Source organism: Leucoraja erinacea, chromosome 33 (genome assembly GCF_028641065.1).
Source record: "Leucoraja erinacea ecotype New England chromosome 33, Leri_hhj_1, whole genome shotgun sequence".
NCBI lineage: Eukaryota > Metazoa > Chordata > Chondrichthyes > Rajiformes > Rajidae > Leucoraja > Leucoraja erinaceus.
The window spans coordinates 5,890,201-5,962,289 of record NC_073409.1 but is presented as its reverse complement, the minus strand read 5'-3'; the positions used below and the strand labels follow the sequence as shown (position 1 = coordinate 5,962,289).

The 72,089-nt window shown below is 43.4% G+C and overlaps 1 protein-coding gene across 3 annotated transcripts; it reads left to right on the top strand.

Moving 5' to 3' along the window:
* The first annotated feature begins 35,062 nt into the window (after positions 1-35,062).
* On the top strand, positions 35,063-64,178 carry mapk6 (mitogen-activated protein kinase 6). Of its 3 annotated transcripts, none has more exons than XM_055661103.1 (6): positions 35,063-35,238; positions 45,816-47,034; positions 58,386-58,530; positions 58,851-59,015; positions 59,727-59,928; positions 61,698-64,178. In XM_055661103.1, the coding sequence occupies exons 2-6, from the start codon at positions 46,480-46,482 to the stop codon at positions 62,818-62,820; spliced, it is 2,190 nt and encodes a 729-aa protein (XP_055517078.1). In that variant the 5' UTR covers positions 35,063-35,238; positions 45,816-46,479; the 3' UTR covers positions 62,821-64,178. The 3 variants fall into 3 exon arrangements, with proteins under 3 accessions (XP_055517078.1, XP_055517077.1, XP_055517079.1); XM_055661102.1 differs by lacking the exon at positions 35,063-35,238 and adding an exon at positions 40,555-40,702; XM_055661104.1 differs by lacking the exons at positions 35,063-35,238; positions 58,851-59,015; positions 59,727-59,928; positions 61,698-64,178 and adding an exon at positions 40,555-40,702 and having other exon boundaries at positions 58,386-58,535.
* The last annotated feature ends 7,911 nt before the right edge of the window (positions 64,179-72,089 follow it).

Genomic DNA, 72,089 nt, shown 5'->3' with positions numbered 1-72,089 from the left:
CCAGAAATGTAACGCTTCTAACTCTCTCCACCGCTGACCCAGCAGTGAAATCAACAAAAAGTCTACAGGCAAAATGTGCAGGAAGGAACTCCAGATGCTGGCTTACACCAAAGATAGACACAAAATGCTGGAGTAACTCAGCGGGTCAGGCAGCATCTGTGAAGAAGGGTCTCGGCCCGAAACATCACCTGTTACTTCTCTCCGGAGTTGCTGCCTGTCCCGCTGAGTTACTCCAGCATTTTGTGTCAAGCATCTACAGGCAGTTCAGTACAATTAACATACAGAGTAGAAATACCAGTTTCACAGGCTTAAAAGCACAAGCACTATCTCAGCATTAAAGCGGAGCCCAGAAAGGGTTTTCAGAACGGTCCCAGGGAATGGCAATAATTTCGCAAGTCCAGCCTGAACCATCCACCTTCATCCCGAAAAGAATGATGTGGCTTGATGAGAAATTTTTAATGCAAAACACTAATCCAAATTACAGGGTGTAAATTGACAACACTTGGTCAAAATGAGTCGGGGGTGGGACAGGGTGTGTCACGCCAAGCATTTATTGTGTAGCAATGGGGGTCAATTTACATAGAGAGCAGAGTGTATTTCAGTAGTGGCAGAGACAGGATCTATGATTCAAACTACAAGTTCACGCAATGGAAACAAGTTCATTTCTTCAGAAAGGTTCAGCTCTCCCAAATATATTTTAATAGTTGTAGCTCCTGGTTCCAGAGCCTTGCCGTATTATCCGTTTTGCCGAACCAACAGAGGTTACGGCCTCGGAGGGTCAAGATACCGGCCGGCAAATTGGGCCTCGGAAGTCGGCTCTGGGAATTGATCTGCCTGTTCCCTCTCTCTCCATCCCTCCCCCACCCAAGTCGCACCAGCATCTCGTTTTCACCCAACAAACAGCTGACAATGGCCTGTTTTCTTTACCATCGTTACTTTTTTTGCATATCTTTCGTTCATTGTTTTTTTAATCTCTCTACATCAGTGTCTATATCTCTCGTTTCCCTTAACCCTAACCAGTCTGAAGAAGGGTCTTGTACCAAAGATAGACACAAAATGTTGGAGTAACTCAGCCGGACAGACAGCATCTTTGAAGAAGGGTCTCGGCCCAAACCGTCACCCATTCCTTCTCTCCAGAGATGATGCCTCTGGCACCGAGTTATTCCAGCATTTTGTGTCTATCTTCAGTTCACGAGCCAGTGCACTCTGCTGCGACTGATCACAATTATCTGGTTTGAGAGGAAACTCCCACCGAAGATCTACTTACAATTGGGTATGACCTGTTTGCGTGCCATCAAAGTGAACAAATAAAGGTGTCCAATTTTGCATTTATAAAATAATTTGCATGTTAATCAAATGAAGGAAGAAATACATTACTTCTATATAACACTAGACTAAGTCGGACCCGTTGGGTCCCAGTCACATGTCGCCTGGTCCCCCAACGCAACCCATTCCACAACGCAATATTCCACCACTCACCCGTTCCCCCAACGCAATATTCCACAACCCACCCATAGCCCCTATGCACAGGCGCGGCTCATTTCCCCTCATCCCCAAGCACTCCCTCCCCCTCCTCTTCATTGGTGGGAGGGGGGGTGGGGGGTGGGAGTGGGGGTGTGGTGGGGGGGGAGGAGGGGTGTGGAGTGGGAGGGGGGGTGTGTGCGGGAAGGGGGGTGTGTGTGGGGGGGGGGGTGTGTGTGGTGGAGGTGTGTGGGAGGGGGGAGTGTGTGCGGGTGGGGGGTTGTGTGGAGGGGGGGTGTGTGCGGGTGGGGGGGGGTGGGGTGGGGGGGTGTGGTGGGCGGGTGTACCGAGGTACAGTGTAAAGCTTTTGTTGCGTGCTATCCAGTCAGCAGGAAGACAATACATGATTACATTTGAGCCATTTACAGTGTATAGATACATGATAAGGGAATAACGTTTAGTGCAAGGTAAAGCCGCAAAGTCCGATCATGGATAGTCCGAGGGTCACCAATGAGGTAGATAGTAGTTCAGCATTGCTCTCCGGTTGTGGTAGGTTGATGTCCCTGAACCTGGAGGTGTGCATTTTCACACTTCCATCCAAGAACCATTGAACCATTGAACCTTGCCCTTAAACTGTTCTTAGTACAACTTGGAATGCACTAAGGATCTCCGAAGCTTGAAAGCTGAAGAATTAAATCAAGGTGTTATATCACAGTGGTGCTGCTGGCAGAGCCTCACAGCCCCAGAAACCTGGGTTCAATCCTGTCCTTGGATGCTGTCTGTGTGGAGTTAGCATGTTCTCCCTGTGAGCGCGTGGGTTTACTCCGGGTGCTCCTGATTCCACCCACGTCACGAAGACGTGCGGGTTTGTGGGTCATTAGCCCTCTGTAGATTGCCCTTGGATGGATGAGAAAGTGAGATAACTCAGAACTAGTGCCTATGGGTGATCGATGACCAGTGGGTCGAAGGGCCTGCTTTCATGCTGTATCTTTCAATCAATTCAGTTCAGTACACTGTGGCAACAAGATGGTTACATCGCTAACTTTTTACCTAGCACCTCTACAGGAACAAGTTGTGCTTTAGTATGCAAACCACTAAGCCATCTCCTGCTCTCGCTGACTGTCTGTCTCAGCTTGCTTTTATAATGAATACTTTTATTCTGAAGGCTTCGTTCTGCTTCATCAGCATTTAAATGAAGATCAACGGCTCCAATTCTCAACTTTGAAGCTGCTCTACAATTAAATCTTCAGCCAAATAGTTTAATTCAATGCTTTACTGTTTAGCAAAAAAATGTGACACAGCTAACTGTTCAAGAAGGAACTGCAGATGCTGGAAAATCGAAGGTACACAAAAATGCTGGAGAAACTCAGCGGGTGCAGCAGCATCTATGGAGCGAAGGACGTTTCGGGCCAAAACCCTTCTTCAGACTGTCTGATATTCTCATTTAATACAATTGAAGTGAAAATTCTAACACACAGGGAACTACAGATGCTGGAATCTTGAGCAAAACACAAAGCGTTGGAGGAACACAGTGGCTCAGGCAGCATCTGTGAAGGGAATGGACAGACGACCTTTCAGGTCGGGACCCTTCTTCAGACATGATTCATAAGCTAAGGATGAGGGTGGGAGATTGCAACCTTCACGAGGTCTGCCCTGTTTCGACGAATGCAATCAACCCGGCGTGCACAATCAAATAAGTTCTTTTTTCTATTCTTTTTTTTTTTAATTTTTATTTATTAGAAGTAGTGTACATTACAGTGATATAAGCCAAAAATAACATAATACATTTCCTGTACCACTTCATATTTTAAACTTTAAAAAGAAGAAAAGTAAAGAGAGATAGATAGGATAGTACGTGCGTGATAGAGTGATCAAGAGAGACCCTTAGAAACGTTAAACTCGAAAAAGAATTAAGAAAAAAGCCAAAGAAAAAGAAAGAGAGAAAAAGAGAACAGAAGATATAAAAAAGTAAAACAAGATAAAAGGGATATACTTACTTCGTATCTTTACTCACCACTCAATCAAATAAGTTCAAATAGAACAAGTTGTCCTACAACTTTAGGCTGGGCACGCCAAATGCAAGAAGAAGAAGCTAAGGATGTAGTGCCGATCTCCCAACCCACCTCATGGTGGCCCTTGCACTGTTTTATCTGCACTTTCTCCGTGGCTACAGCACTGTATTCTGCACTCTGTTTATTTTTCCCTTTGCACTACCTGTTGTACTTGTGCACGGATTAATTGTAGTTTGGAGTGCAGAGATGGTTCACCAGACTGATTCCTGGGATGTCAGGACTGTCTTATGAAGAAAGACTGGATAGACTTGGTTTATACTCTCTAGAATTTAGAAGATTGAGAGGGGATCTTATAGAAACTTACAAAATTCTTAAGGGGTTGGACAGGCTAGATGCAGGAAGATTGTTCCCGATGTTAGGGAAGTCCAGGACAAGGGGTCACAGCTTAAGGATAAAGGGGAAATCCTTTAAAACCGAGATGAGAAGAACTTTTTTCACACAGAGAGTGGTGAATCTCTGGAACTCTCTGCCACAGAGGGTAGTTGAGGCCAGTTCATTGGCTATATTTAAGAGGGAGTTAGATGTGGCCCTTGTGGCTAAGGGGATCAGGGGGTATGGAGAGAAGGCAGGTACGGGATACTGAGTTGGATGATCAGCCATGATCATATTGAATGGCGGTGCAGGCTCGAAGGGCCGAATGGCCTACTCCTGCACCTAATTTCTATGTTTCTATGTTTCTATGTACAGTATAATCTGACTGGATAGCAGGCAATCCAGCGTTTTTCACTGCGACTCGGTACACATGACAATAATAAACCAATACTTCCCTGCGATCATTAGTAGCAAGTTTAACCATCATCCCAGTAGTTCCTGCACCCACAGTGGCACAGCTGGCAGAGCTAGTGCCAGGGACCCAGGATCTGTGTGGAGTTTGCACGATCACCACGTGGTTTTCTTCAGGGTGCTCCTGTTTCCTCCCACATCCCAAAGATATGTGGGCTTGTGTAGTTTAGTTTGGAGATACATCATGGAAACAGGCCCTTCGGCCCACTGATCCACGCCGACCATCGATCACCCGTTCACACTTGTTCTATGTTATCCCACTTTCTCATCCACTCCCTGCACATTCGGGGCGATTTACAGAGAGCCAATTAACTTACATAGCCACGAATCTTTGGGATGTGGTAGGCAACTAGAAAACCCACGCGGTCACAGGGAGAACGTGCAAACTCCACACGGGCAGCACCCGAGGTCAGGATCGAACTCGGGTCACTGGCGCTGTGAGGCAGGAGCTATGCCGCCCACTCAGGTTGGTTGTTGGTTTATTGGCCTCTGTAAATTGCCCCTAGTGTGTAGGGAGTGGATGGGAAAGTGGGATCACATAGTACTAGTATGAATGGGTGATCGATGTTCCGTCTGGGCTCGATGGGCCGAAGGGCCTATTTCCATGTTGTATTTCTAAACTAAACCAGTCAGGTAAATGAATGTTATAAAGATGAAGCACTGATACAGGTGACTCACCACTCGCTACAGTTTGCCAACCAAGAAATGACTCACTTCTGCCGACTTTTTTTTGTTAGTCAGCCCATCCTCTTTCTCTACCAAATAAAGACACAAAAAGCTGGAGTAACTCAGCGGATCAGACAGCATTGCTGGAGAAAAAGAATAGGTGACGTTCTCCAGAGATGCTGCCTGACCTGCTGAGTTACTCCAGTATTTTGTGTCTATCTTCGCTTTAACCCAGCATCTATAGTTCCTTCCGACACACTCTTTCTCGGCCAGCCTGCTACCTCCTGCATGTGAGGCTTTTATTTCCTCAATAACCTTTGCTGTGGTTCTTCATCAAGTACCTGTTGTAAATCTGGTTCTAGTAACACACGCCACTGGTTCTGTGTTATCCACAATACATGCTACTTTAAAGAACTCTAAGGTGGAGGTGGAGGAGAGTGAAGTTGTCGGTCAGTGGCTGTGAACGGGCCACAGACTCACCTCCCGTGATTGCGGGAAGTGCTCGTCAGTTCCGTGATTGGCTCGGGAAGCGCGGCACGGCACGGCAGCGGAGGGGCGGCTGCGGGAGGCGATGGACGGTGCGTGGTGGTAGTGGTGGTGGTTGCGGGCGAGCGATCGGATCGAGCGCAGCCCGCGGCAGCTGTGTGGAGCGGCGGTGGATGGCACCGACAGCATCACACTGGGCCAGACTCACCGCTCATTCACCGATCTAGTGCTGCCACAACACCAGGTGCATATCTCCTTAGGCCAAGATGTCTGTGTGGAGTTTGCACGTTCCCCCAATCACCATGTGAGTTTCCACTGGGTGCTCCAGTTTCTTCCCACATCCCAAAGGTTTGTTGGTTATAGCCTTCGTACGTTGCCCCTAGTGTGTAGGGAGTGGATGTGAAAGTGGGATCACATAGTACCAGGTGTGAACGGGTAATCGATGGCATATCTCATTGGATATCTCCTTGGGGCAAGATCGGACCTTTCAGAGACTTGGAAGTTGCCTAATGGGCCTGGAACATGGCGTCTCTCTGCACGCTGTTCCAGAAGAGGATCTATTGAACTCACGTAAAATATAATTTCACCAGATAACATGCAGAACAAACTCTTTACTCTCTCTTTGTGCAGGTGACAAATAATAAACTGACTAGTCTAAACAAAACTGCAATAAATTGGCCTCACTGGGATTTTCTCATGCAATGAATAATACATTCATTTGGATGCAAATTTACATATTTTTATCTTACTTCACTTCAATAACTATCACTTTATTGCCCCCCTGGACTTTAGATCTTGTACTACATCGTTAAATTCATATAAACTCTCGTGTCTGCAGTAAAATGCAAACACAAGCAGAAAGCGGCCAGTAAAATGGTAAAAGTTTCAATGTCACTATTTGACTTGGGGTTTCGATTATGCATGAAACAAGAGAACAAAATAAAGGAAGTGAATGAATACATGGGTGCTTGCATTGCACATTAAAAATCATTTAAATTGTTTTTCAGAATAATTTAATACTGTCGTTCATTCTCCTATAGCCCGATCATTGATCTAATTATCACCAGATGTGATGGACAGAGTTTAGATTAGTTTAGAGATACAGTGCGGAAACAGGCCCTTCGGCTTCGGCCCACCAGCAATCCCCGTATACTAACACTATCCTACACACACTATGGACAATTCATTATTTTACCAAGCCAATTAACCTACAACCGTACGTCTTTGGAAGCTAGAGACAACCTACGCAGGTCAGGAGGAGAACGTACTAACTCCGTATAGACGGCACCCGTGGTCAGGATCGAACCCGGGTATCTGGTGCCGTGAGGCAGCAGCTCTAGTCAAGTCAAGTCAAGTTTATTTGTCACATACACATACGAGATGTGCAGTGAAATGAAAGTGGCAATGCTCGCGGACTTTTGTGCAAAAGACAAACAACAAAACAACCAAACAAATTATAAACACAATCATAACACACATATTCTTTTACATAATAAATAATAGAAGGAAAAAAACGTTCTGTATAGTTAGTCCCTGGTGAGATGGGCGTTTACAGTCCGAATTGCCTCTGGGAAGAAACTCCTTCTCAACCTCTCCGTTCTCACTGCATGGCAACGGAGGCGTTTGCCTGACCGTAGCGGCTGGAACAGTCCGTGGCAGGGGTGGAAGAGGTCTCTCATGATTTTGTTTGCTCTGGAGTTGCACCTCCTGTTGTATAGTTCCTGCAGTGGGGTGAGTGAAGTTCCCATAGTGCGTTCGGCCGAACGCACTACTCTCTGCAGAGCCTTCTTGTCCTTGGCAGAGCAATTCCCAAACCAGATGGTAATGTTCCCGGACAAGATGCTTTCTACCGCCGCTGCGTAGAAGCACTGGAGGATCCTCGGAGACACTCTGAATTTCCTCAATTGCCTGAGATCAGGCCCACCTACTGCTGCATCACTGTGCTGCCCTCTGTACTGGGCGAGTGACCTCTGTACTGTCTCTATCTCCATCACAGAGGGGGTCCCTCATGAAACATCGTCTGTCCATTCCCTCCACAGATGCTGCCTGACCAATTGATCAGCAAACTTTGTGTTTAGCTGAGTGACCCCTGTACTGCCACTTGAATAACTGGCAAAAGAAAGCCTTTCACTGTATCACGGAGGCACGGCTACATTGGAAATCCTGCTCGACTTAGACAACACACAGCACATAAATGAAATGCAGGTATAAATTATAGAGTAATGACCTCCTCGTGTGATAAACTGGGACACATGACATTGAAGATGAGGAGTGATCTTACCTGCACGTTGTCCTGGCAACATGTACATGACCTTGCAGAGACCTCTGGTCTCTTACTGACTGACCTGGGTCCGAACGCAAGCTGAGGAAGGGGCCATGACCAACTCTCTTTGTTTGGAGGTCAACATGGATGCCTGCAGGTTCTAGCCAACAGAGGCTCTCAGACAAATGTTGATAGCAGGTGAGTGGATCTTTATAGCTTGGGACAGTCTTGGCCAAGAATTGGGAGTTTGGCCACCCACTGAATCACATTATTTTTTTCTGCTCATATTTCTGGAGTTAATATGAACTTGGAAACTGCTGACTCAGAAGCAAGTCACAGCTCATATTTTATAATCGGCCAGAGCTCTTGGAAATGCACTCATGTGTTTCCATTTGAAAGGAAGAATGAACTAACACATTCGTTCCCAAGTCAGGTCAAGAGGTCTACTGCAAAACACAGCGCTGGAGAAACTCAGCCGGTCAGGCAGCATCTGGGGAGGCTCTAATTTGTTCTGAACCCTTTCATCCCTCCCCGCTGATTCTCCGTCTGAAGAAGGGTCTCGACCCGAAACGTCACCTATTTCTTTTCCCTATAGATGCTGCCTGACCCGCTGAATTACTCCAGCATTCTGTGACTATCTGGCGAGGGTATTGATAGATGACATTTCGGGTTGGAACAGAAGAAGCGCCAATCAGTCCGAAGAAGGGCCTCCAACCCAAATTGCCATCTATCCATTCTCTCCACAAATGCTGCCTGAGCTGCTGAGTTACTCCAGAACTTTGTGTTTTGTTCAAGATTCCAGCACCTGCAATTTCTTATGCCTCCAGGGAGTGCACTGGTTAGCTCTAAATGCACAATACTCAAGTACATGTACAAATAATAAACAAATAATTCACAGAAAATCAGATTATATATTTCAAATGAAAATTCATACAGAGCATGTCAAACAGTGATATGCTTGCCCATTGATTCCAAGTGGTTACATCCAAACGATAAATTGCAACATGTATAATTCATGGCTCCCATTTACTTTATCCTATTAGGAGGGAAAGGAATGGTGGAAGATAGCTTTGCAAATCTGTGGTGGTGATGTATTGTGTAAATAAAAGATGACGTTCTTGAAAATGACCTATTTACCAGTAATTGCTCTGACTTTGCGAGAAGCCTTGTCATCTCAGCACCACGACTGTACAGAGTGACATCGCCAGAGATGTGCTGTATTTTTTCATCTTAGCTAATACCTCTGCCGCAGAGACACAAGGAGCTGCAGATGCTGCTCTACGAAAAAAAGACACAATGTGCTGGAGTAACCAGTCAGGATATGGACTACCCCCCGGCTGAAAAAGTTGCCCTTCGAATCTTTCAGTCAGGATAAATGTATAAGACTATTTATTGAGCAGCATATTCAGGAGATGAGAGACTCACTGGTATATAGAACATAGAACAGTACAGCACAGGAACAGGCTTTTTGGCCCACAATGTCTGTGCCATACTTGATCCCAAGACAAGCTAATCTCCTCTGCCAACACGTGTTCTAAAACCCCTGTCCCACGGTACGAGTTCATTCCAAGACCTCTCCCGAGTTTGCCCTGATTCAAACTCGGAGATTTACGGTAATGGCCACTCGTCAGTACTCGGGGCTCTCGTGGACATTTCTCGACGTTGAAAAATCTTCACGAGTCTTCCCGTGCTTACCTGCCGTTAGCGAGTCTTCCCGAGTACGCTACGAGCCGCTAAGAGACGTCCCCAAGCTCCGACGTACCCGCTACGTTCATTCTCCGTGCTTACCACGAGTTTGATTTTTTTTTAAACTTGGGAGAGCTCTTGGAATGAACTCGTACTGTGGGACAGGGCTATAGGAGAGTCAAGTCAAGAGTGTTTTATTGTCATATGTCCCGAAACAGAACAATGATTTGTTTACTTGCAGCAGCATAATACTGTATATATGTAAACATAGTACTCTGTAAACACTATAATAATCTCCATTCATTCCTTATCACTCCATTGCTTCCTGCATATCTATGTGCCTATCTCAAAAGCTCCTCTAATGTATGTATCTGCCTCCATCACCACCCTGGCAGCAGGATTCAGGCATCCACCATTCTCTGTCCCCACACATCTCCTTTAAACTTTGCCCCTCTCATCTTAAAATGATACCTCTGCTCTGACATTTCCATCCTGGGAGAACGGTTCTGACTGTCTGCGACTATCTATATTCACACCAGGTCTCCCCTCAACCCCACACACGCCAGCAAAAAATAGGGTGAGACCTGGAGCTCAGTTTCTCTTTCCACTGATACTGCCTGACGTGCTGAGGGAATACAGGGTTTTACATTTTTATGTTAGACTTGTCACTTTTAGGTTTTTTTTAAGTCTTAGTTTTCTCGATACAGCAGAGATACAGAACCTGTGGCCCACCGAGTCGACACCGACCAGCTCACACTAGTTCAATGTTATCTCACTCTTTGCATCCACTCCCTGCACACCAGGGACAATTTACTCAGACCAATTAATCGACAAACCGTGCGTCTTTGGGATGTGGGAGGAAACGGAGCACCCGGAGGAAATGCACTGGGAGAAGGAGCAAACAACACAGAGACAGCACCCGAGGTCAGGATCGAACCCAGATCTCTGATGCCGTGAGGCAGTAGCTCTGCCTGCTGCGCCACTGTGTTGCCCAAAGCATCTGCAGTTTTTGAAAAGGTTAACTTATGTGCCCTTTTGACAATGCATTTTGCTTTCTTAGAAACACTTGTATTGTGACTGCACTGGTCTTCAAGCATGCCGTTAAACGCATGGGCTTAAATGTGGCATTGTGTCCAGTTTGAGCATGTTGGAGAACTAGGGAGAACTAGGCCTGGCAAAAGCCACAGGTGAGAACAGCACCTGGGCACAAAGGGACATTATCATCTGGAACTGCACAAGGCTTCCTGTCCACTCAGTACTCTGGGACGTTTTGTCCTGTACTGTTAAAATGCTGTTCCATATGCCTTGGATTGTAAACTCGTTTCTGTGCAGTGACTGTGCAGGGATATTTTGACTCAGTGTGGCTGTGTCCGTTCCACAGACCTCTCAAATGCAACATAAGAATGTAAAAAAACAAAGGGGCAGTAATCACTACACAAGCCTTGAGCTTATCCCACAGTTCATAAGATCAAATTTGGAACGAGGGAGTTATGGAGTCATAGAGCTGTGCAGCAACAAAACAGGCCCGCCTACCCACCACAGCGACAGGGTCAGGAGAATGGGGTTAGGGGGAGAGATAGATCAGGAGTAGACTTGATGGGCCGAATGGTCTCATTCTGCTCCTATAACATATGAACTTGTCCATGCTGGCCAAGTTAATATATTCGACTTGTCCCATTTGCCTGCATTTGACACATCTCCCTCAGAACCCTTCCTATTTATATAGCAGACTTTTTTTTTTCTTGGAGTGTAGGAGGCTGAGGGGCGACCTGACTGAGGTTTACGAGATCATGAAGGGGCAAGGTGGGCCATAGGGCCTGTTTCCGTCTCCTTTCATTCTATGACTCCATGACCAAGTGACCAATGATCATGGAAATTTCAATGGACATCATTGAAATTTGCTGGAGTAGACTCGACGGGCCGAATGGCCTAATTCTACACCTGTACCTTGTGAACTTGTGAATAAGTGTCTCTGGTAACTGAAACATTTAATTGAATAAGATTATGGTTGCTGGATATATGAAATAAGAACAAACATGGTAAACAATATGTACAGCAGATCATGCAGCCTATTGATTGAATAAGATGCCCAATGTTCTGTATTGGATCCTCATGCAGACCAGTGCTTTCATTGTGACACTGGTACAGCATTGGTACGGCATATCAGAATCTCTAAAAAGTTAAAAGGTAGATTTTCTATTTTGATTTGATGCTTTTCAGTTATTCGTTTATTAATTTCAAAGTTGATTCATCACAAAACCAAGACGGAAAAGAGGGGGTACATGGTGCAGGAAAGAACTATGGGTGCTAGTTTACACTGAAGATAGACACAAAACGCTGGAGTAACTCAGCAGGACAAGCAGCATCTCTGCAGAGAAGAGATTTCTTCAGACTTTGAATAGAAAAAAATTGATGGAGAAAAAAATGTTGATAAAGCCAGCTTAATTTGATTGATTTATATGTGCCATTTAGTCTACAAAATGAATGACTGGTCCAGATCATCACAATAAGCCTGATTCCATTTTCAACGCCTTTCTGATGATATTCTGTGTGTCAGCCTGAAGTGGAATATTGAAAGGTAGTCAAGCTGCTAACAGTTAAATACCAAAGCAGATCGAAAACTAATCATGGCTAATTTCAATTTGATCTGAAATCTGATATTTCTTTGGACAGGAGGAAAATATAATTGTATCATATTCCAGGGAATGTATTTCCCAGGAGACAGGCATAAACACCCTCTCACCTATGTTAGAATCTAATTCTAATCTATTAAACCATGGGGTGAGGAGCTCTTGGAGGAAACCCTGCAAAGCCACATGAACTCTGGACGACTGTGCCACAAGGGTTTCATATTGCACTCACACAGAGACATGTAGAGGAGTGAGCTATTTTGATCTGCTTTAAACTACTTAATCACTATGTTGTGAGCTGGCTACTTTAGTAACCTAACAACAGCCTGGATCTGTTGAACTTTTTACCTTTGCAATTAAATTAAGTTTGAAGATGGTGGAAGCTAATCGTTATTTGTGTTGCAAATGGAGAGATCGAGATCTCAAGTTTGAATCATAAATGGTTTTGTTTAGTTCAAAGATACAGGCCCTTCGGCCCACCTAGTCCGCTCCGCTCCAGCAATTCCCACATACCAACACTACACTACACACACCAGGGACAATTTTACATTTATATATTAGTGCCAAACCTACAAAGCTGTAGGTCTTTGGAGCGTGGGAGGAAACCGAAGATCTTGGAGGAAACCCACACAGCCTGAAGATAAATTTTAAAAGTCAAATTGCAAAGGTTCACATTTAGGAAATTCATTATCCACTCTCCGAGAGAATTCTCGACATTCAGGTTCTGAACCAGTTGGAGAAGAGGTCGGTAGACCTCAGTTGTGATGTTCATCCCACAAACCAGGATGTAGTCCCAAGTTTCCATCCGACCTCATTGCAGACTCTGGACTGCCACGCAGTAACACGGTATTCTGCACTCTGGTATTTGTCTCTTTACATTACCCGTTGTACTTGTGTAAGATTTGATTGTACTTGTGTAAGGTGTGATTTGATTTGACTGGATAGCATACAAACAAAAGCTTTTCACTGTACAGGTGACAAAAGTGTCAAAGACGGCACAGTGGCACAGCGGTAGAGTTGCCGCCTTACAGTGCTTTCAGTGCCAGAGACCCAGGTTCAATCCTGACTACGGGTGCTTGTCTGTACAGAGTTTGCCCATTCTCCCCGTGACCGCGTGGGCTTTCTCCGAGATCTTCGGTTTCCTCAGACATTCCAAAGACGCTTTCTATAAATGTAAAGGTTTGTAGTGTTAGTGTGCGGGGATCGCTGGTCGGTGTAGATTGGGTGGGCCGAAGGGCCTGTTTCCGCGCTGTATCTCTAAACTAACCTAGGCTAAAAATAATAAACCAACATGAAAACCCAACTAATTTCTCCCATCTTTCTCTTAAAACAGCATGCTTTTTTTAGAAAGCAAAGGAATAATTATAAATTTGAGAAAGCTTTCAAGAAAGTCACAAGCTTGTTTGCCTGTGGGCCCCATAGCAGGAGCGTTCGTGTGGCGGGGCTGGAAACTGGAAGTATCCCGAGCTAATTCTGCTACCACCATCGTCTATTGTAACAAGTGATGGCTCCCGCTGATTGTCGCCGGAAGCTTGCGTCCTTTTCAGGATGGACGATGACAGCGAGGTCAACATTTGTAGTAAGATGGACACGAAAGAGGAAGAAGTTTGCCTGTGCATTTGGAATATTTAATGCCAGGAGTAAACTCATCATATATTCGGACATTCCGGACATTCCTTACTCTCCTGTGATGATCCCATGGCTGTGTACTTTGGCATTGCACCTCCCAGCTCTCCTACCTCCATTGGACTTATAGAACACAGAGCAGGACAGCACAGAAACAGACTCTTTGATGCCTGTGCCGAACATGATGCCAAGGTAAACTCTTCATTATGTGACCATGCTCCATATCCCTCCATTCCCTGCAACTCCATGTGCGTATCCAGCAGCCTCTAAAATGCCACGATCGTATCTGCCTCCACCTTCCTGGGCACCCACAATTTTCAGCGCAAAATAAAACTTGCCCCGTACATCTCATCTTAATGCTATGCTCGCTGGTATATTTTAGTTTTCAGTTTCGTTCAGAGAGACAGTGTGGAAACTGGGTTTTTTGCCCACCGAGTCCATGCCAACCAGCCATCACCCACACACTGGTTCTATCCTACACACTGGGGGCAATTTGGAATGTGGACGGAAAGGAGAGCACCCAGAGAAAACCCACGCGGTCACAGGGAGAACGTATAAACTCTGTACAGACAGCACCCGTCGTCAGGATGGATCCCGGCTCTCTGGCGCTTGAGAAGCAGAAACTCTACCGCTGCGACACTGTCCTGCTTGGCAAATAGTCTTTGAAATTTCCATTCTGGAAGAAAGGTCCTGACTGTCTATCTTATCTATGTCTCTCCTGGGGAGTTTCAGGGAGACACCAACCGCTGGAGTAACTCAGCGGGACAGGCAGCATCTCTGGAGCCAAGGAATGGGGGACGTTTTGGGTCGAGACTCTTCTTTCAGGGAGAATCGGCCTTTCCTGTGCAGTGAGATATTTAGGCTGTGGTTCGGGGTGGGTGTGTTAGCTGGGGAGGGGCAAGTGTGGCTTGTGTGGAACAAGCTCCCAGCACCAACAGGTTTATCCAGCCAGCCATTTCCATACACTCATAACATATGACGGACTTTCCCCTGCAACCACTTAGCACAAAAGCCTTGAGGTGCATCAACATCCATAACATCACGCGATTCACTTCAATCCGTGATGACAACATTTCGAGGACTTCAACCACATCAGTCAAAACGTCAGCCCTGACTATTTTTAGTACAAATAACAGACATTTGAATATAATTGATTTGAGTTCCTGTTGCAGTATTTAGCATTCAAATAAGGGCCACAATCAAGACAGATGTTTTAAAGAGGAGATCCTGAACTGAAAGTGTCTGTAATTAAAGGATTTATTTCCTTTCACCTTACAAGGCAACTTTCAGCTCAGCTCAACATTGCTCTTCCTGGATGTTCCTCTTCAATATCACATCATTGGGCGGCATGCTGGCGGTATTGCTGCCCTACACCGAGCCCCCCCTAGATCTTGAGGCCCTAAGCTTAAGCTTGTGAAGCTTGTACGTAAATCTGGCCCTGCTTACAGCACCAGAGACCTGGGTTCGATCCTGACTACGGGTGCTGACTGTACGGAGTTTGTACGTTCTTCCCGTGACTTGCGTGGCTTTTCCCCGGGTGCTGCTGTTTCCGCCCACACTCCAGAAATGGACAGGATTGAAGGTTAATTGGCTTAGATGAAATTGTAAAAAAATTGCCCTTAGTGTGTGCAGGATAGTGTTAGTGTGTGGGGATCACTGATCGGTGCCGTCTCGTTGCACGCATGCACACGCACACGCACAGACACACGCTCACACACGCACACACAGACATAGTTGACTGATCACCCATAAGAGAGTTGAGTTTCCAACCATGAGTCAGCAGCATGCCTGGTCTTGGCTCAGATTACAGGCAAGACCTCAGTGGTTTATAAAGGGAACAGATCACCAGTCCTGTTATAGTTGTCCATCCTGTTATAGTTCTCCCATTTATAGCCGTCCCTCAGGCAGTAGCCAGGGTGAGGAGTGACCTGCAAGGTTGGCCATTCCAGCCCCACACATCAAGGGAAGTCCATAAAACCATGGGTTTTACACTGACATGTAGGAAACATTAGTGTTTAAGAGGGAACTGCAGATGCTGGAGAATCGAAGGTTACACAGAAAAGCTGGAGAAACTCAGCGGGTGCAGCAGCATCTATGGAGCGAAGGAAATAGGCAACGTTTCGGGCCGAAACCCTTCTTCAGACGGGAACATTAGGTTTGGGTTTATTAGTGTCATGTGAATCAAGGTACAGTGAAGGCTTTGATTTGCACACTTTCTAATCAAATCAGATAATACTACACATAAATACAATCGTCAAACTCACATACAATAGAGCAGAGGGAAAGATACAGATTGCAGAATATAGTTCTCAGCATCGTTCCAGAGACAAAGTTCAATATCCACATTGGGGTAAGGGTGGGTTGGACAGTGTGTGTAGGAAGGAACTGCAGATGCTGGTTTAAACCAAAGATAGACACAAAAAGCTGGAGTAACTCAGTGGGACTGGCAGCATCGCTGGAGAGAAGGAATGGGTGACGTTTCGGGTCGAGACCCTTTCTCAGACTAGTCTAGAGATACAGTATGGAAGCAGGCCCTTCGGCCCACCATGCCAGCCTTGGATCCCCCGGTCATGGAAAGACTGTTCAGAAACCTGATAACAGAGTGGAAGAAGCTGTTCCTGAGTCTGGAGATGTGCACTTTTAAGTTTCATCTTCTTCCTGACAGGAGCGGGGAGATAAAGGAATCCTTCTTTGGTGTTGTCCCCACTGCCACCACCATGACACCCAATCACCACTGCATTTGTCGCATGTAGGTTTATGCACTGGGTGCTGGGGGGTAGGGCTGGGAAGAACTCAGTGGACAGTGCCAACCTGCCAATTCCCTCTCTTCTGAAGTAAGCGTGGCTGAAGGGAATGTGTCCGGTACTGGCTCCTGTAGGAAGCATCCAGTTCCACCTTCCTAATCCTCCAATGGATCCATGCCAAGTACTAAATGTGTACCAGTAAATATAGTTGAGACACAAGAAACTGCAGATGCTCGAATCTTGAGCAAAGCGTTGGAGGAACTCGGCGGGTGAGGCAGCATCTGTGAAGGGAATGGATAGACATTTTGGGTCGGGTCTCCCCTTCAGATTGATGGATTGGGGGGGGTGGGCGGTAGAAAGATGGAAAAGACTGGTAGGGTTGGGGCAAAGCTTGGCAAGTGATCGGTGGATACAGGGGAGGATTGGCAGATGGGTCGAGAAAGTGAGAAAGGCTAGAGGTGGAACAGCAGAGAACGGGGTGTCAGATAAGGAGAAGTGAAATGGAAAGTGGAAAGAGGGATATGGGTGGAAGGGGATAGAGATGGGGAAAGAGCGGGGGATAAAAGGGAAATGCCGGATTAGGGGATGGGAGAGGAGGGCACTGGGAGGGGAAAGTTGCAAACTGACTCGGGCATGGGAGATGCTGGGAGAGTCGGGTCTCAGTCTGAAGAAGGGTCTCGACCCATAAAGGTTAACCATTCCTTCTCACCAGAGATGCTGCCTGTCCCGCTGAGTTACTCCAGCATTTTGTGTCCATCCTACACTATACCCTTGCTCTTTTCTCCATTTGTTTGTCGGGCTGCTGTTCTTTGCTAAGTTTATTAGAGTCAAGAGTTGTCATATGTACTGAACTGAATAATAACATTTTTACTTGCTGCAGCACAACGGGCCCGCAAATGCAATAACACACAAATAAATACAATAAACACTAATATAATAAATTAATAGCGGTAACACTCGGCAAACGTAATAGTGCAAAAACCGAGGTCTGGAGTGCAACCAAAGACACGGTCCGTAGAAGATCCAAGTTGCTGAGGTTAGTGTTGTGCAGTGTTCAAGACCCTAATGTTTGCTCGGAAGAAACTGGTCTTGAACCTGGTGGTCACGGTTTTCAGGCTCCTGCACCTTCTTCCCAATGGTGGCAGCAATATGAGAGCCTGGCCAGGGTGGTGTGGGTCTGTGATGATATTAGCGACCTTTTAGAGGAGATATTTATTCAGAGGTTTCTCCACCCATCTCCATGCTCCACATAAGAACATATAGAAATTAGGTGCAGGATGATTCGCCCTTCGAGCCTGCACCGCCATGATTCGCAACAAGTCAGGCTAATCGTGGCTTAAACGGGGATCACTTCCTTGTTAAAGAAGGAACTGCAGATGCTGGAAAATCGAAGGTAGACGAAAGTGCTGGAGAAACTCAGCGGGTGCAGCAGCATCTATGGAGCGAAGGAAATAGGCAACGTTTCGTCCCGAAACGTTGCCTATTTCCTTCGCTCCATAGATGCTGCTGCACCCGCTGAGTTTCTCCAGCACTTTTGTCAACCTTCACTTCCTTGTTAAGTCTTGTTAACTCCGCATACAGAGGGATCGGGGCAGTTTGTGGCTTTGGTTCATCAAAGTATATATTATGTGCAATCTCTCTAATGTCCTGCTGCAAAAGCTAAAGATGAGAATGCTGGAAAATCGGAAGTCAAAATGAAAATTGCTGGAAGTGGTCAGCTGAGCAAATATCAGCTGTGGCCGGGTAAACAAATCAACATGATGATCCCCTTCTCCCATCTCCACCTGTCCCCCTCCTCTTGAACTCCCCCGGACGGCCTTCTACCCACTTTTAAGGATTTATTCTGAACCTTTTCCTACCTCTAGTTTCCTTCTCTCCTGACTCTCAGTTTCAACAACTAAGTTACAGAGATAGGTTGAATAAGTTAGGTCTTTATTCTCTGGAGCGCAGAAGATTAAGGGGGGACCTGATAGATGTCTTTAAAATGATGAGAGGGATAGACAGAGTTGATGTGGACAAGCTTTTCCCTTTGAGAATAGGGAAGATTCAAACAAGAGGACATGACTTCAGAATTAAGGGACAGAGGTTTAGGGGTAATATGAGGGGGAACTTCTTTATGCAGAGAGTGGTGGCGGTGTGGAATGAGCTCCCAGTGGAAGTGGTGGAGGCAGGTTCATTGGTATCATTTAAAAATAAATTGGATAGGCATATGGATGAGAAGGGAATGGAGGGTTATGGTACGGGTGCAGGCAGGTGGGACTAAGGGGAAAAAAATTTGTTCGGCATGGACTTGTAGGGCCGAGATGGCCTGTTTCCGTGTTGTAATTGTTATATGTTATATGGTTATAAGGGTCTCGACCCAAAACATTACCTATTCCTTCTCACCAGAGATGCTGCCCGACCCACTAAGTTACTCCAGCTTTTTGTGTCTATCTTCGGTGTAAACCAGCGTCTGCAGTTCCTTCGTACTCAGCAGGAGGTGAGTGTTGGAATTGTTGCATTCCTTGTGTTGCTGCTCGTACCACATGAGGGACTGTTGACCTCATAAACAGGTACTTCTTAAACAACGTCAACATTGCAAGAGTCAAGAGTCGTCAAGAGTCAAGTTGTTTTACTGTCATGTGTCCCAGATAGAACAAGGACATTCTTACTTGCAGCAGCACAACAGAATATGTAAACATAGTACACTGTAAACAATATAAAAAAGGAAAAAAAGTTCATTGTGTGTATACTGTATATATACACACACTCACACGTACACATATATATACAACACCCTGATGTTGGAATCTCCTTAGACCTTTAAGCTTCCACCTTCATGCCATTTTTTATGGGCAAGAGTCCTCAAGAGTTGGGCGGTATCATGACACAAATGATGCGGCCCATCCTGCTAATAACATACAGCATTTCCAGCTAATATTTCCAGAGTTCCAATGTTCTGGAAATCATACGTAACACTGCAATGGAACAGGCAAGCCACTTGTCAAGGGTGTATAATTGTCCCGTGTACTGGTGTCACATGAATCAAGAACCAGAGGGCATAGGTTAAAGTTGAGAGGGGGAAAGATTTAATAGGAACCGGAGGGGCAACTTATTCATGCAAAGGATGGTGGGTATATGGAACGAGCTGCCAGAGGTAGTAGTTGAGGCAGGCCCAATAACAATAGACATTTGGACTGGTACGTGGATAGGACATGTTCAGAGAGATGTGGGCCAAATGCAGGCAAATGGGACTAGCTTAGATGGGGCATTTTGGTCAGTATGGACGAGTTGGGCCGAAGGGCCTGTTTCCATGTTGTATGACTCGAACTTGGCTCAAATCTGAATTTACTCTTGGAGAATGTCATCTTTAAAAGCAAAATCTAGGGTTGCCAGCTTAGTTTAAAAGCGGTTAGGTATATGGGAATTCTTTATTGCCAAGTGTGGATTTTTTTAGTCTATGGTTATATCTTTAAATACTGACCATAATTGCCGGAATTAAGATACAGTCATCTCCATGATCAAATTTCCCTTGGTGGAGTCACAAGTCCAACTTAGTATTTCTCCTGCACGTCCACTTTAAATCTGCTTCCTCACCGTAAAATCTTTCACAAGGATACTTCACAAGAAGGCTTAGAGAAATGTGAAATAGATGACCATGTGATGTTAAAATCAGCATTCTAAACTCAAATAATCTCTTCAGTGGACTTTGGGTCTGGCACCATTCCGCATTGCTGTGTCAAATACAATTCTCGAGTTTTAACCTATTCCTTAGAGTCCAAGTGCACAACAAATACAACATGATGCACAAAGTTCACAGAAATCATGACGGCAGTTAATCCATTCGTTACATTTAACCTTTCAAGGAGAATTGAACCCTTTCTGGCTAAATCAGATGCCAAGGACTAGTTTAGTGTGTTGATGTTATGAGTGTGACCCTTTGATAAAGTATTTAAACTATGATCAGGCAGACGTCAAATATCGACCTTGTTTTATTTAACTTGAAGCTCGTCAAATTGTGATATGACTTTGCACCATTGTGGGTTTTGGTGCCAAAGATGAACAGGCTTGCTTTTAATCACAGCCTTGAATTGGTGACAATCTCATGCAGGTATACAAAAAAGCTGGAGAAACTCAGCGGGTGCAGCAGCATCTATGGAGCGAAGGAAATAGGCAACGTTTCGGGCCGAAACGTTGCCTATCTCCTTCGCTCCATAGATGCTGCTGCACCCGCTGAGTTTCTCCAGCTTTTTTGTATAGCTTTGATTTTCCAGCATCTGCAGTTCCTTCTTAAACACAATCTCATGCAGTTTAGCGTATTTGAGAGGTACAGCTTGGAATCAGGCCCTTCGGCCCACCGAGTCTACACAGACCAGCGATCCCCACACACTAATACTATCCTACACACACTAGGGACAATTTACAATTTTATCATGCCAATTAACCTACAAATCAGTACGTCTTTGGAGTGTGGGAGGAAAGCGGAGCTCCCGAAGAAAACCCACGCAGTCACAGGGAGAACGTGCAAACTCCTTACAGACAGCAGTCAGGATCGAACCCTGGACTCTGGTGCTGTAAGGCACCAACTCTACCGCTGTTCCACCGTGCCGGTTGAAATGTAACCAATGTCACAGGACAGGATGCTGTGTTTCAAAAATGGATTCATTCACAGGCCTCTGGCATTTCTGTCAAAGAAAACCCTGATTTATTAACGCCAGGCATCTCCTTGACATGAAGCAGTCAGTTCATCTCATGATTACTCTCCGATCTTTGCAAGTGGGGAGAAGCTGGGATAGCAGGACCCTTGCACTGAACTGTAGGAGCCCTGGTGTGCAGAGATTTACGAAGATGTTGCTGGGCCTGAGCTATAGGGAGAGGTTGGGCAGGCTGGGAGCACAGACACCGTGGAGTGCGTACAAGCAGACCAGGGGGATCTAGGAGTAAAAGAACATTGTTCCCTGAAAATGGGATTGCAGGGAGACAGAGTGGTGAGGAAGGCGTTTGGTTTTTAAGTGTCGATGTTGGCACGTTATGTTACAGTTGTTCATTACATTGGCAAGGCTGCCTTGAAGAACTGTGTTCGGTTTTGGTCACTTCGCTGTAGGATAGATGCCATTAAAGTGTTTTTATTCTGTACTCCAGCATCTGCAGTATCTTGTGCTAGGTGTTCCTCCACTCGAAGTCTTGAACCCCAGAGTCCCTGACATCAATTGTCTAAAGTCCCAACTTCTCATGTTCATTCCTCAATCTCCCCACTTCCAACCTCTCCTCTCTGAAGGTGGTCCTCAGGTGTGTCTCTTTGGAGCGAATGTTCGGACATCTGCTCGAATGCCTGTGTGTGGCTCAGCTCCAGACCTCTCCGAAGCTCCTGGGGACGTTTTGCTTTGTTGGAAGTGCCGGCATAATGACAAGTTGTTGATGCTGGTGGTGATGAACACTGCTCTGGCTCCTCACACGTCACTGGGCCCCATTAGGGAGAGCGCAGTGGCCTCTTCCCACATAAACATTCAGGCATTTTGGCAGAAGTGACTTTGGTGAAGGTCAAAGAATAGAGAGGCTGATCATATCCATGTCAGCCTAAACTGGATGTTAGTGCAATCCCACTTCTTAGCTCTTGGTCAACGGTCCCTCAGGCTGAGGGCTCATTGTAACCAGGATTTCTATCTCCTCTACCCTGCCAGGAAGTGACTCCCAGAAGGTACACAAAATGCTGGAGAAACTCAGCGGTTGCAGCAGCATCTTGGGCGACATTTTGTGTCGAAACCCTTGATAGAGAAAGCCAGGACAAAACAGGCTGGATGACTGGTCCCAGAAGTTAAGGCAGAAGCAAGCCCCAGCTTTTATTTCTCTCTTCGTTTAAAACACATAAATAAAGATGTCCTTTATGGAAATATTAGCCTTTGTCGTGTTTGATCAGCTATGATCATATTGAATGGCGGTGCTGGCTCAAAGGGCCGAATGGCCTACTCCTGCACCTATTGTCTATTGTTTGCTCAGGAACTGTCACATCTGGACAGCTGCTATTGTAACAGTCAAAGTGATTCAGCCAGCATTTTGAGGACAAGATTTGTTAGTCAACAGACCGAGCAATTACTGTGCCTTACTTTGTGCTGGAGAAATCCTTTCGGTGCAATTTTCATCCATGGTTGGATTCAGACAACACTAAAATCCAATAACTGCAGCTCTGCTAATTGTGGTGTGAACATTGGGTAGCAGTGCTTTGAAGCTGTATCTGGGCGATAGTCTAGCGTGCTCTATGGCTCGACTTTCAGAGATGAATATTCGTGTCACAATCAGGAAGATAAATGTGGCTCAGAATTGTCTCTGGGATTGTTGGTGAAGCAATTTGTTGGAGAGTCATTCTAATCCTCAGAGATTAATTATATACCATCATTAATTTGTATATAATATTGGTATAAAGTCTAGTCTAGTCTTGTCTAGTTTAGCTTTGGGATACAGCATGGAAACAGGCCCTTTGCCTCACAAAGACCACTCAGACCATCGATCACCTGTGCACACACTACTCTACACCTCCTACACACTAGGGGCAATTTTACAGGTTATTTAAACCAACAAACCCACACGTCTTTGGGATGTGGGAGGAAACCGGAGTACCCGGAGGAAACCCACGCAGTCACGGGGAGAAGATGCAAACTGCAAACAGACAGCACCCGAGGTCGGGATCAATGCCAGGTCTCTGGCACTGTAAGGCAGTGACTCTACCAGCTGAACCCTGAGATAGAACCACACACTTGGCCCATGATCCAATCCCCAATTCCAGTTGCACCAGGTAGAAGTGGCCGATGAAATCGCCCAGGTTCTAAACATCGCCAGGTCCCAGATCAGTTTACTGGCACAAATGCCAGGGTGCAAAGAAATCCCCCGTTAACACAAAGCTCGCAGAGTAAACAGTACACTTACAGTACCGATAAATACATCAATAAACACAATGATGGGTGCAAAACAACAGAATGGTGCAAGTTTAGAGCACAGTTCAAAGTAGTGCAAAAGTAAATGACCACAGCTGGTAATACGGTTATTATTGAGCTGCTGTTTGTGAGCAAATTATCTGATTCATTTCCTTCATTATAACAGTGACTAAGCTGCAAAAATACTTAAAAACACTTAATCGGATGCAGAGTGCTTTGGGACGTCCTTAGGCCCCAGAGGGGCTGTTAGACGTGCTAACTTTTTGTTCTCCTTTTAATTAACACAAAGTCTTCACTTTTCCAAATCCCAGTGAGCGCTGAGATAATACATACCTCCATGTGGAGGTTAGGTAATAAGGGTGAGAATTACATTTCATGCTTGGCTGCAAATGTCAGATCAAAGCAGCCATTATTTACTCATGTGGCCATAGGGTTGCTGAACAGTTCAGGCCTGCCTTTGTTCTCAATTTGCCCTTCGTGACTGAGTTTCATAACGTCAGACAAAATAATGTTTCCTGTTCTATAAAAAAGAGTAAATAGTAAGTCTTTTTTGTCTCTCTCTTTTCCCTTACCCATTTCTCTTCCTCTCTGGGGACAATGATATCCTGCTACAATTTTGCACCATGTGCCTCAATCTGTTCTGGTACCTCCCTCAAGTGCATTTGGTCGGATGGTGCAAGTGAGAACAAGCTTGCTCTCAATGTTGACCTCAGGAGGGGATCCCTGAACCTTGTCTTCACCGTTGCGATGGTAGTGGAGAGAGTCGACAGCTTCAAGTTCATGGAAGATACGCACACAAAATTCTGGAGTAACTCAGCGGGACAGGCAGTATCTCTGGATAGAAGGGATGGGTGACATTTCAAGTTGAAACCATTCTTCAGATCAAGTATCAGGGGAGATTGAGCAACTGAGATATGGAAGGGTGAGGTGTGAAAACGAGACAGCCAAGAGGGCAAAGTCCAAGGAAAATGTAGAATAGATCATGATTAACAAGGGGAAGGTGACAACGAAGTATCCAAATATAAAGTTTAATATAGGAACACAGTCGGACCGGTTGGAGGACGAGGATGGGAGAAGGATGGATATAGAAAGAAAGTTCATGGATATGCAGATCTCTGAAGATCTGTCCTGGGCCCATCACATCTATGTCACAACCTGAAATGTCACTGATCCATGTTCACCTGACCCATTGAATTCCTCCAGAACAGACCTAGTTATTGGGCTCCCTCACCTTAAATCTCAATCAACACAGCTGGCGATTATCTGGCCTGTGTCCCTTTCCTCCTTTCCTCCCCTAGTACTTGTTCAAGTGGGACGGCGGTAGTTCAAGGCTTGCAGCAGCCTAGGGTTCACCTGGACCGCCAACTGAAATGATACACATGAGTTTTCAAAGTCCAAGTTGGTTTAAGTGCTGCTGGCCATAAATGCCCATTGTCCTCGCTGCGTTGCCTGGCCAAGGAAAGTTGGCATCCTCCACTGCTGCTCCACCACTGCATGCCCCTTCAGGCCACCACTGGTCATTGGCATTAACCATATAACCATATACCAATTACAGCACGGAAACAGGCCATCTTGACCCTTCTAGTCCGTGCCGAACACATAATCTCCCCTAGTCCCATATACCTGCGCTCAGACCGTAACCCTCCATTCCCTTCCCAATTGCTATTGTTCTTTCCTTAATTTGTTCCCAAATAATTTCTCCTCTTCTTTCTTCCCAGGAAATCATTTCTCGAGAATTAGTGCGCGCAGGGATATAGTTGCTGCTTTACACTGCCAGAGACCCGGGTTCAATCCTGACTAAAGGTGCTTGTCTGTACGGAGTTTGCACGTTTTCCCCCTTACCTGCATGGGTTTACTCTGAGATCTTCGGTTTCCTCCCACACACCAAAGACGTACAGGTTTGTAGGTTAATTGCCTTGGTATAAATGTAAAATTGTCCCTAGAGTGTGTAGGGTAGTGTTAATGTGTGGGGATGGCTGGTCAGTGTAGACTCGGTGGGCCGAAGGGCCTGTTTCCACGCTGTAGCTCTAAACTAAACTTGGCAAAAATGGCAATGTCAAATACTAGAGGGCATAGCTTTAAGAGGAGAGGGCCAAAGTTTAAAGGAGATGTGTGGGATAAGTTTTTTTACACAGAAGGTGGTGAGTGCCTGGAATGCGCTGCCTTGGATGGTGATGATGATGGAGGGACATGGATATGCAGGCATGGAGGGATATAGATCACGTGCAGGCAGGGGAGATTAGTTTAACTTGGCATCATGATCAGCATGGACATTGTGGGCTGAAGGACCTGTCCCTGTGCTGTACTGTTCTTTGCTCTACGTTCTATGTGCATGACTTGAATAATACGACTAATTTTTAATATGCATTGATTTTCCACTTTTTAGATACTAGTTTATTAAATAAAAAGTTGATTGATCACAAAACCAAAACAGAAGAGGGGCAGGTGGGGGGATATTCATGGGGGAAAGAAATGGATAAATGCAGCTTAATTTTAAATTGATATGTGTTGCGACATCGTTTTCTCCTCAAAAAAGACATTGATTAAATGTGATGATTAGTTGTATGCATGAATACCTAAAAACAATCTATGAGCTTTCTGAACTGATATTAATCAAGATTGTCCTTGATTAAAGTTGTTGCCTGCATCCCAACCATGTTACTTCTATCTGGTTTTGTATTTACAGCAGGTTACTGCATCATCCTGAACTGAAGTCCTGATGTAATTTATCTTCTTCTGCATTGTTATCATTTCCGTATTTCTCATTTCTCACTTTGGCAGATAATTTCAGCCTGATCGTTTTTCTCTTGATGAACTTTTACACCTCCTTTCTAGTCAGTCCCTGATGTGAGTCGCCTATCTCAATCACCACAATTATGGATCTTGGATTCCACCCTTCCAGAGGTCATCTGTTGCCAACACTAATTTGTTCTGGTTCCCCCCCCCCCCCCCACCTCTATCTTTCAGTCTGAAGAAGAGTTCCAACTCGAAACGTCACCTATTCTTTGTCTCCAGAGATGCTGCCTGACCCACGGAGTCACTGCAGCATTTTGTGGATCGGGTTATTAGAGGTGGGTTGGAGGATCAGGACTACACCCTCCATGGGAGAACCATTCAGTAGTCTGAGAACAGCAGGGAAGAACTTACCCTGAAGTGTGTTGTTTCACACAGCAAGATTCCATATTGAGTTAGTCACAAATGTAGTCAGTTTAGGGACAGTGGTAGAGTCGCTGCCTTACAGGGCCAGAGACCTGGGTTTGATGCTGACTACAGGTGCTGTCTGCACAGAGTTGGCACGTTCTCCCCGTAACCTGCATGGGTTTTCTCTGGGAAGCTCTGGTTTCCCCCCACACTCCAAAGACGTTCGATTCATTGGCTTGGTATAATTGTAAATTGTCCCTAGTGTGTGTAGGATAGTGTTAATGTGCGGGGATCATTGGTCAGTGCGAACTCGGCGGGCTGAAGGACCTGTTTCCGCGCTGTATCTCTAAACTAAACTAAACACAAGTCTGTCCCCAATGGCAATGCATCAGGAGTACAAAACTATTCAGACTTTCATAAAAACCATCATCCAAATTTGTAATTTTAATCAAGGGCAATGCAAATGCCCGTGACAAATGGGAAACAGAACCTTTGGCACTGGGAAAGTATGAGGTCATGTTCTGAGGTTAAATTGCTGGATTCTCATGTGACAGTATAAACTGCTCCACATATCTTTCTACAGCTGACCTGGTGACATATGCAGGTGAAACGTACTGTATGTTGAGACTGAAGAAGGATCCCAACCCGAAATGTCGCCTGTCCATTTCCCTCCATAGACACTGCCTGACCCACTGAGTTCCACCGGCACTTTGCTTTTTCTCCTCAGTGAGATGTATTGTTCCTTAGTTCCGACATACCTCATCTTGATGAGCAAAGACAAATAAATAAAAAGGTACAATCTATTCTGCTGCTGCTAGAAGATATCATCAAAATGATGAAACTCCTAATGTGAAGCAACCTTTCAGTATTATTCTGCTGCAACTAAAGAGATTTTGCAAGTAAAGAGTTCTCTCTCTAGTGCTAACAGTTTGTTCTCATTCAAATGTTGACTGCCTTGATCTTAGTTTCGACAATGTTCTGCTTTTGTTCACAACCTTTAATCAATGTAAGATTAACTGAAGCAAAGAAATAGCAGGACATAATCCGGCTAAGCTATTTAGACTATGACATACAGCACGGAAGCAGGCCCTTCAGCCCAACTCAGCCATGCCAGCCCAGATACCCCATCTAAGCTAGTTCCATTTGCCCATGTTTGGCCCAGAGCCCCCTAAACCCTTCCCATCCAAATGCCTTATAGAGAGTCCAGATGTACTAGAGAACCAGTGCAGAAGCACAGGAGAAGTGAGATAGGTGAGATCAAGGTCAACATAATGAGCTGTAGAATTTTGGATGTTATCAAGTTGACTGATGGTATAACTTGTGACTGTGGCCAAGACTGCCTCCCTTCACCTAGTTTAACCAGATGAATTGATACAGCAGGGAAGGTGATTATTCTACAGTGGAAATCAATGGTCTGAGCAAATCAGTAAGTACATGCTTAGCAGCTCCCCTTGAATTCAAGGAAGACACATCGTGCAAGCAATCTGGATCAAACACAGACAATGGCCAGTGAGAGGGATGGGATGATTTATGGCACAGTTTGAAAACAATGAAACATCCATTTATTTTTTCTCTCTGGAAAATATAATCTCACGTACATCTCATGTGTTTACATTTCGACGGGTACATGGATAGGAGTTTAACGGGATATGGACCAAAGGCGGGTAAATGGGATCCACTAAGAACGGGGCAGCTTGCTCAGCATACGCAAGTTGGGCTGAAGGGCCTGTTCCATGTTGTTTGGCACTAAGCATATCGGTTATGAGGATTTAAAGTGAACTTAATAGTATTTGCGAAATTCCTTAAAATACTTTCTTCACAATGTTCAAGCTGCAGGGCATGAGGAACTCGGGTAGAAAGTAAGGGTACAAAGGGTTTGTTATTGTCATGTGTATCAATTAAGGTTCGGTGAAACTAGCTAAGAACATGTGAAGATTTCCATGAATAATCTTAGCCAAACATTAGTATTGGCTTTCCAAATATTACAAGCCAAGATTATTATAGCTGAAGGTGTTTAACAAGCACACTGCACCCCTTGTAAAGGCAAAACATTTAACTATGTAGTGCAAACAGGCACTATGCCCAGGCTGATAAGAATCATATGCAGATGCTGAGGATGTGCCAAGCCACATCCAAATGCTTGGAGGTTGTGTTTGTGTGGAGAGTTTATAAAAGTACACAATAGCACAAAATGCTAAAATACCAATTACTCGAATAACACTGTCTTTCAAGCTTGTACTAGCTTATCAATCAGAATAATTGCCTCAGCTAGGTTTAGTCCTTCGTTAAACATGTACGCTATGCCACAGGGTAGCAATGCAATCATCTACCACATGCAAAATAATAGGGCAAGAAACAGCTTAAAATGATTTAGGGTGGACTACTATTGGTTATAAGCATTGCAAGCATGAGAACAAAATCTCTTGTAAATCTGTATTAAACTCATTAAAATTATGATTAGTTCCATGAAAAAGGAGGCATGGGAAAAGCAATGGACATGATGTCCCTTCCATTAATTCCGAAAAGAAAATATGGCTCTTTCCAGTTAGTTGTTTTTCTTTTACTTGGCATCTTTATCGCACAGAAAGTTAGATCTTTATTTAAGTACACACCGGTTTCCTCCCACACTCCAAAGACGTACAGGTGTGTGTGCGTAGGATAGTGTTAGTGTGCGGGGATCACTGGTCGGTGTGGACTCGGTAGGCCAAAGGGCCTGTTTCGGTGCTATATCTCTAAACTAAATTAAACTAACCTATGCTGAGTTTCTCCAGCATTTTTGTCTTCCTTCGATTTTTCCAGCATCTGCAGTTCTTTCCTAAAGAACTTTGATCTCCTAATCTGAGGAAAGACATTCTTGCCATAGGAGTACAGAGAAGGTTCACCAGACTGATTCCTGGGATGGCAGGACTTTCATATGAAGAAAGACTGGATAGACTCAGCTTGTACTCGCTAGAATTTAGACGATTGAGGGGGGATCTTATAGAAACTTACAAAATTCTTAAGGTGTTGGACAGGCTAGATGCAGGAAGATTGTTCCTGATGTTGGGGAAGTCCAGAATTAGGGGTCACAATTCAAGGATAAGAGGGAAGTCTTTTAGGACCGATGAGAAAATCATTTTTTACACAGAGAGTGGTGAATCTGTGGAATTCTCTGCCACAGAAGGTAGTTGAAGCCAGTTCATTGGCTATATTTAAGAGGGAGTTAGATGTGGCCCTTGTGGCTAAAGGGATCAGGGGGTATGGAGAGAAGGCAGGTATGGGATACTGAGTTGGATGTTCAGCCATGATCATATTGAATGGCGGCGCAGGCTCGAAGTGCCGAATGGCCTACTCCTGCACCTATTTTCTATGTTTCTATGTTTCTAAACTAACCTGAACGTTTGTTTTTGGGAGGACATTAAAAATGGGAGGTAATGCTGTGATGAAGTTGGAAAGATCCTAATCCTGGTGTTGACAGCTGGAAAATAAATCTGAATCAACAAGAAAACAGTGAAAATGGAATGGTTTCTCCTGAATATCAATCAAACACTGCCTTCTGTAAGTCTATTAGTTAGATTGTATTCTCCGGCTATCTTCTGAGTGATTCAAAAGAGTTTTCTTCTCCGAGGACATGAAGTTCAATTGAAAGTGCCCTTAATATTTCAATCAAAATGTTTGAAATCAGATTCCTTTCAGGACACATGGAATCCTTCATAGATATTTTAATTCTAGTGCAGGTGAGAGCCATTGACAACATTGGCAGACATCTAACTGGTGCAACCTCTGACACATATTCACACATATGATACACAATCTTTACCGAAGAACCTACAAACCTTTGGAGTGTGGGGGGGAAACCGGAGCACCCGGAGAAAACCCACGCGGTCACGGGGAGAAGGTACAAACTCCATACAGACAGCACCCATTAGTCAGGATCAAACCCGGGTCTCTGTCGCTGTAAGGCAGCAACTCTACCACTGAACCACTGTGCCGCCCTTTGGGTTTGCACTATTATGTTCACCTAGTATTACGGTTATTCACTAATGGTGTTATTGATGAGTACATATTTGTTTGTTGTGTTGTTACATTTTCAGGCCTGTTAAGCTGCAGCAAGCAAGAATGTAATTGTTCCACTGCCGGTACATATGACAATGAAACACTCCTGACAAAAATGCTGGAAAAACTCAGCGGGTGAGGCAGCATCTATGGAGAGAAGGAATAGGCGATGTTTCAAGAGAGTCAAGAGAGTATATTTAATTGTCATTTGGACCCCTGGAGGTCCAAATGAAATGCCGTTTCTGCAGCCATACATTACACACAAATAGACCCCAGACACAACATAATTACATTTTACATAAACATCCATCACATAGCTGTGATGGAAGGCCCAATAAACTTATCTCTCCACTGCACTCTCTCCCCCCCGATGTCAGAGTCAAAGTCAAAGCCCCCGGCTGGCGATGGCGATTGTCCCGCGGCCATTAAAGCCACGCCGGGTGGTGCGAGGTCGCACACCGGGTCTTGATGTTGGAGCCCCCGGTGTGCGCTCGCAAAGTCCCGCATTCCAAGCCGCGCGGGGCAGTGGTGCTAAGCCCCGCTCCAGGAGCTCTTCGACCCCGCAACTCGGGCGGGAGAAGTCGCCGTTGCAGGAGCCCCGAAAAGCGGTCTCCCTCCAGGGATCCGCGGGCTCCCGGTGCCGCCGTCCGCAGACCCGCAGCAGCAGCCTCCGACTCAGCAGCAGCAGCGGCGGCAGCAGCAGCAGCGCTCCTCCACCGCTCCACCCGCTCCGGTCTCGGCCAGCTCCGCGACGGTGAGTTGAGTCGGCACCTGAGTCCCCGGCTTCTTCCTGTTGGAGGCCGCTCCTCGTTGCGGCCCCAACGACAGCTGAGACCCGACGAGAAAAGGTCGGGTCTCCAGTGCAGGGAGAGATTCACAAGTTTTCCCCCCCCCTCCCACCCCACCCCCCCCCCCCCCACACACACACACCCCAACATAAAATAACAAAAACTACATAAAAACACAGACAAAAAATAATAAAAACGCGGACAGGCTGCAGAGGCCGCTGCTGGCCAGAGCCGCGCAGCCTACCGGAGGTCAAGAACGAAGGGTATCGACCCGAAATGTCTCCTATTCCTTCATTCCACAGATGCTGCCTCACCCGCTGAGTTTCTCCAGCATTTTTGTCTGCCTTTGATTTTTCCAGCGTCTGCAGTTCTTTCTTAAACACTCCTGAGTCTTGATCTCAGTTCTCAGAGAACCGGGCCCAGCTGGAAGTATGGTCAGGGAGAACTGGTTATTCATGTCCTGTAGATAACAGGCATAATTTACTGCTGGAATTTGCCACTGACAAATGAGAAGAAGGTCACATTCCCTTTAGTTCCATCTCAGCTGAGCAGTCAGATTGCAGATAAAGTCAAAGAGTCATAGAATCATACAGCATGGAAACAGGAGCTTTGGACCAACTTGCCCACACCGACCAACATGTCCCATCTACACCAGTCCCACCTGCCTTTGTTTGACCCATTTTCCTCCAAACCCGTCCCTATAGCTCAAGGCCCTTAAATCCTGGCAACATCCTCTGCATCCTTTCCAGCTTGACAACATCTTTCCTATAACATAATGCCGAGAACTAAACACACTACTCTAAATGCGTAAGAAGGAACTGCAGATGCTGGTTTACACCGTAAATAGACACAAAAAGCTGGAGTAACTCAGTGAGACAGGCAGCATCTCTGGAGAGAAGGAAAGGGTGATGTTTTGGTTCCGGAGAAAGGTCTCGATCCGAAATATCACCCATTCCTCTCCAGTGATGCTGCCTGTCCCGCTGAGTTACTCCAGTTTCTTATGTCTATCTTTACTCCAAATGCAGCCTCATCAACATCTTATACAACTGCAACATGACCTTCCAACTTCTTTACTCAGGAATCTCTAGTTTCTGAGTTGCGCTGTCAAATGCATTCAGAATCCACTGTAGCATCAACCTAGATTCCTTTGAAATCCCTACATTAGCTGGGGAAAGACATAACGCTGCATTTACCAACACTCAACATTGCGTAATGGGGCTGAACACAAGTGGAGAAGTATCTAGCCAAGTGCTTGAAACATCGGAGCATGGATGAGGATGGGTCAAGTACTGGAAAATGGGATTCATGTAGATGGTTTGCATGGACCTGATGGGCCAAAAGCCCTGTTTACATGCTTGTGACAATGACACGTTTTTCCAGTTGTGGTACTAACACTAGCATTTACCCAAAATAGATAATAAACAAATATTAATCAGAAAAAAACAAGGAATGGAATTCCTTTGAAGATTTAGGAGAAACATAGAAAATAGGTGCAGGAGTAGGCCATTTGGCCCTTCAAGCCTGCATCGCCATTCAATATGATCATGGCTGATCATCCAACTCAGTATCCTGTACCTGCCCTCTCTCCATACCCCCTGATCCCTTTAGCCACAAGGGCCACATCTAACTCCCTTTTAAATATAGCTTTGGTATGTTGCCGAACGCTCAATCAAACTTCTGCAAGTTGAGAGCATGCAGACTGGTTGCATCATGGCCTGGTTCTACCGGTAACACTTACCCCCAGGAACAAAGATTACAGAGAGCGGTGGGCACTGCCTGGTCCATCACAAGTACTGATCTTCCCGCCATTTAAGGAATCTGCAGGAGGTGCTGCCTCAAAGAAGCAGCCAGCATCGTCAAAGATGCACATCATGCTGGCCACACTCTCATCTCACTATTATCATCAGGAGAATAGCACAGGAGCCTGAAAACCGTGAAAACCAGCTTCAAGAACATCTTCTGCACACAACCATCAAGCTCTTGAACACTGCACAACACTAACCTCAGCAAATATGATCTACGGACTTTGGTTCTGCATTATAGTGATCTGGTTACCTAGTATTACTGCTACTAATATATTGTATTACTGATTGTTATGTATTTGTCTGTATATTATTGTGTTAATTGGCCTGTAAAGCAGCAGCAGGTAAGACTTTTCTAGGGTTACGTAGAATCATAAGAGGAATAAACAAGGTGAATGCACTGTGTCTTTTACCCAGTATAGGGGAATCTAGAACCAGAGAACATAGGTCGAACGAAGGACCTTGACCCGAAATATCATCTACCAATATTCTCCAGGAATGCTGAGTTACTCCAGCATTTTAGCTCTTTCCTTGGTAAACCAGCATCTGCAGTTTCCTGTTTCTACCTTTCATCCATATGGACCTGAGGGTCAACTTTTTCACACAGAGGGTAGTGGGTATATGGAACGAGCTGCCAGATGAGGCATGTACAGTGACAACATTTATAAGACATTTGGACAGGTGGATGGATAGGAAAGATTTTGAGGGATATGGGACACACGCGACTAGCGTTGATAGGGCATCTTGGTTGGCATGGTAAATGGTACTAGCATGGGGGATGAGGCATCTTGGTTGGCATGGACCAATTTGGCCGAAGGGCCTGTTTCCGTGCTGTATGACTCTAATCATCGCTCCGTTGCCGCCGGTACATCTGACAATTACACACTCTTGGATAAAACCTCAGATGACTCTGCCAACAATAATCTGTGAAGGGAACAGAGTGACCCACTGTCTTGCGCCTACGTCGCTGGGAGAGAGAGACAGAAACAGCGGATAACCCTAGCGGGAAGGAACTGCAGATGCTGGTTTAAACCAAAGATAGACACAAAATTGCTGGAGTAACTCAACGGGACAGGCAGCATCTCCGGAGAGAAGGAGGTGGGTGACGTTTCGGGTCTGATGAAGGGTCTCGAACGGAAACGTCACCCATTCCTTCTCTCCACAGATCACGCTGCCTGTCCCGCGGAGTTACTCCAGCATTGTCCTCGCCGCTTGCTTGACATATAAACTGCTCCGGTTATTGAAGTGTATCCCGGGTCTCGGTGCACACGCTCGGGGCTGTACAACGGGCCAAGCTGCAGAATACACGGTTCTAAGCAAAGATACTGGAGCAGTTGGTTCTTACTTAGCTGCGCCACAAATGCAGCGTAAGATTCAGCAGCATCTCAGTACAGTCGCCTGCCTCTGCGCCAAACCCTCACTGTGTGTGTGTGTGTGTTACACACTGTAGTCAATGATCTAAATCTATATGCTGCGTTTTAAAATAAAGTGGAACTGAATTTACGAAAACTCCTAGATAACTAGATTATTTATATCCGGCGAAGGGGGGAATATATCTCGCACAGTTCGACTAGAAAGTACCCCCGCATGAAACATGATCGGACTCGGGTAATTCCAGACATTGGGTCGCGGGTTTCGAGAGTTGACCTATAAAACGAGAAATAAATAACTGCAGTGCCGGCCGGCTGTGGGTCCCTGAGAAGAGGTCGGAAGGGGGGGGCGGTGAAACTTTATCGCTCCCACCCCCTTACCCCGACCTCAACGTTCATTTACAAAACAAACTCTCCGTGTTTCGTCTTTTATCCCGGCGCTGGTCATTGTGCAAGACTAGAAAATGTGGGCCCTGCCTCTGTTTGCGAGCTCGATGCGTCATTGCAAGTTGACACTAGAAATGACATTGACACTGAAACCGATACAAGCGCCGCCTTCTCCGAGGCTCCGACCTACCCAGCAGAACCGCATGCAAGCGCAGTTTAAATTCGACCGGCACTGAATGGGATCTGACGTATGTTAAATGAGTGCAGGAGAGGAAAGAAAAAGTACCCAGATTAAACAATCAGCGATTGGAAACGTGGTCCATTTCTCTCGGCCGTTTGATTAGTAAATAAAAGCCAGCACTTGCCGCACGCTGTCAAACGCCAAACATGGTAAGGTCTTTCATTAAAAGAACTTGCCGTTTTTTTTAGATATTTGACTGGGGAACGCGTAGACTTTTGGCTTCCGTGGGCTAGGTGTTGGATAACAATGTTGTAGGTGCTGTACATTTGTTCTTGTCTGCGTCTGTCTAACTGAGGCTAATTAATGCGCCTAGCTTATTTTCTTTTCTCTGCACTTATCGCCGCTTGGAAATCAATTAGAGTTACAATTTGATGTCTGGCCAGGTGGACAATTAGAATATCGACAATCTTGTTCATAATCTTGACAGACTATTTCATTTTGCAGTCCTGTTTGATTTTGTACTTACTGCTACCCCTATTGGAAATATTCAAGGCGAAAATTTGCATTTGAAAAGGTTGCATTTACGCCGAACGTAAATGATGTTGAATTGCAAAAGCAAGCTCTCATTCAGAGAAGGCACACGAGACTGCATACATGTATGTTGGAATCTTGAGCAAAAGTGCCGGATGAACTCAGCGAGCCAGGCAGCATCTGTGGAGGGAATGGGCAGATGACGTTTTGGGTCGGGACCTTTCTTCAGATTGATTATAGTCTGAGGGAGAAAGTTAGAAAAGCGAGGTGGGAGTGGGTCAAAGCCAGACAAATGATAGGTAGATACAGGTGAGGGGGTTTGGTTGGCAGACAGAGTAAGTGGCAAAGGCTAGAGGTGAAAATGGGGAGGGGTGGTGGGGATGGAATATAGGTAGAAGGAACCCGGGGAAGTGGAAAGACCGGGTTTAAAGGGAAATGGGGGACTCGTGAGTTTAGTTTATAGTCATGTGAAAATATAGTCATATAGTACAGTGAAAAGCTTTTTGTTGCGTGCTAACCAGGACAATACATGATTACAATCGAGCCATCCACAGTGTAAAGATACATGATAAAGGGAATAACGTGAATATTGTTTAGTGCAAGATAAAGCCAGTAACGTTTGATCAAAGACAGAGATAGTCCAAGGATCTCCAATGAGGTAGATTGTAGTTCAGGACCGCTCTCCAGTTGTTGGTAGGATGGTTCAGTTGCCTGAGAACAGGTGGGAAGAAACTGACCCTGAATCTGGAGGTGTATGTTTTCACGCTTCTATACCTTTTGCCCATTGGGAGAGGGGAGAAGAGGGAGTGGGGATGGAGATGAGCATACAGAGGAGGGGGAAGGTGCAGGGTGACTGGGGTGGTGTGAGATTGTGGGAGGAATGCGCATGCACCAGGGTAGAAGGGGTGAGGTAGAGAAAGGGGTTGTGGTTGGGGTACGGGATGGGGTGGGACTGGGAGGCTACCACATCAGACTGTTCAGACCGATGGAGTGGAGGGGGGAGCTGGGAGAAAGAGAGGAGGGTGGGTGAAGAGCTGGCAAGTGATGGGAAGATTGATAGGCAGATGAGTCAGTTTGGGGGGGGGGGGGGTGACATGGGTGGAGATAGTAGCCAAGGATGGAGGTGATAAAGAGGATAAAGGGGATGCATATGGAGTTATCTGGTATGAAAGGAAGGTTGGGAATGAAACATAGAACCCGAGGGAGGGTTGGTGGGGGATTGTAGAAGGGAATTGAGTGATGAATGGATGGAGGAAGTGGTGGAGGGGAAAGCAACTAGGTGAGTGGGCAGGAGGAGTGGATGAAGGTGTGTGCGTGGAGCATGATTCTAGGTACATAAGAAGGAAAGAGGAGGGCAGTTTACCTGAAATTGGAGAACATACCAATGAGATGTTAGCTACCCAAGTGGAATATCAGGTGTTGTTCCTCCAGTTTGTGTGTGGCCTCTCTCTGGCAATGGAGGAGGCCCAGGACAGAAAGGTCACAAGGAATAGGAGTAGAATTAGGCCATTCGGCCCATCAAGTCTACCCCACCATTCAATCAAGGCTTATCTATCTCTTTCTCTGAACCCCATTCTCCTGCCTTCACCCCATAAGTTCCATCACCTGTACTAATCAAATGTCACTAATCAATGGAAAGTTGAAATGGTTTAGAAAGTGGGAGATCCAGACAGCCTCAGCAGACTGAGTGCATGTTCGGTGAAGGTTACCTAATCTAGGCTTGCCCTCACTGATGTTGGGGTGGCCAAATCAGGAGCACCAAACGCAAAAGATGAGGGAGGTGAAGGTACAGCTCTGTCTCGTCTAGAATGGCTGTTTGGGACCATGGAATCCATGCAGCATGGAAAAAGACCTTTCAGCCAACTAGTCCACGCCACCCAAGATACTCCACCTAAACTACTCATTTGCCTGAGTTTGCCCCATATTCCCCTAACCCTTTCCTATCCATGTACCTGTCCAAGTGTCTTTTAAATGCTGTTGTGGTACCTGCCTTAACTACTTTCTCTGGCAGCTCGTTCCATGCACTGTCCACCATCTGAGTGAAAAGGCTGCCCCTCTGTCATAGAATCATACAGAATGGAAACAGCCCTTTGGCCCAACTTGCTCATGCCAACCAAGATGCCCCATCTATACTAGTCCCACTTACCTGTGATTAGCCCATATCCTTCGACACATTCCCCATCCATTAAGTTCCTAATCAATCATTCCCCCTCTCACCTTAAATCCATGTCCTTTTTTCTTGGTTCCATTACCCTGGGTAAAAGACTCTGAGCTTTCACCCTATATATTCCCCTCAGTGCCTGGGAGGGAGAGTGTTGGGGGGTGGGAAGGGATAAGCAAACCAAGGAGTGATGGAGTGAGTCTCTGGGTAAAGCTGAAAGTGGTGAGGAGGGAAAGAGGTTGGGCTGGGGTGAGAGGGGTGGGGTGAGGGAAGGGACAAAGTTTGGGAATGGTGGAATCTGAGAAGATGGGAAGTGAAATGTAAAAACAGAAAGGGTGGGGGTGGTGAATAGGTGGGAAGGCGGAGGGGGTTGAGAGAGAAATGTGGGATCCGGAATAGAGATGTGTGTGATGAGCGGATGGAGAGGGGGAAGGAACAAGGTGACGGGAAAGGGAGGGGAGGATTGGATCTGCTCTTTGCTTCCCTTTCATTACATTGCAATATAACCGAAGAACGGTAGCGCGGATGGTACCATATAATTAATTAATTTCTGAAATAGTTGAAACGGGGTGCGCTTCTTTCGTTGAAGAATGTGATTTGATGTCCATTGTTTTTAGAGCAGCAACTCTAGGTATAATCCCGTGATAGCCATGACTAAATTAAATGCCACAATCTGCCGCGGGTACCATGACGTGAACCGTGTCAAATTACCATGCGACTTTAAAAACAATACCTTGCAATGCATTGTTTGGTCACTTTATTGTACCCGGAGTTACTATGGTAATGTGTTACTTTCTCATTTTTTTTTGTCGTGCGATAGGGAAATAACACCGGGCACGTAATGAAACGAGTTCCAACTGGATTTATTACTGTAACTGTATAGAATGTACGGAGAGCCTCTGGTGAGCATAAGACCGGGTCAGGGCAGAAACGATTTTGCAGTCTGGTCAGAAGGTGAGAGGCAGCCACACCTCCGATTGCACAAAGGGAGGTTAAAGGCCGTTGTTTAGATCAATCCCCATTTAACAGCAACGCCTCGTGATCCAAGCAGAACTAATTTGCTCTCCATTGGAACTTTTCAGCTGTATATTTTCCATCGGATGCTCACAGAAGCGCATTGAATCCCCGACAGATGCTGAAAACCTATTTAAATCTTTGCTCTATCCCTTTGCTGTATAGCTATTTGATCTTTGCTATATACCTGTTTGGTCCTGCTCGCTACCTATTTCATCTTTATACTATATATTTAATCTTTACTATGTGCCTATGTAATACTTGCCACATACCCACTGAACCTTTGGCGTATACCTGCTTAAACTTTGCTCTTTACCTATTTATTATGCACTCGTTCTCTCGGGAGCTCTTAAAATATGCAAGTGATCGCCACTTTGGGGCGGGGTGTTTGGATTGTGCTTGAAGTGGGTGTGATCGGCATGTTTAGATGCAGCTGCAACGGGCACGTTAACATAGAACTGCAATGGGCAAGTTCGGATACAGCTGCAGTGGGCACGTTTCGGTGCAGCTACAACGGACACGTTTAGATATAGTTGTAATGAGCACTTTCATATATGGTTGCAATGGACACGTTTAGATATAGTTTGCAATCGGCAGGTGTAGGAAGTAGAGAAGGAATGGTGACGTTTTGGGACGAGAACCTTCTTCATACGCGAAAAATCACTCATTTTTTCTCCCCAGAGATGTTGCCTTCCCGCAGAGTTACTCCAGCATTTTGTTGCAATAGGCATGTTTAGATATTGCTGCAACGGTAAGTTTAGATACAGCTGCAGTGGGCATATTTAGATGATCGTTTGCAATGGTCATATTTAGATTTAGCTGCGATGGGCAGTTCAGAGCAGCAGGTAGACCCCAAAAGCTGGAGTAACGCCGCGGGACTGGCAGGCAGAGAAGGAATGGGGTGACGTTTCGGGTCGAGACCCTTCTTCAGACTGGTTATAGGGGTAAGGGAAACGAGAGTTATATGGGATGATGTAGAGAGATAAAAAAGAATGAGAGAAAAATATGCAAAAAAGTAACGATGATAAAGGCAACATGCCCTTGTTAGCTGTAAGTAAGTTTATTGGCCAAGTATTCACATACAAGGAATTTACCTAGGTGCTCCGCCCATAAGTAACAACATGACATACAGTGACAGTTACGAATGGCTCAAAACACTAAACATTAATAATAATAAAACATTGATGATAAAACACCATTGATCAAGCATGTGAACCAACAAAATACCAGATCAAAGGGATTTGGCTGTTGAGTAGAGCAACTACTCGTGGATAAAAACTGTTTTTTTAAATATAGCTGCAATGGGCACGGTTAGATAGAAACATAGAAATTAGGTGCAGGAGTAGGCCATTCGGCCCTTCGAGCCTGCACCGCCATTCAATATGATCATCCAACTCAGTATCCCTTACCTGCCTTCTCTCCATACCCCCTGATCCCCTTAGCCAGAAGGGCCACATCTAACTCCCTCTTAAATATAGCCAATGAACTGGCCTCAACTACCCTCTGTGGCAGAGAGTTCCAGAGATTCACCACTCTCTGTGTGAAAAAAGTTCTTCTCATCTCGGTTTTAAAGGATTTCCCCCTTATCCTGCAACGACCGTGCATACAGCTGCAACGACCGTGTTAAGATATAATTGCAACGATCATGTTTAGCTACAGCTGCAATGATCGTGGTAAGATATATAGTGGCATCGACCACGTTAAGATACAGTTTACTATGATCGTGTTTAAGTTGTAGCTGTAGTTTTTTGAAGCCGGGCCGGGGTTTTGAAGTTCCCGCCGGCTGGGCGGGGGCGCGCGGGGCGTGGCGGGAGGCGGTGACGCGCGGCGGGAGGCGGGCGCTGCGGCTCTTCACCCGAGCGCGCGCTGCAGCCGCCTCACACTCTGCCCCAAAGATCCTATAGCAGAGGCTCCGCTATAGGATCTTTGCTCTGCCCTCTCCTCTCCTCATGCTGCCGGGACGTGAGGTGAGTGTAGGCCGGAGAGTAAGGTGGTCATGGCCGGGCCGGGGTGCGATGGGGGAAGCGAGGGCGCCGTGTGAGCGGCGGTGGAGGCGCTCCGGGAGTCTAGGCCGCGCTTTCCTTTGTCTGACGGTGCTCCCTCTCCCGGCCCCACGGCCGCGCTCCCTCTACGCGGCCCCATGGCCGCGCTCCCTCACCCTCCCGGCCCCTCCTCTACCCCGCTCCCTCACCCTCTCGGCCCCTCCACCCGCGCTCCCTCACCCTCCCGGCCCCATGGCCGCGCTCCCTCACCCTCCACCCCGCTCCCTCACCCGCTCGGCCCCACGGCCGCGCTCCCTCACCCTCCCTCCCGCACCCGCCCGGCCCCTCCACCCCGCTCCCTCACCCTCCACCCCGCTCCCTCACCCTCCCGGCCCCATGGCCCCGCTCCCTCACCCTCCCGGCCCCCTGGCCGCGCTCCCCCGCGCTCCCTCACCCTCCACCCCGCTCCCTCACCCTCCCGGCTCCCTCTACCCGGCCCCATGGCCCCGCTCCCTCACCCGCCCGGCCCCCTCTACCCCGCTCCTTCACACCCTCTACCCGGCCCTGTGAGAGGGGAAGAGCGTTCATTATACGGTTGTACCGCCGTCTCCGCTCGACCGGGAGAGGGTGGTGGGTGGATGGGGAGAGCGCTGTACCGCCGTCCCCGGGAGAGGGTGGTGGGTGGGTGGATGGGGAGTGCGCTGGACCGCCGTCCCGGGAGAGGGTGGTGGGTGGGTGGATGGGGAGAGCGCTGTACCGCCGCCCCCGGGAGAGGGGGGTGGGTGGGGAGAGCGCTGTACCGCCGGCTTGGCCCGGCACCGCACGACCCGACGTACCTGGGCCGGCGAGACGGACGAGGCCGCTTTTGTTTTCCGCCGCCTCTGTGTGTGGCGCTGGAGAGGGGGGAGGGGCGTGCGATTGACGGGTCGAATGGCCAGTGAGAGGCGCTGCCGGGCCGGTGGGCGGGGCTGTAAGGTCCCCTCTGGCCAATGGGCGTGCGCGGGAGGCGGGACCTGGGACTGTATCTTCACCTGCGGGCGTTTGCATCAAAGATCCTTCACCTTTGGATGGCTGCAGTGTCACAAAGTGCAGCCACCTCTCCTTGCAGTAAGACAGGCAGAAAACGCAACCACAACCATTGGTGTGAGTGGTGTGTGTTTCCCCGGCCGGCGGCTCTCCCATTATTCCGCCACACAAGTGCTGCAGAAATGTACATCTGCTCTTCGAACCCTCTTCTGAACCATTCTGTTCATTTAACATTCCTGCCTTTTTTAAATTCCCGTTTTTAACCACTGTTAAACATGTGCATCGGTCTTTATTAAATTATAGTTAATAGTTATCATAAAATTAAAGTTAATATGTTTTTTGCAATAATTAACCGCTTTGAGTTTCCTCTTTGGAGATGGCATTGGCCAGGAATTACTGTAACTTTTCACGGTAGCGATTACTCAGTAACATTGAGTATCGATTCATTTTTAGTTTTACACCCCCCGCCCACGCTGCCAATTTGTAACGTGTAAGCTAAACTTTAAGATCTCTCAGGCCAGTGAGTAACATTTCCCAGAGGCGATATCTCAGTGTAAAATAGTCTTGTTCACAAACTGCGACGTGGCTCCATTTCATGTGACGTGCATGGTTTTTTTTCTCGAGCAAGTTGCGGTTTCCTGTCGTACTAACGCCGGGTTTAGATGGTAATTCCTTTGCTTAATGGGATTCCTCGCGTTACGCGTTTCGAAGTGAACTATTTAAGTTCTCTTAATTATTTCAGTCGCAGAATTTATCAGGCGTACCAATATACATTTTGCGGGCATAATTGTATAGTTATCTTTAGAAATAATTCTCAGAACAGTTCCGTTTGGATTATCAGCGTCTCAATTTTTTTAATTAAAGTGCTCGGAAACTTTTGCGTCACTTAATAATTTCCAGTTGGTGGGGGGAGATCTTTTGTTGGACGATCGTTTAGTGCAAACGAGGTAACTGCTTGCCATTTTCCCCTTTATTGAGCTTAAAAAATGAGTAAATATTTGGTTTAACAATTTAGACAAAACATTGTCAGCGTGAGTTATTTAGATATTAAGAGAATGTAAAGGTAAATTAAGTTTGGAATTTACTGATGAAATCTGAACAGAGTAGTTACTATTTTTATTACATTGGCAAGTTTTTGTATATAAATTCCTCGACCAATATCTCATTGGTTTTGTTTAGAGTTTCATTGTTTTACTTTTGAACTGGTGTTGATCTATTTCATTCTGGTGAAATTGCCTTTTGGTGGTAGTTGTCATGGTAGATGTATTAGGATTCCCAGTGCTTGACTTTGTGTCTAATTTTGGATTAAGGTTGCATTATTATTTAATGTGAAGTTTGTAGTTAAAGCAACGATGTGCATAATTGTGTTGGTAATGTCATCAGAGGCTAAAGTTTGGGCTGAGGTGTAGAAAATGTGCACAATTATACTTGCATCCCCAGAGGTTGATATTGGATGGGTATTATATAAATAGTATTGAACTGCAATAAGTTATACTATCCAGTGATTGTTTTGATTTGTTCTGTATGTCATAGTGAGTAGTTCAACAGGGGATAGTCTGAAGTTTCCTTAGTTGATTGCAACAATTAATGGCAAAACTTTGAAAGTAATTGAATTTTAAATTGAAGTTTTGTATTAGGTGTGTATCAACACTTTGAACGTTCTGTGTGGGTTAATTTAGAGTATAATTTAGAATAATCACCTGATTTCATTTATGTAAAATAAACCACGTAATCCTAGAACAAGGTTGATTTATGAGGATCTTATAACAATGGAATTAAACCCGGAGTGATATGTTTACCAGAAGTCCATGTAAAAAAATATTTTATTCTGGTTATATATGCAAAACATTTGCATTACTATTCAAAGTTTGCAAGTATGTGCAAAAGCATTTACAGCCTTTTTGCCACCGTTTTAGTGTGTTTTTTTCAAATGGATGTTTTTTTAACATTAAGACCTTGAGTGCAGGTGCTGTTCCTTCTCAGTACTTGCTTGCCTTTTTGATAAGCAAATTAAAACAGGAAGTTGTTGTCTATTAAGTCCTAAATAATTCTTTAACTGAATGAGCATTTTACCTAGCTCTGAAACATTTTTCAAACTCTTTAGAGTAATACTAATTATTTTTTGTGGGAAGTATATGTCAGAGATCACCACTTTAGCTCATCTGAATAAATTGACACCATCCCATTCAAGCATGTAAGAAGGAACTGCAGATGCTGGTTTAAACCGAAGATAGACACAAAAAGCTGGAGTAACTCAGTGGCACAGGCAGCATCTCTGGAGAGAAGGGATGGGTGACGTTTCGGGTCACCCGAAACGTCACCCATACCTTCTCTCCAGAGATGCTACCTGTCCCACTGAGTTACTCCAGCTGTTTGTGTTCTATCTTCCAAGCATGTGTTTACTTGACCTTTTTTTTTAATTCCTTTGACTTTTCCCTCTTCTTAACCCTGATCTGTTATCATCATCCTTCACCACTTCCCACTCTCAATGTCTGTGGCATTTAAACGGAAAGGTATCTGCAAATTATTTGAAATACTATCTTAATTTATGATCAAAATCACCACTTCTCACTGGTGGCTGGGAATTTTGAGGGATCAGAATTTTAAATTTTAACTTCTCCCTATTTGAGATTAAAGCTCCAACTATCGAACTGATTTAAAGTTGGATATCTAAGTGACATTTAGTTAAGGCATTTAGGTCAAAAGGCAATTTGAGGAGGGTTAACACACTCTTTGAGAAACTTTTAATGTACTGTGCTTTGTGGAATGTTATAAGCCAAAAGTTTTCATAAAGTTTGAATTCTCTAAGATCTGTTAAAAAAAAAAAGAAGAAAAAAAAAAGAAGCAAGTTTTAGATTAGATTAGATTAGATTCGTTTATTGTCATTCAGACCTTTCGGTCTGAACGAAATTCTGTTTCCCTGCAGTCATACATATAATTTAAAAAAATGACAAAACACATAGTCAACACAAATTTAACATCCACCACAGTGAGTTCACCAAACACCTCCTCACTGTGGTGGAAGGAAAAATCTTAAAGTCTCTGGCTCTTCCCTCTTTATTCTCCCTCTGCGCCGAGGCGACGGTTCAAACTCCGCGGGTGGTCGCTGCCTCGCCACAGCTCAGAGGCCGAGTCGGGTCTCCGCTGCCGCTTCCTCCGCCACAGCTCCAGGGCCGAGTCAGGTCTCCGCTGCTGCTGCCGCCGCTACAGCTTCGGTGCCGAGTCAGGTCTCCGCTGCTGCTGCCGCTGCCGCCGCTACAGCTTCGGTGCCGAGTCAGGTCTCCACTGCTGCTGCCGCCGCCGCCGCTACAGCTTCGGTGCCGAGTCAGGTCTCTGCTGCTGCTGCCGCCGCCGCTACAGCTTCGGTGCCGAGTCAGGTCTCCGCGATATAGATCGTAAAAAAGATGTTCTACCAATTATTAAATCTGCAACAAAATGTATTGGAATATTTACCATTCTTAATATTTAACTCATAAGCAACAAACAATTTATTTTAGGCACAATTTTAATGTTAATTCCATTGATGTAATAATATACCTGATAATTGATAATACCAATTGATAAATTCCTTGTATGTATACATACTTGCCTAATAAAATTTATTCAATTCAATGTATAGTCAGTTTTGCAGGTAAGCTTAAATTTTTTTGCTTTATCTTTATTTCTTTATTTGCTGCCTAAATCTCAATTTTTAATTTAAACAAAAATATCAATTTTATTTTGGTTTGTTACAACAGAACTGACACTGTCAGCACATTGCTGCTACTGCTTCATGCAGTGATTGTTAAACCAAAAAAAGCATAGGAGAGCCACACCTCGCACAAGAAAATAATTGGCATATTGATGCACGTATCTTGTACAAGGTGTACATGTATCTATCCACTATCTCCAATATGCTACATCATGGCTTTGAAACTATCAAGCCCATGGAACTATTGGCTTATTTGTTTTTCTCTTTCCTGAAAAGTTGAAGGAGGGAGAAACAATGATTAAATTAAGTGTGTATAAATGTTTAATGCAAAGAAATGATAAGATCTATCACTTAACAAATTTTCTCTCTCTTTGTTCCCAGGTTGTCCAAATATAAAATGGATGATAGCTTTGATTGTGACTGCGGTGAGCTGGAGCCACCTGATCATTGACGAGAGTCATCTTTAGAGATAGAAAGCTGCCACAAGTTCTTGACCACGTTATAACTATAAAGGAAAGAAACAGTGCTTATCAGCACTCTAGAATGTCGCTGCTCAGGACCAGTCTTACACTGAATGTATCTGCACTATGAGGAGGATATCAATAGAGGTTTATAACACATATATGTATTCTCACACGCCCTGTTAAATGTTAATCTGTTTACAACAGTAGTTTGGATGCATCTGTCTGTCGAAGTTCATTCCGTTGCAATCAAACTTTAGTTTAATTTTTAATGTCTGCGGGGATGCCCTTATTTGAATTAGAAGCATAACCTTTACTGACATAGGTCAGGTCTGAGTTTCTATTCTGCAACCTGTTCATTCTTAAAGGAGGGATTCATATGGGAACAGAGCTGACCTTGTTCATCTAGGCTGGATGGCGCACACATTTCAAAGAGAAAATACATTTAAACTAAGAAACGGTTAGGGTTGGCTTGCTCTCTAAGGAAGCTTTTTTATTGTGGAAGTTGATTTCTTTTTTTAATAGCCTAGTTTTGACATAGGATTGGCCATCTGATAGGAGAGGAAAGCTTGAGGGTTATCAACATGGCAGAAAAGTTTGGAAGTTTGATGAACATTCATGGGTTTGATTTGGGTGCTCGGTATATGGACTTGAAGCCACTAGGGTACGGTGGAAATGGCCTGGTTTTCTCAGCTGTGGACAATGACTGTGACAAGCGAGTGGCTGTCAAAAAAATTGTCCTGAGTGACCCACAGAGTGTCAAACATGCCTTGCGAGAGATCAAAATCATCCGACGACTTGACCATGATAACATAGTGAAAGTGTTTGAGATCTTGGGCCCAAGTGGGATACCGATGTCTGATGATGTGGGTGCCATCACAGAACTGAATTCTGTATACATTGTTCAAGAGTACATGGAGACCGACCTAGCGAAGCTGTTGGAACAGAGTCCATTCTCAGAAGAGCATGCTAGGCTCTTCATGTACCAGCTGCTTCGTGGGCTAAAATACATCCATTCGGCTAATGTGCTGCACAGAGATCTCAAACCGGCTAATCTCTTCATTAACACTGAGGATCTGGTGCTGAAAATAGGGGATTTTGGTCTGGCACGCATCATGGACCCCCATTACTCTCACAAAGTAAGTTTTGATTTATTACCCATGAACGAATAAGATAGTGTGTTGTTAGTAGTGCTGGCTGTCCTTGTTTGGATGTTTTGCAAATGATGTTCAGCGAGTGCATTAATGTAGCTTAAGAGGTTGAGTAGTCTGTCATTTGTCTTGTGAGGAGCGCGTATGCTAGCATTTTGTAAGGATCGTTTATGTAAAGCACATTTTAGCTGTGCAACCTTCCTAATATCAACATTTATTCACTGCTCTTGCTTTTGTGCATCAAAAACGTTGTTTCAACGTAGCGAGGTGCTGAATGTAGAATGTCATTAGGATGGAAGACTGATTCCATTCACAAATGTAGGGAGTTGTATTGTGATTCGGCATTTTGTCCTCTTTTCTGTTGTAGCTGTAATATAATCCATTGATAAATTATCGTGGTTTAGGCTTAAGAGGGCTAGTAGACGCTTTCTTTGACATTGAGATAATGGCAATGTAGAATAAGGTATTTCTAGTTTCAATGAACACGCAGTTTGTATATTCTGTAGTGTTAACTTCATTTAGAAAGTTGTGACAGACCTTTGATTTAAAAATAGTAAAACTCTTACTTATTCTAATTGGAATTGATAAAACCCAAAATTTTGCTTTTGCATAATTCACCAAGCCTAATTGGTTTCATTGTCATTGGAAAGCCAATGTGAAAGTGTAGTTCTGCGTTTCACTTGGAACTACCAACTTACACAAAAGTGTAGTTAATGGGAAATGTATACCAAGAATTGTTTTGAGAAATTTGGCTTTGGTTTACATACTGAATTTTGGAAGAACATATTGATGGCACACTTCTTCCAATTAGTTCTTTCACAATTACCAATCATAAATGTTTTCCTGCATTATTTAAATCTGGAAAGAATTTAATTGTATCACACTCATTAGTTGTCCTGAAATATTTCAATCTAGATCCTGCACTTTAAAAAATAATCAGATTTTTCGGAAATGGCAGAGCCAGTCCTATTAATATTTGAACAAATCCTGTGTTCTTCCAAAGCCCAAGTCTAGGGTTTCACTGGTCATGGAATCTCAAAATTTGTCACTTCCCATCTATAATTTGGATATGCTAAATATTCTGTGGCTAATTTTTTTCTGGGATGTAACTAATGGATTGTATTCTGGCAGCAGCATTTTCTAAGCATGATGTAAAATTATATGGACGCTGGATGCTTTGTTGATATTCTGCTTTGTGGTATCTTGGAAAGTGTTGACATCTAATCCAAAATTGGCAGTGGTTCCAAATATACAGGATAACTCTCTGGATGCCTCTGTTGGCTTTATATTTTATGCAGCAGTGCGCATCCTGGTAATGTTCCTGTTAGCAATAGATCTGTTAGCTCAGTCAGACGGCTAGATTTCTTCAGGCTATTATGAATAGAATTTGAAAATCGTAGAATGAAATAGCACAAGAAAAGCTCATTCTGTCCATAACACGGATACCATCTGTCGGATAGAGCTATCTGATTTATCAATTCTTTGACTTTCTCATATGTCATGTCAAACTTTCCCTACTTATGGATATCCAATTCATTATTGAATGAAACTGTTTGAACGTGAATCAATTGACATCTTCAAGGATTCCAGATCCAACAACTGCTCCATTTAACATGTGGGATGGAGGGGAATCTTCTTAGTACTGATCACCTTACAACTGTAACTTCTGCTTCTGGGGTAGTTACTCTGTCAAAATTGCTCAAAGAAGTTGAAACGGCCGTCAAACCTCTAAATCTTCTGTAAAATCATGACATTTTTCCAACAATATGGTGCCTAAAATTGAATGCAGTCATCTTGGCTGACATCCTGTTAATACGCCTTCCTTACTTTTCTAGAGATTCCTTCTATTTATAATGGCCTTCTCCATTGAAATTTTATTTTCCAGACCTCTGGAATTATGTTCTTGTATCTTCTAAAATGATACCGTTCATGTTGCCTCTCATTCATCTGATGAAAATAAATCACTTTGCTACTAAACCTCATGCCCTTTTATTTCGCCAATTATTTTTAGACTGTTTCTGATTGTTTGTTATATGTAATTTCCTCGTCACCTTCACTGCTTGGAATTCAATCCTGTCCCTGATCAAATTAATTAAAAATAGGGGGGGAAAAGCACTCTCCTGGTAGTTACCCTCTGTGGAGCAGTACTAACCATTCTTCTTTACCTTGTCATGCAGCCATTTTTAAATATACACTGCACTGTTTCTTTTAATATTACGGTCTTTTATTTTGCTAATCAGCTATTATGCATTAGTTTATCAATTGACTTTTTGAAATTCCTATCCACAATATTGATCGCCCTGTCTAAGCTGGTCTCTGCAATTTTCTTTAGATTTGAGCAATATATTATAATGTAGGTGTTTAAGAAGGAACTGCAGATGCTGGAAAATCGAAGGTACACAAAAAAGCTGGAGAAACTCAGCGGGTGCAGCAGCATCTATGGAGCGAAGGAAAAAGGCAACGTTTCGGGCCGAAAACTGCTGCACCAGCTGAGTTTCTCCAGCTTTTTTGTGTACCTATTATAATGTGGGTCCTGTTTTACTAAATTCTTACTAACTGCCATTTGGAGAACTAAGTTTGAATAAATAATTTTGTCCCTGGGCATTCTGTCTAAAAGTTTTCTCTTCATATCTTTTGAAAGATTGACCTAATTGCCAGGTTTATTTTCTCTCAAATGTCAATGTAACATGAGCAATCTTCTCATATTTGGCATTAAATCCTCTTCCAAGGAGCTTGGAAGATTGTTCAGAGCTTCAACAACTCTTTCAATAAACTAGGGCACATGAAAAGAACTGATTGACCATTTTACTTTAAGGATTGCTGACCTTATTAAGTGCATTTTTTAAAATCATATCCAATATCACTTCTGCCCTGGCTGTTATCATTTCAAGAATGTTTGTCGATCCAATAGTGCAGTTTAAGAGCATTTTAGATAGGCAGGTGGATATGCAGAGAACAAAGGGATATGAATTGTGTGTTGGCAGTGGAGATTAGTTTAACTTGGCATCTTGTTTGGCATGGACATTATGGGCTGAAGGGCCTGTTCCTATGCTGTTCTATGTTTGTATTAGTAAATTGGGGTTTTAATAAAGCAGCATAGTTTATTCCTGGAAAAAGCAGTTGAGCCAAATGGCTTAGTAGTATGTTTGCATGTTAGGACAATTAATGATTATTATACTAGTTTTTTAGGCTCCTTCAAGAAGACATTGTATTTATGTATGTTTGGGTAGCTATATGAAGATAACAGCTCTGTACTGGGATTCAAGCTAAAAGGAGAGTTAAAATTAGGAAAAGGCTGCTAGATGGTCTATATTTCAAATTCTGCGTTGGCTGTAGCAGCAAAGGAGCAAGTGAGAGGTGTAGGAAGGAACTGCAGATGCTGGTTTAAACTGAAGATAGAATAAAAAAAAACTGGAGCAATTAAGGGGGTCAGATAGGATCTCCGGAGAAAAAGAAAGGTAATCTATTTTCTCCAGAGGTGCTGTTTGACTTGCTGAGTTACTCTAGCTGTTTGTGTCTATCAGCAAGTCAGTGGTATTTGAAGTGCTCTCCTTGCATTAGGTGAAGTTGAAGATAATACATGGGATATACTGATCACAATATACTAAATAATTGGGAAACTTATCAAGTGAGGTTTTAACAATTGAATAAAGGATCTAGAAAGTATCTTTGTTTTTCAAGATGCTGTAGAGAGGAATGTAGCGCTTGAAATAAATTACCTGCAAAATCTGTAATTAATTGGAAAGTAAATTAGATGCATCACTGTTTTTGAGATCAAATAGCAAATTAAACTTTATCCAGAAATAAATGTAATAATTTGGAACTTGCTACAATGCTGAATGATTGGGGGAAAACTAAATGATATAAAGCAAAAACTAGTTAGGCATATGAAGAGTAAGGCAAGAAGAATTTTGCTCATGGAACCAAATATGGAAAGACTTGAGGATCAAGTGGAGCATAAAACTGTGCATGGACTAATTGGGCTAAATGGCCATTTTCTGTGAAGTAGATTCCATGTAATTGGTGATTAAAATATTACTTTCCACTACACATTACGTCATTTGTTTTTATATTTGAGGAAAGGAAAATCTTGAGTGATAAGCGGTGATAACTGGATAGTCCTGCTAAGACTAATTCTGTCTAAATGACCACAGATTAAAAGGTTGAGTGATGTGAATTGCGTGCTTGGTTGTCAGTTAACCATTTGGGTCAGTTTTAGGTTATGCTGAGTAGCCTTATTTGTAACTGGTTTTGAGTTGGATGCAATGTAGATTCAAGTTCAGCATCTTTCTCGAGTGAGGGTTCAAATGCCTAACCCGTTTACCTGACATGGCATTAAGACAGATGCGAAAGACAGATAGCATCTGGTTTGTTAAAATGCAGAGTCTCAAAATCTGCCGTGCTCTTCCAAATTTCATTTATTTCCCCTACCCAAGTATTACTTGGATCAATTTCCAGAACTTTAACTTCGAATACTTTTTTTTTTTTTTTACTGGTTGTTTTTATTTTAAACTTGCTTTTATTTTCCTTCATTTATATTTTAAAGGATAATCTTTGTCTTATTTTTGTTTTGTGATTGCCAGATTTGGTTTTATGGCTTAACTCTTGAAAAGCAAGAGAATCTGTTCATGCAATGGTTGCCTGAGAGTAATGTTAGATGAGTTTAATCTTATCTGTGTTTGTGGATTATTCTTAAACATCTTTTTAATTAAGCCCTTTGTCCCATGAGCAATGGTGAATTGGGTTGTGAACAACTATTTCTGACAATGATATTTTTACAAGGCACAATTTTCTCAACACTATATGCTAATTAGCACCAGAGCATCATTCCTTTTAAGCAAAATAAATTATACTTTGGGGTTGGGGTCCTGTGTATGGGGTGGGACTGGGGTAGGGGTAGGGAGCGTGAGGTGATGACGTTAGTAAGGTTTCTATTAAAGTCGTGTTTCATCTTTTACTTGGCTACCTGACAAATTATTTCTGTAATATGTTGAACATTAATGCCCACCTGATTTTAAATCTTATCATGTTGCCAACACTTTATATGCTATTTACCAAAAGGTTTCATTTATTTGATTTAAATTAAAGGTATAAAATTAACTAGAGCACGAAGGAAATATACTGGAATAAGCAGCAAGTATAGCAATAAAAAGGTTATTTTTTCAGGCCTTCTTAGAACAAATTAAATGCATGAAAGGCTTGTCTTAGGCAACTTAGCTGATTCTGGATGTGTATGAGCCTCAGCGCTGTGAGTTGCCCGACTCGAGATGGAGTGAGTGGGCCCGGCTCGGGGACAGATGGTGAGAGCAGCAACTCAGTCTTTATACAACAGTCGAGCTCGGTTTGCTGTGCGCTTTTACTTTAAGGTGAGCACTGGTGACTACTCTCGCGTCTCCCTTCTTGTTCCCTTCTTGGTCTCTGCATTGATCAACATGTCGAGCATGAACAACAAACTGCATAATATTTTATTATGAATTATTATGATCTGTTGATCTGGCAAAACGGATAATGCAGCAAGGTTCTGGAACCAAGGACGATGGAAAATTAGTGGTGCACTTGTACTTCCATTTTGCTGACCAATCAAATTCTGCAGTTTAAAAAAATAATCAGCTTGCGTATCTACTTCATGAAAATTGTATTTGGAACTGGAAATAAATTTAAGAATAAAAATTTAAGCATTGAAGATTAAGTGTAGGAATTTGTGCCTAAACTAACATTCCATCTTCCCAATGATCCTTGGAATTGTTAAATGGTAAATATCTGCAGGTTTTAAGAAACTTCGTAGGATGGTAATGTTTAAGAACTACAGCACCCTTCATAATGTTTGGGACAAAGACCCATCATTTATTTATTTGCCTCTGTATTCCACAATTTGAAATTTGTAATAGAAAAAAATCACATGTGGTTAAAGTGCACATTGTCAGATTTTAAATAAAGGCCATTTTTATACATTTTGGTTTCACCATGTAGAAATTACAGCAGTGTTTATACATAGTCCCCCCCCCATTTCAGGGCACCATAATGTTTGGGACACAGCAATGTCATGTAAATGAAAGTAGTCATGTTTAGTATTTTGTTGCATATCCTTTGCATGCAATGATTGCTTGAAGTCTGCGATTCATGGACTTCACCTGTTGCTGGGTGTCTTCTCTGGTGATGCTCTGTCAGGTCTGTATTGCAGCCATCTTTAGCTTGTGCTTGTTTTGGGGGCTAGTTCCCTTCAGCTTTGGATCTTGGGCAGTTCCTTCTCCTCCATACTTTGCCTTTGCCATCACTGATATAAGCTAAACTTTGTCTCATCTGTCCGCAAGACCTTTTTCTAGAACTGTGGTTGCTCTTTTAAGTACTACTTGGCAAACTGTAACCCAGTCATCCTATTTTTGTGGCTATCCAGTGGTTTGCATCTTGCAGTGTAGCCTCTGTATTTCTGTTCATAAATTCTTCTGCGGACATGGGGCATTGAGGAATTCACACCTGACTCCTGAAGAGTGTTTCTGATCTGTCGGGCAGGAATGTGGGCATTTTTTCTTTATTATAGAGAGAATTCTTCTGTCGTCAGCTGTGGAGGTCTTCCTTGGCCTTTGCGATTAGTAAGCTCCCCAGTGCTCTGTTTCTTCTTAATGATGTTGATTTAGGTAAGCCTAATGTTTGGATGATGTCTCTAACAGTTTTAGTCTTGTTTCTCAGTCTCAGAATGGCTTCTTTGACTTTCATTGGCACAACTTTGGTCCTCATGTTGAAACAACAATTAAAGTTTCCAAGGTGATGGAAAGACTGGAGGAAAGACTAAGTGCTGAGAGCTCTCATACCTGCTTTAAGGAAGCATTTAAACACACCTGAGCAATTACAAACACCTTTGAAGCCATGTGTTCCAAACATTATGGTGCCCTGAAATGGGATGGGGGGGGGGGGGGGGGGGGAAGAAGAGAGAGACTGTATAAACACAGCTGTAATTTCTACATGTTAAAACCAAAATGTATAAAAATGACCTTTATTAAAATCTGACAATGTGCACTTTAATCACATATTATTTTACACTCAAATTGTGGAGTACCGAGGCAAGTAAATAAATGATGGATCTTTGTCCCAAACATTATGGAGGGCACTGTATCTTGTCTTCAGCTGGTGACTAACTATAAACTTCCATAAGGGATGTTTATAAATTGGAAACTCTGTATTTCTCTTAACTTATCTTTGTGGAACTATCTGAAATATTTTAGTTTTTTTAATAAAGTACCTTGATAGCATAATTTCAGAGACAGCACTATTTTGCATAAGATGAATAATTGTTACCTGAATGTGGCAATCTTGTACTTGGTACACACTGAGTCTTAAAACTAATACTTTTTTTAATCAAACTGCAATTTAGGCAAGCACTAAATAAAAGTAAAATGTGCTATTTTCTCATTAGTTTACATCAAGTGGTTTGTGTTTGGTGATTTTTGTCTTGATCTTGTATAACTATTAATCTGTTGTTTCATAAGTCCCCTGTCTTCAGATTGGTTAGGTTTACATCTGCTAATGTTGGCTTGAATTTATTGAAACTTTGTGGAAAAGAAATATATAATTTCAGTTACCTGAACTGCTCGTGAAGCATGTTACTGTGATGGAATATTTTACTGCTAAGACAGATTGTAGATACTTATTGCCGAGTTATTTTGGCTGCAGAGTTCTCAGTTGCATTCTAAATTGGGCCCTGTGTGTGTGTGTTTTAAAAAAAAAAAAAAAAAAAAATTGGCTCTGATAATTGTGATTTGCTATATTTATTTAATATCAAACTCACATCACAGAAGTATTTTTGACATTAATCTGTTAAATGAGCCTTCTGCAATAATCTAGGTTGCCTGTTCATATTCACCTAACTTGCTCTGAGTAGCTTTCACATTTTCTGCAATTTAGGTATTGTCTCCTATTGTTAAATGGTTGTCTTTCCATTTAATCTTTTGTGGTACTTTGATTATCTGCCATCAGTCAATTAGGAAATCCCCAATAGTTTGGCATCTGGCTCACCAAGTACTGATTTGGCCCTCTCCCTCGTACTCACGAAGGCCCCTGCTCCCTTTAAAATTAATAAATCTTCCAATTAATTTGTTATTCTACTGTCAAACATATTTTAAAAGGGAATTAAACACGATTTGGAGGATTAACAGACTAACATCCAATAGCCTGGATTATTTGCCAGTTGTGCACCACTAAAATCTTGAGTTTGCAGGATTAACAATGAGTGAAAAGACCACAACCGAACCTGATTTCAGTTCTTGCGTGAAGAGCAATTAAACACTGTTTGTTCAAGATTAGGCAGGTTAAATTTTAACATTTTTGTTTGCAATCCCTAATGACAGAATTGTACAGCAAGGAGGAAGCCTATTCTGCAACTTCCTCAGCAACCTTATCAGATCATTGGTTGAATGCACTTTAATTTTATAACCAAGTTTGTTTTAATTGACTTCCCTAACAGTTTCTTTACTGGTCAATCTGTTTTATAATTATCTGAAAACACCACCATCATCATGGCACCAAAACAAGCTGTATAAATGCACTTAGTTAAATCTTCTGATTACGTACTGTGACTATGTAAATATATACCTGAATGTAAAGTTTTCATTAAATGTTGGTAATGCACAATTTTTCCATGTAGCTAACGTCTTTCCTAAACATTCCACGTACAAGGGTCCCTTTGTTTTCTCCAGACCTTTCCCTTCCTCTCCTGAAGGCAGCAATTTGTGCCAGGATATAGTTCCACAAGCAGTGGCCCTCCAGTACTTCTGAAATGGCCATTCTTCATGTGTGAACCTGGATGGTGAGTGCTAATTCTGCTATTCACAGCCAAGCCCTGCCCTTTCTCATTTGACATTCATTTGATGCAGGACCTGCTGATTTGATAAGATGAGTGTTTCCCAGAATTTTCTTTGTTTTGTTTGTTTTATTTATGGCATAAGCAAAATTTTAAAACCTTAAACCGTTTTATGTTTTGACTGATTCACCAACTTACTAAATAAAGGCGCTCGGCTGCAATTGAGCCAAGAATAAATTGCTGACTATTTGGGCAATGTAGTTTGGGGGCATAGTTTGGGGATTAGTGTTGGAATGTTCACAACCAAAACCTGTAAGTCTTGATTTGAGCTTCTACAGTTGTTGCTCCTTCTGCATTCCGTGAATGGGGAAATTTGAGAATCTCCTAGTAGGTATTCCTTCTGCAGTGCTTTACATTTTAATTGAAACTGTGAAGGAAATTGGAACTGGGGTGAAGAAGTGATCCACATGGCAAACGTATAAGCAGGTTTGGAAGGGGGAAAAATATCTAAGGATTTTTTATTTACTGATTGATCCTTGTGCAGAGAAGATTTGATGATTAATAGTAATTTTAGTTTGGAGATACAGTGCGGAAACAGGCCCTTTGGCGCACCGAGTCCGCACTGACCAATGATCCCCGTACAATAACACTATCCTACACACATAGGGGACAATTAACACTTATACCAAGCCAATTAACTTACAGATCTGTACTTCTTTGGAGTGTGGGAGTAAACCAAAGATCTCGGAGAAAACCCACTCGGTCACGGGGAGAACGTACAAACTCCGTACGTACAGCACCTGTAGACTGGATCAAACCCAGGTCTCTGGCGCTGCATGCGCTGTAAGGCAGCAACTCTGCCGCTGCTCCCTGAAATACAATATCGAGCTCCTGCAAATTCACCTCTTCTATCTTGATTGATCCAGCAAGTATTGTTAAAAATATGTCAAATTAATATATTTAGTTATTATGTTGAATTGGTTCTAGGTGTTCCTCTTTAATTTCCCAAACCTTTTTCCTCCCAACCTAACCTCTCATTGGACATTTGTATGATTTTCTCATTCGTAACACCTTGGATCGAAATGACAACTCTTCAGTTGGCATTTTGATCAAGTAAAAAAATGCTGGCATAATTGGAAAGAAAAATTACTCCATCCGAAGACCATAACAAAAGTGGTTTTCATGCTTGCCACACGACTGCTTGAGACAGGAGGGATATTTACCTTTTTTAGGTTTGTATTTTGAATGGAAGGCGTGTTGGATTGATGTGTATTAACTAATCAACTGATGTGGCAGCATAAAAGTACAGCCTGAAGTGAATTTGAAGAGTGTGAAAATGCTTCGTATGAATTTATCTTATGGGGTATTATGTATGAGATGTAGTAATGCTGGAGTTGCATGGCAAAGCACATTTTGATGGCCTGAATTGAATTGCATGAAAATTGTAACTAGCATTAGCAATAGTCTTAATGTTCATAAATATTTATTTAAAAAAAAGTTGATTTTATATTTTCTCTTAAAGTAGAAATATTTTTTAAAAAAAATAGCTGTGCTGCAATATATTTCTTCTTTTAAATGTGGACTGTTGAAGTTTTAGAAACTGTTTCTGAACTGAATTATAAGCATTGAATCATTGAAAGATGTAACATGGAAACCAGCCCACCAAACCCACATCGACTGTCGACGCTAGAGCATTCACACTAATTCTGTGTTATCCTGCTTTCTCATCCTCTTCCTACACACTGGGGGCAATTTAGAGCGGCCAATTAATCTACAATTTACAGAGGCCAATTGTTTTACAATCCCATATCTTTAGGATATGGTCCTAAAGTCGTAAAGGAGAATGCAAATTCCACACAGTATCTGCAGTCAGGATCATACCAAGGTCCCTGGCGCTGTGAGCCAGCAGCTCTACCAGCTGCGGAACTGTGCCACCCTATGTTTTAGTTTACTTGAGAAAAGTTGACAGAATTTCTTTGCCTAACCACAAAAGCCTTTCAACTTGCACACAAGATGAGCGGGCAAATTAGTTTCTTTAACATGAGCAAACATTATGACCATATTTTTAGCATTACCAGGCACAGTTTATGATTATCGGGGTGATTTTAGAACAAAGGTTTGGATTCAAAAATGCGATGTGAAAATAACCTGCTTGCTAGCAATTGGCATTTATTTGTGTGATATACCATCAGTGATGCACAGCTCATGAACACATTCTGTTTTCTGTAAATGATATCCAAACATTTGGAAGTGGCAGTTTTAGATTTCTGCGCAGAATGTGTGTTATATTTTATAGGAAATGATACACAGTGCCTCTCTGTAGACAAAAGAGTGCTAGTATGTATATAACAGTTCACGTCGTGCTATTGGTAGGCACACTCTAGTTTTAGAGGTTCCGATATATCGTTGGGTATTGTCTCAAAAAAGCACTGACTATACATATCTGTAAATTGGCCAATTTTAGTGCTGTGTGCATGGATTATTGTATTCCATTTTGGGTGCAAGTGACATAGACTGCAAAAATTTGTACATCTTATTTTCCTAGGGCCATCTGTCTGAAGGACTGGTCACTAAATGGTACAGATCTCCACGCCTCCTCCTTTCTCCCAACAATTATACCAAAGCCATTGACATGTGGGCTGCTGGCTGCATCTTTGCAGAAATGCTGTCCGGAAAAACACTTTTTGCAGGTTAGTGTTTCCAGAAGATAACGAAGCAAAAGTACAAGCGCATTACAGTTTTATACATAGTACGTTAGTCTGCATTAAACTGCTATTTGTTTTGTACACGAGCAGTTAATCTGTTTATAAAACACGTTTCACTGAAACACTGGTACTTATGAATAAGCAAACAGTGCAGCACTTCACTTGCAGAGCCGGGCATTTTGTGCTGTTAATGGAACAATTGAGCGGTGACTTCACTCTTAGCTACGCACATTTCTGCAAGGTTGATTGTTTCGGATTTTAACCATTCAGATATTCAAAGCTTTTTGTTTTGAATGTTTGTTTAGGTGCTCATGAATTGGAGCAAATGCAACTGATTCTGAATTCCATCCCTGTAATCCATGAAGAGGACCATCAGGAGCTGCTGGGTGTCATCCCTGTTTATTTACAGAAAGATATGACAGAACCGCATAACCCCTTACCACAGTTACTCCCTGGCACCTGTCCTGAAGGTATGTGCTTCACAAGCTCGCATTCTGAATTTATGTAGAATTTTGATGTTTTAGTCTTCATTTGTAAAGATCGAAATAACTTAAAGATCGAAATATAACTTAATGTGACCTTTACTTCAACTCCTTTAACCTAGCACTTAAATCCTCACTGCTAATTTAATTTTGGCCGAGCTACCAGGAAGAAATTGAAGAGTAAAAATTCAGGCTTGTGCATTGAGTTTGTTTAAAATTAGTGACATGAGTTTAGGGATAGACTTAATTCCCTTTACTTGCATTGGGAATTAATATTGCAGCTATGTTTAGTTTATAGCATGGAAACAGGCCCTTTGGCCCACCGAGTCTGCGCCGACCATTGATCACTTGCACATTAGTTCCATGTTATCTTGCTTTTGCATCCTACCTACTAGGGGCAATTTACAGAAGTTAATTAACCTACAGACCTGCATGTCTTTGGAATGTGGGTGGAACCCACAGCACCCGGACACAACTTGTGCAGTCACGGAGAACGTGTAAACTCTGCATAGACAGCACACGTAGTCAGGATCGAACCTTGGCCTAGGGTGCTGTGAGGCAGCAGCTCTATCATGTGCCGCCTCAGAAAATGTACAGTAATGCAGTTATCTCTGCAATATTGCTAGATGTCTGCTTGTGGAACTAGATGAAAGGAAAAGTTGAGGATCTTCATACTATATATTTATTTTTTTCAAACAGCATTAGATTTTCTGGAACAAATTTTGACCTTCAATCCGATGGACAGACTGACGGCAGCTGAAGCCTTGGCACATCCATACATGAGTATTTATTCTTTCCCATTGGACGAACCAAGCTCTACCCACCCTTTTCACATCGAGGATGAAGTTGATGATATGTTGTTAATGGATGAGAGTCACAGCCATATCTATAATTGGGACAGGTATTTCTTTTATTTTATTGGTAAAATACTATTTCTCTTTTTTTAAATAAACTAATCAATAATTAAACCAGAAGAAATGCTTTCAGGTGACTAATGCATGATGGCAGAATCCTGTTCTTTTATTACAAAGAGTTGACCTTCACAGAGGACTGGTTTATTATGATGTGAACTGAGGTACAATGAGAAACTTTTGAAGCATGCTTGATCTTTATGACAAAAGGATTTGCATGCATATTCCCTTTCTGACGGGATCCTGGTTGATAAAGTTTCTCTAATTAATTGAAGTTTTATTTCCTTCTGCTAATAATGATCACCAGTCATTATTACTGCGGCATAATGGTGGACACATCCAAGGAAAATTTTGATAGAAAATCCTCACTTTGATTAAGAAAACCAGTGAGAGGGTAAAGCCAGGTGATTTGAACAGTTTAATGTACATTTAACTTTGAACATTCGTAAATCAGACCAAAGTATATGATTGCAATGTAACTTAGATTTCTGGCATCTGTACAAGTTCAGATGACAAGGTGATGCAATTAGTTTAATATAGGCTTTTACCTGACTTTTTGGCATCGTTGGTTATGTGCACTGTGGTTGATTATTTAAAAATTCTGTAAAGATCTTCATTCAGTGAGATAATTTTATTTCCCCAATATGTCATTCTATATTGAGAAAAATAGATATTCTATATTTAGAATATGAGGTCTTAAAATTGAACTATTGTTAATTCTTTGGGTAGTTGCATTTGTATACTCTTGCAACAGCCAATTGAAACTGTGCTGGATCAATTCCAATTCCTCCATCTACTCTAGAGATAATTTACAATAGCTAATCAGCATGCCTTTGGATAGACAAGGAAGTGCAGATGCTGGCTTGCAAATGACCAAGTGCTGGAGTGACTCAGCGGGTCAGGCAGAATCTTTGGAGAATATTTGAAAGGCGACGCTTTGGGTTGAGTCCCTACTTGAGACTGATTGTGGTGGTGGGGAGAAGAACTCTGGAAGAGCGATGGGGCAGGACAAACACTGGAAAGAGATATGTGGAAACAGATGAGGGAAACTTTGATGGGCAGATGTTTGGATGAAGGCCAGAGTAGAAAAGATGAATGGGGGAGAGGGGGGGAGAAATAGGTGTTAGACCACATGGGAACAGCATGCTTTTGGGTTGTATGTGCTCAATAAAACTCGCATTTCTAATTTTAAATTACCCTAATATGGACATTTTCCCTCATGCAGATAGATGAAACCAAAGAACACATTTTCAATTTGCATATCCCACCTTGTATTTGAATTGATTTCACAAACTGAAATACTCGTTACACCTGTTGGGACTACTGCTACGATTGCAAAATGGCAGTTTAAATTTCACCAAGATAATATTTAAGTCTTGGAAACAGTGGCACAGCTGGTAGAGCTGCTGGCCCTCAGCATCAGAGAGCTGGGTGCAGTCTGTGTGGAGTTTGCATGTTCTCCCTGTGAGTGCATGGATATCCCCCAGGTGCTCCGGTTATATCCCACAACCCAAAGGTGTGCACTTTGGTAGGTTAATTGGCCAATTGCACCAGGTGAGTGGCTGAGGGATAGAACCTGGAGGGGAATAAAATGGGATTAATGTTAGATTTCTATAAATGGAGGTTGATGGTTGGCAGAGACTTGACACGTCAAAGGGCTTGTTTCTCTGCTGTATCTCACTCTTTCAAGATTGCAAGTTTTTCTAAGATTGCTCATCCCCCCCTTTATCTAAGACATTGCTTGAATTGTTCCTTTCAGATACCAGGAAAGTGAATTGTCAGACCACGATTGGCCTTTGCACAGTAACTTTGAGTCCGATGATGTTCAGCGCGATCCACGAGCATTGTCTGACATGACTGAAGAGGAGGAGGTACAGGTGGACCCTCGCAAATATTTAGATGGAGACCGTGAAAAGTATTTAGAGGATCCTGCATTTGACTTGAACTTTTCCACTGAGCATTCTTGGTCACATTCAGATCACCATGAAAATAAGTATTGTGATCTGCAGTGTGGCCACACTTGTAACTATAAAATGGGGTCACCCTCCTACTTGGATAACCTGGTGTGGAGGGAGAGTGAAGTGAACCATTACTATGAGCCCAAACTTATTATGGACCTATCTAACTGGAAAGAGCAGAGCAGAGAGAAGCCAGATAAAAAAGGAAAGTCAAAGTGTGAAAAGAATGGACTTGTGAAAGCGCAGCTAGCCCTGGTGGAGGCAACCCAGCAGATTGTTGAGAAGGAGAAGATTCGGGAGTTTGACTTTGATTCTTTCATGGCCAGTCCCATCAAACTGAGTTTGCCGCCCGAGTCTCCTGACGTAGACAAGCTGAATGACTTGAACAATTCAGTGTCCCAGTTGGATCTAAAGAGTTCAATGTCAAATTGTAAATCTGTTAGTCAGGAGAAGGAGGAGAAGGGGATGGCAAATTTGGCCCAGCTGGGTTGTCTGAGCCAGAATCCGTGGGAGTGCCAGTTTGCCATTGATGGAAGTGGTGGGTGGGATGAAAGTTTCCTGATTCCAGACGAAGAAGCTTATTGGGATAGGAAGGATGAACAGCTGGAAAAAACTACATTCACTAGTTACCTAGACAAGTTATTCAACAGGAAAGACGACGTCGAAATAGCAGAACCTGAGCCAGCAAGTGACAGGAAACTGGAGGAGAGGGTTGGTGAAGAGAGTGTGAAAGGGGCGAGCAGAAATGGCGAGGTCCCATTGAGCAAGCAGTTGGAGTCCATTGGTATTCCCCAGTTTGACAATCCTGTCAGTTCACCGCTGAAGGCGAGAGCAATTCAGACCACTTTAGCACCTGCGGCTGCAAAACCATCTCCTCAGATTCCTCATAAGACCTATAGTAGCATCTTGAAACATTTGAACTGAATAGAACACTCGCAGACATTTGTTTTGTATACTTCACTATGTGCATTTGTCTTGTTTTCTGAAGTCTGGAATCATTTTATTTTTGTAATTTCAATTTGTGCTTTTTGGTTTGAACAGTTCATTTTTACAAGTCAAATTATTTTGACATTGCATTTCAATTTTTTTTTTGTTTTTGTTTTTTGTAAGCCTGTATGTCATTTGCACACAGTTTAAAATAATGTACATCGCAAAAAAAAAAGACTAACATGGAAAATAGTGAGTGAAACACTTGGTGAGAAAATGCACTAAGCCAGGCGGGTACATTTTATTAGTGAAACAAAAGCCACCAAGCACTGTCTCCATGTTTTAAGATTGGAATGTCTTTCATTTTGGCAAACACACGGTGCATGAGATTTTTAAAATAATAATTTGGAAATTTAAAGTAAGCCCACGCAGTAAATCGCAAATTTGATTTCCCCTGCAATATATTAAAGACAGTTTTTGTTTTCTGATAGCTTAAATGTTTCTTAAACATGTGATGCCAGGAAAACCAGCAATGAATGCAGATCATGGTACGCATGTGTTATCTACCTCGAGGTAATGGCAATGAGTGGCTTACCTTGAGTCACACACAATGCTTCATAGCATGCACCTGAACTCAGCCAGCAATTGCTCTTGAAAATCTGTCAGTACTTGTAACTTTCTGGTATGCATTTTCCATAGTAAAGTGTTCAGATACTTTATTTATTTTAGCAGATGTAAGATTTCTTCTGTATTTATTTTAATTTTATAAGTTTCATTGTGACTTTAAAAATGAATTTGAGGCATTTTGAAGCTAATTTTATGTTTAGCACTATGGTTAATTGTGTAACATTCTTCCTAACCCGATGACTCCTCAGTTTTCCTATTGATAGAATTGGCTTATTTTGGAACGAGCATTCACTACATATATAGGAATTGGAACATTTTAGTGGTGCTTGATAATTAATAATTTAGAAACCATTTGAAAACAGATTTTGGAAATGCACCCTTGAGTCTTAAATCCTGTATTTAATTTGTCAAAACCTAAAAGACTAGAATTCTCTGCATGGAAATAACTGAGTTGCAACCATTACTGTAAAAGTTGAAACTACAAACTGCAGTAAGATGAATGTTGAATTTTCATCTTTATTTTTATTGTACATTTTTATTAAATTTGTAACTTCAAGCCAGCATGGTTTCCATAGATTCAGAATATAGCATGTAGAATTATTTCTGAAAATTTATTTGCATTTACCAATTTAGATACCAAGTTTCTGTATTACTGGTTCTTGCCCCTTACCCTTCCCCTCCCACGAAACCCAAAAATGGAACAAATAAAAATAACCAGAATCTGAGTACTCATGGCTTGCTGTGTTATCTGAACTTCACCAAGGTTTCTGCCAAAAAGTAAGCCCAAGGAAAATGTGTGGAGTTGAAATCCTCATTTCTCATCTATGGAATCATTTGTGGAATTCATTGTCACAGACGCCAAGTCTTTGAGTATTTTAAAATGGAGATTGACAGCTTTTTGATTAGTGCGGATGTCCAAGATTACGGGCAGGAGAATAGGGTTGAGAGGAAAAAATAGATCGGCCGTGATTGAATGGCGGAGCAGTCTCGATGGGTGGAATGAGCCTAATTCTGTTCCTGTCATGATCTTACGAACTTATAACTGGAAGTTCACGGTCAGGGAGGTTACTCTGAAGGTGGAACATGAGCATAATTAGCAAAACTAGCCTGATGGATGTGCCATGACATTCAGTGAGTAGCTACCATTTAAGTTCCATTTGCGGTTTCAACGGCTCAATTTGTTTGACAAGGGCATGCTTCAAAAAACAAACCTTGCCTAAATCTATCATTATTTATAGAATGATATTGGTGCAATGGGCTGCCGCAAAGTGTGCGTGGGTTTCTCGCCTTTTGATGCATTTCCCCTTTCACTGTCGGGCATTGCCTTTCAGGATTTAAAGTTGTTCTGATATGTTGGCCCCATTTTAACAGCGCATTTCATAACACTTTAATTCTGGGTGTTTTAACATAAATATGTCCTAAACACAAAATTGCAAGATTAAATTCCATATGGCCTAACCCACTTTTGAGAATGGGTGTATTGAACGTTGTGGCCAAGATATTGAGATGGGACATCATGCTGACTGAATGTATCAAACTGCAACCACGGTTTAACATTGCATTGCACTGCAAACATGTCGCCTGCATCCATACTTCATCCTGATTCAAAAGTGCAGTACAGTTCTATAGAAACAAATGACGAGTTGCTTGGGCTTTTGTTCAGTCATGCACAGCTGTGGAAGAGCCTCATCAGCCTTTGAGTGGGGGAGGAAAAGCCCAACGAGAATGACTTCAAGTGAGTGAAGGTGCATCAGCACCAGGTTTTTGTACACAGTCTCAGTGAAGAAGTTTAGTTTAAAGATTAAGCATGGAAAAGGGCCAAGTGGTCCTCCGAGCTCACCCTGACCATCGATCACCCGTTCACACTAGTTCTACATTAACTCACTTTCTCACCCAACTCCCTCCGTACTCGGGGAAATTTAGAGGCCAATTTACCTACAAATCCGCATGTCTTTGAGATGTGGGAGGAAACCAATGTGGTCAAGAGAGAACATACAAACTTCACACAGACAACACCCTAGGGTGGGATTGAACCCGGATCTCTGGTGCTATACCAGCTGAAATCCAACGATAGTGTCATGACATCAGCCAGCTGAAAGATTGGAAGCTGATGCGTTTATTTTTCTTACACCCAAGAATGTTTAATTGTCATGTACAGGCAACAGAACAATTAAATTCTTACCTGCGGCAGGTTTACAAGCTCACCAACACAATGATGCACAGATGAATATATATCAATACAATGAATAAATGAATAACCTAATACTGTGTAACCATAATTATGCAAAACTGAAATCCATTGTGCAACCAAAGGCAAAGACTGGGAATTACAATAGCCCTTCTACATATCATGAACACCTTTAACCAGGCTGGTTAGTGATGGTATCGGAGATGCAATGTCAGGATATTGGGAAAGATACTGTGGTTTTATTCACCTGGATAAGGGCAGCAGCCCATTGTAAACGTGTAGGAAGGAACGGCAGATGCTGGTTTACACCGAAGACAGAGACAATAAGCTGGAGTAACTCAGCGGGTCAGGCAACATCTCTGGGGAAAAGGAATAGGTGACGTTTTAGGTCAAGACCCTTCTTGAGGACTGAAGAAGGGTCTAGACCCGAAAGGTCACCAAGTTACTCCAGCTTTTTGTATCTAGCCAATTTTAAACAGATGTCTATTATTGACTTAAGTAATAGCAAATAGCGATCCTGTTGAAGAGGGAGGCTAAGTGTGTGAATGCAACTGTGAGCCAGCATCATATCAGCAGCAGAACAAACACAATTTCACTGAGTTCCTGGCTGAGACTGGCCTGGGAGCCCTGGAAACTGAGCGGGAGCAAACATGGAAGAAGGGTCCTGATCTGAAACGTCGTCTGTCCATTCCTTCCACAGAGGCCGCCTGACACGCTGAGTTCCTCCAGCACATTCTTTTTGCATCACAAAACCATGTCATCATCACCACAGTCAACAAAGCCTTCAGTGCAATCTGCCTTTGGAAATGCTGCCTTTCTGGAGAATGTTTTTTTTATTGCAGATTGCAGTTGGTGATTCGCAGAAGCTCTGCGAATTCACAATGACATTCTGCTAAGCTCTCCAATGTTAACATTCTTAACAAAACTGGCAGGTCAGATACTTGCTGGCACCAAGTCTGCCCGAGGACTTGGAGCACCATGTGCTGTTCTGGTTGACCAGCTACAGGACGTATGTCATTAAGTTCGAAAGAGTGCAGAAGATATTCAAGTAGCTAGTCTGTTACTTGAACTCGGGGGCTTGTTGTAAGGAGAGGTTGGATAGGCTAGGACTTTTTCTCTTTGGAGCGAAGGAAGCTGAGGGGTGACCTTATTGAGATGTCCAAGAACATGAGAGGCATGAATAAAGTGAATGCTCAGTCGTCTTTTTTCCCCCAGGGAAGTGGATTCTTAAACTAGTGGGCATAGGCTTAAAATGAGAGGGGAGAGATTTAAGAGGTGCTTCAGGGGCAACGTTTTGGTGGTGGGTGTATGGAATGAGCTACCAGAGGAAGTAGTTAAGGCAGGTATAATAACAATGTTTGGAAGCTATTTGGACAGGAACGTGGATACGAAAGATGTACAGGGATACAGTATGTGCCGTATGGGGCTAGCTAGATGTGGCATCTTAGTCGGCTAGGGCAAGTTAGGCAGAAGGGACTGTTTCTGTGCTGCATGACTTTGTGACTCCAATTGTTCCCCAATTGTCACAGATTCTGTTCTTTCCTTCCCCTTTTCTTGTTATTGATCTTCTGATGCTATTGACAGTCTTTCAAGCTATTGACAGTCTTTCTCTGTCTACGGATGCTGCCTGAATGGCTGAACATTTCCAGCTTTCATCTTGCACTGCTGGAGGTTAAGGTATGGAATTTACAACTGAAATGTTTGGACAGGAGTCACAAATTCTGAGTAAAGGGAAATGGTTCATTTCTGGTTAAAGAAAAAATGGAACTTGAAGAACAAATTTGCATTACATCTGTTACACAATAAAACCATTGGCACAGACATGAGCCAAATATGCACATTTCTGTGAAGTAATATTTGATTCCATGAATTTCTTGTAGGGGAATTGCTTCTTAACATGTCTGAAAGCTGACATACAAATCAAGATGTTTTTTTAACTGGGAATTCCTTAGCTGTACCAGTCCCGTTTCCTCCCTTAGCTCCTAGATAAAAACATCGTACTATTATGGTTTGGTTTCCTGGTACAATTGATTATTGTATTATTGATTAGAGTCATAGAGTGATACAGTGTGGAAACAGGCCCTTCGGCCCAACTTCCAACACCAGCCAACATGTCCCAGCTACACTAGTCCCACCTGCCTGCAGATGCTCCATACCCCACCAAACCTATCCTACCCATGTACCTGTCTAACTTTTTCTTAAATGTTAGCATAGTCCCAGCCTCAACTACCTCCTCTGGCAGCTTGTTCCATACACCCACCATTCTTTGTGTGAAAATGTTACCCCTCAGATTCTTATTAAATCTTTTCACCTTAAACCTGTGTCCTCTACTCCTCGATTCATCTACTCTGGGCACGAGACTCTGTGCATCTACCCGATCTGTTCCTCTCATGATTTTATACACCTGTTTACTCTATTACTAGACTAAGTGGGACCCGTTGGGTCCCTGTCACATGGGAGGCCTGGTCCTCCAACGCAACCCGCTCCCCAACGCAATATTCCACCACTCACCCGTTCCCCCATTTTCCAGCACACACCATAGGGGATATATATATATATGTGTATATATATATATATATATATATATATATATTATGTGTGTGTGTGAGTGTATGTATTTTGCATCAATGAGATTGTTAGGCTGCAGCAAGTAAGAATGTCATTCTTCTGTTGCCAGTACATATGATAATTAAACGACTCTTGTATTAAAATAAAAACATTGTCACAATTAAAGATATTTCCGATGAAACGAAGGTTCACTATGGTGGTCAGTCTGCATCATGCTAAGCTGTGTGCCGGTTTTCAGCTGAATAATATACCAGCCTGACCTTGAATCAAGACTTTATTTTTCATTTGCATTGGATCGGAACCGGAGCAATGAAAAACGTTGTCGCTGTAGTTTTACAGGCACATTTGATGCAATCACTTTTAGGTTTAGGTTTATTAATGTCACATGTACTGAGGTACAGTAAAAAGTTTTGTTTTGCACGCTATCCAAACAGATTATACGTACCATACATCTATACAATCAGACACAGAGTGCTGCAGTAACTCAGTCGATCAGGCAGCATCTCTAAAGAACAGAGAGAAATGATATTTCGGTTTGGAACCCTTCTTCAGACTCGACCCGAAAAGTCACCAACTCATGCTCTCCAGAGATGCTGCCTGACTCGCCGAGTTACTCCACCACTTTGTGAACTTGTATGCAAACAAGCATCTACAGTTCCTTGTTTCGAGATACAATCAGTTCAAACTCAAGTACAACAGACAGAGCAGAGGGGAAGTTACAGAGTGTAGAATGTAGAATCCAATGTCCTTAGTGGGCTAGAGGTTATAAGTTAACTAGACCATGAGACTGCAAAAAACAAAGTACGCAAAACAACCAGAATAGTGTGATGTTTTGACCTTGCAGTGTGGAAATTCCTCTCCTTTCACATCACCTATTCAGATAACTCTGACATGAAAGACTGTTTCTTGACTTATTTTATGGGACGTGTAGGAAGGAATTGCAGATGCTGGGTTAAATTGAAGATAGATAAAATCAGTGGGACAAGCAGCAGCTCTGGAGAGAAGGAATGGGTGACGTTTTGGGTGGAGGCCCTTCTTCAGATCCTTCATAGAAAACAGAAACATAGAAAACAGATGCAGGAGTAGGCCATTCGGCCCTTCGAGCCAGATGAAATACTTTATTGCCACATGTGACAAGACACAATGAAATTCTTTGCTTGTTTACCCGATGTATACAAATAGCGGCCATCTACGGCGCTGACAGTTACTAAGCGCCCGGCTCCTCCTTTTGTTCTCCTCCCTCCCCCTCAGGGCAGTCCCCTCCACACAGGGTTCTCCATTGTTCCCCCTCCCTCACAGCGGTCCTCCACGCTCTCATCGACCCACGAGGCCTCACCGCTGCCGTCACCCCATTCACATGTCTGTCGGCCTGCGCTATGAACTCGCCTTCATAGTTTTGGCTTGTTTTGTTCCATGGAACTGAATTTCTGTCATTTTTGTTCACTGTTTTGTTTGACCAGCAGCCTGACAGCCTGTTAGTTGTGCATTCACATACGCCCACAAAGGGTTTTGTTCTGTCTTATTCGAGAACCAAAATATAATTGAATCCAGGCACCCAATGACTCACAGGCAGATGGTTTTCATTTACAGACGCATCATCTCATCATTTGCACTTGAATTTGCCATTGGTGAATGAGATATCCAGTAAACAAAACATGGCAGCTTGCTCATATATAATTGCATGACCTTTAAATTCACAGTTAAGCTCCTCAGAGCAACCGCTTTCACATGTCTAGGAAGGAACTGCAGGTGGTGATTTGTACTGAAGATAAGAGACATAATGCCGGTGCAACTGTGCGGGTCAGGCAGTATCTCAGATGCAAAGAGAAAAGAACTCCAGATGCTGGAATCTTGAACAATTCAAGTCTCTATATTTAATTTCTTTGTATAGTCTTCTTTGATTGAATAGCGTGCAAAGAAAAGCTTTTCACTGTACCTCGGTACACGTGACAATAACAAACTAGACAATCAGCACCAGCACTTTGTGCCTGTCCCCTTGATATGTTACTCACTGTGCCGGAACACTGAGTGGTTTAAGTATAATAGACTTGGGGTAAAGTTGAGTAGGGACTGGCACAGTGGCGCAGCTGGTAGAGCTGCTGTCTCACCTTGCCCGACACCTGGAGTCCGTTTATTCAATTCATGGAGCACCTGCCACTCACTCAAATAGTGATATTTGGGATAAAGGCAAGAGTTTATTCTGCATTTTTTATCTCCTATCCCCGGGTGCTGTCTTTGTGGAGTTTACACATTCTCCCTGTGACCGTGTGGGTTTCCTTTGGGTGCTCAGGTTTCTCCCCACGTCCCAAAGTTTGTAGGTAAATTGGCCTCTGTAAAATTGCCTCTCGTGTGCAGGGAGTGGATGAAAAAGTGAGATTACTTAGAGCTAGTAAGAACTGGTGATCAATGGTCAGCGTAGACTTGGTGGGCCGAAGGGCCTGTTTCTGTGCTGTATCACTCAATTCAATTCAATTCACCGATTAAAAGTCCCAAAGAACTCCGATGACCACTTTTTCATGGGAGCCAACTCGAGATTTCTCCAGTCACATAATGCCGATAATCAGGACATTCAAGTATTTTTAGGATTAATATTCCAATTGAAATTACTGGATGTTTGAATCCGTTTTGGGTTGACAATAGTTGATTGTAATTATCTGTGGCAGAAGAACAGTGTTCCTTTTGTGATCTTTTAAACATTAGCAAAGTGGGAATGTGAAGGGATCTTTACAGTACGTGACAGAACTCTGCCTTGTCTCTTGCATTTTAACAAATATTACACTCTGGCGCTCCATATTTGGGGAGAATGATTTTTGGGAAGTATAGGAGGTTTTCCCTTAGAGTTTGCAAGTGAGACATTTTGTCTAAAGAATTCAAACGTTTTTTTTTTTACGGGAGAAAATAGACTTTGAGCAATAAATTGGCCAACAGTGTCGGGAACTCACTGTACAGCTGTAAAGAACTGCAGTGTTCTCATAGACTGTACCATTCCTCCAGCACTTTGTGTGTTGCTCAATGTGTGGACTGAGATAAGTGGGTCTGATAGTGTGGCATCTCAGCTGGCTGAAGGGATTTAGATAAGGACTGGGGGGTAGTTAAGCCTCAATCATTTGTCAGACTTGTGTTGTTTACTTCCGAAGATATCTTTGTTCATTCATAAACCACTTCAAATGACGAATGTTCTTATCGTGAGCTGTTTCCTTCATTATTACAGTGTAACCCATATTGACGCAAGTCGGAAATGTGGTGGTGAACATGGGCCGCCCCAAGCTTTAGATTCCCTTTTTTTTAAATCGACTTCCCAAAATTGTTGAACACTTCATTAAGTTAAGAGTAAAGAATGTTTAGATATAATGTGTACCGAAAATGGAACGGTTGTTAGAGTCTTACTTGCAGCAGTAACTTGCAACAGGCCCATAAACACCATCACTGAGATAACTATATATAATAATTAATGAAATACAATCACAATCACAATAATACTTTATTAGCCAAATATGTTTTGCAACATACAAAGAATTTCATTTGCCAAGTCAGTCATGCAAATAAAAAGCAGCGGAACACACAAAACACATTTTAACATAAACATCCACCACAGTGACTCCTCCACATTCCTCACTGTGATGGCAGGCGAAAACAGTTCCAATCTCTTCCATTAGCTCTCCCGCGGTCGGGGGGCTTCAAGCCCTCCGTTAATGGGACGATCTTGGCTCCCGTAGCCGGCGGTGTTTGGGCCCACCGCATCGGGGCGATTAGCTCCTGCATCGGGGGATGTCGGCTCCCCCTGCGCCGGCGATCGGACCTCAGGTCGGGGCTGATCGAGCCTTCTGCCACGTTGGAGCTCCTGACATCCACGGCTTCTCCCAAGACTGCGAGCTTGCGATGG

What these genes read in the sequence shown, in the direction of transcription:
- mapk6 (XM_055661103.1), top strand. Translation starts at nt 46,480, where the DNA reads ATGGCAGAAAAGTTTGGAAGTTTGATGAACATTCATGGGTTTGATTTG. An exon ending in ACCCCCATTACTCTCACAAA is followed by an intron (nt 47,035 to 58,385) that starts GTAAGTTTTGAT and finishes TTATTTTCCTAG; the next exon opens with GGCCATCTGTCTGAAGGACT. An exon ending in CATATCTATAATTGGGACAG is followed by an intron (nt 59,929 to 61,697) that starts GTATTTCTTTTA and finishes TGTTCCTTTCAG; the next exon opens with ATACCAGGAAAGTGAATTGT.